Source organism: Anopheles coluzzii, chromosome 3 (genome assembly GCF_943734685.1).
Source record: "Anopheles coluzzii chromosome 3, AcolN3, whole genome shotgun sequence".
NCBI classification, from domain to species: Eukaryota; Metazoa; Arthropoda; class Insecta; order Diptera; family Culicidae; genus Anopheles; species Anopheles coluzzii.
Window position 1 is genome coordinate 22,120,760 of NC_064671.1, and position 72,089 is coordinate 22,192,848.

At 43.3% G+C, this 72,089-nt stretch overlaps 1 protein-coding gene across 1 annotated transcript; it reads right to left on the reverse strand.

The window, feature by feature from the left end:
- Positions 1 to 12,640: 12,640 nt before the first annotated feature.
- Positions 12,641 to 32,468, reverse strand: LOC120959590 (LIM/homeobox protein Lhx9-like). Its single transcript, XM_040383081.2, has 6 exons — positions 31,940 to 32,468; positions 31,715 to 31,849; positions 22,921 to 23,121; positions 22,167 to 22,462; positions 14,296 to 14,534; positions 12,641 to 12,883 (listed from the first exon to the last, which is right to left on the reverse strand). Exons 1-6 carry the CDS (start codon positions 32,014 to 32,016, stop codon positions 12,641 to 12,643), a joined length of 1,191 nt encoding a protein of 396 aa, XP_040239015.2. The 5' UTR covers positions 32,017 to 32,468.
- Positions 32,469 to 72,089: the final 39,621 nt, after the last annotated feature.

Sequence of the window (72,089 nt, forward strand, 5' to 3'; positions counted from 1 at the left end):
GATGGCCTTGGTAATAGGCACTTGAGCATGAGCGTAGCAACCATTGACATGTGATGAGCTGGTAGAGTTTATTTGTGTAGCCAGTTAACCTTTTGCGATCAGTTTGTTTTTTACCAGGACGAGGAAGATAAGTTGTTTGTGGGAAAGAACCAAAAACGTGGCCAGGCGGATGTACTAATCCCCCCTCCCCCCGCTACCGCTCTACGACGACAGTGACGACGAAGAGAAGCGTTCCGTTCTAACGCCCTCCCCACACAGCTTGTTGCAGCGTCATGGTGCTGTTTCATTGTCTTAATTTGTAGAATTACGCCTTCACCCGGTTGGACCCGGTTCTCGTCAGCCTGCCAAGGAAAAGGGCGGACAGGCCCAGTAGCCACGGAAGACGTTTGGACTAGGCTTGGGCAATTTGATTCTTTTCAGTGAACGCGTGCGATGTAGTTCGTTTAGTATGAAGAACTGAACGCGTGCGGTAGGTCAGTCGCTCAATTGGAGTACCATTTTTTTTTAAATATCATATTTAATTCTATCGAGATTTTAATGCAAGAACAGAAAGTTATTGCTTTTAAGGCTGCATTTTTAATTATAAATACAGTCAGTCCGAGATACGCGGGTCATGCATAACTAAGTAACTACATTAAACTAAGTTTTTACATTAAACCATTTATGTATCACAATTCATGCAGAAAATTAGAAAATTTCTGGTTTTTAAGAGGCTCTCAAATTTTTGGTAAAACAGTAATTTATCTTGCATTTGAGAATCCTTTGAGCCAATTATACTAATTGCACACAATAACTTAGAAAACGTAGCTCGAGAACAAACTGTATATACTTAAGTTGATTTGTAACGAAAGCTGATCTAAACGAGTAAAATCTACAAGCTTTCTCTTTTATGTTGCTGTGCGCTTAACGAGTTCTTTTTGTGCGACTGAACTAACTGAACGCGCGTGCGGCAGTGTGCGGCAAGAGTTCTTTTTGTGCGGTAGTGTGCGACTGACCCCACTGAATACGAGGGCGGCAGTGTGCGACTGAACTAACTGAACGCGCGTGCGGCAGTGTGCGACAAGAGTTCTTTTTGTGCGGTAGTGTGCGACTGAACTAACTGAACGCGCGTGCGGCAGTGTGCGACTGAACTAACTGAACACGCGTGTGGCAGTGTGCGACTGAACTAACTGAACGCGCGTGCGGCAGTGTGCGACAAGAGTTCTTTTTGTGCGGTAGTGTGCGACTGACCCAACTGAACACGCGTGCGGTATGTGTGCGACTGACCCAACCGAACATGCGTACGGCTGTGTGCGAATGACCCATCGGCTATGAGTGTTCTTTCTCACTCAGTATGGGGTCAGTGTGCGGCAGGAGTTCTTTTTGTGCGGCTGTGTGCGATTAATCAATCTGACCACGCTAGCAATATGTGCATTCTTTCTCGCGCAAAGTGCGAGAGATCTTCTTGTGTCGTTGTGTGTGACAACAGTTAGTTCAGTTAGTTCTGTATGCGTGCGGAGGACCTACCCGTTCACTTTTTCGCGTGCGACGATCAACCGCACACTATAATGAACTGAGTGTGCGGCATAGGTCTCGCACAATTGTCCCATGCCTAGTTTGGACACCGCCGAAAATTATCGGCTCGGCGTGTATGAGTTTTATTCTGCGCTGCCACGATCAGAGCACGATTTGGGAGTTTTTTTTACGACTAGTAATTCTGATCGAAGCAGGCTACTGGTTGCTACCGAAAAAAAAGAACGCCACCAACCAACCAAAGTCTTGCAAAGTCTATAATTTTCTCATTGTGTAATTTCACTTTCCCTCCACAGTTTCTTCCCTTTTTGTGTGTGTTATCCCCTTGCTCTGTTCAAACATCGCAACACAGGGCGCAGGGTGGGGAGCGAATTAATTGAATAATCGACATAATAACGATGTGAAACAATGATTGGTTCGTGCTGGTGGACGCAACCGACGAACCGACGGACCAATCGATCGTGTTTCGCCCCCCGTGCTCGTCACGGTGAGTCAGCAACGCACACCGAACAGCAAAGGACCAACGCGCACAGATCCGGCAATGACATGGACTTTGGATGAAAAGGAAATGCCTGGTGCGTCTTGTCTGTGCGGTGGCAGTGCGGCATATGACGCGTAACTCTCCTGACAGGGTCAGGTCAGTGTGGACAGCGGGACGGCACCTTGGTAAGACCGGAAGCGCGTCGATAATCGCCTAGCGCCGTGTGCTAGATAAATACTTCCTCAAGAGTGTTAATGATAGGGCAGGTAGGCCGCACGACTTCCTCGCGGTCAGTCAATCGGTCAATCATTGGCAGTTTAGGGTTTGTTGGGTTCTTCCAAGCCCAAAAAAATGGACCAATTCCCACCGACCGGGACATGGTCATGTCGAGGGCCTTTTTCCCAGCCCTAATTAGGATCGCTTTTGCGCGCGGGAATGACGATCACCGGATCGCGGTGGAATATTTGTGACACAGAGCTTTGAAGGCCGAAATTTCATGGAACTGTCCCCGCGGTTAGAGCGTTGGTGGTACGATTTGTTTCGCTGCTTTGCTTTTTGTTTTTGGCAGAAAACATTCAAACCTTTCTTCTCAGGATCGGGGCCTACCCGATGGATCGCGGGATACAAGTCCGTGAGATAGGAATGTCGGCCGGCTGCTGCCGTCGAGCGTTTTTCGGGCGAACTATTTTCGGTAGCATCTTTAGGCGCAAGATAAGCATCTACGGAAATGATGTATGGCTTGGTTCCTGGTTTAGAACGGTCGCTCTTTTTTTTGTCGTTGTTGTTGTCACTGTGTGTCGCTTCGCTAGCGGACCGGGGCAAAGGGAAGCGATATAAATTAAGAAATCGATTTCTACCTGCCCGGGCAAGGTGGCCACCTTCCCACCCGGCAGCGATCCTGGGCGGCGTTACTGTTTCGGCCGATGATGTACGGCCCTCATCCGTGGGGTGAAACAGAAGCGCTCGCCGTGTCACACACAGTCCCACAGACCGATGGCGTGAGAGAAGGATGTTGCCTCTCAACTCGCGGGCGTTCGGGTTAATCGAGGTTGAAAGATAACGTCCTGTTTTAGATGGGTTTTTTTGGTCTTTGGGGGAAAAATTCCGTTCCTTCATTTTCGGAAGCTGGTGCTACTGCTGCTGCTGCTGCAAGCTTAAGGGTGCCGTTTAACCGGTTGTACTATTGAGTTGTTGGTTGGTTTGGCTTTTAGGGCAAACGACCACGACGACCACGATGACAACGTTGCTTGTTCCTGTCCTAGGTCTAGGATTTATGCTTGCCCGGGCGGGTGGTTCTTTTTGGTGTTGATAGATTTATGGGTGCTATTGGAACGCAAACAAACAGGCGTGTTTTTGTCTTTTTTTACTTCTATTCGTAATGTGTAATGTGTGTGTGCTTGTGTTCTGGTTCTGTGGTAAAGGATAAAACGGGCAGCGTTGAGTCACGGATGAAACACAGGAATCGTTTAGGTAATAGGTATTAAATGATGTTATAATTTATTAGGACTTTTTATGAATGGTTGGCCTAATGCATGCAAAATTCTATTCTCTAAGTTGTGACCAGAATGCCAGAAAGACAAATCACACTCGCTTTTTAGCTTGCCTAAAATCACTTAATAATTTAACTTTTTCCCAGTTTTGTTGATATTTAATCTAACATAAATTCTTAAATATAAACATCGCAAGATTTGTATTGTTTATACTTCAATTAGACCGTTGCATCCATTTTTTTATCAAACTGTTATGGTAATATAGCCGATATGATTGACAAACTAAGCTGTAACTTTACTTGGATGATTGGTAACTAGAATATATATGTATGCTGATAATAAGCTTCGAAATTTTAACAAGATCATACAAAAGATGCGTGAAATTTGGATAAATTTCAGCAAACGCTGGTTTTATGTTGATGATAGTAAATGTTAGTTTTTAGATAGTAAAGAGAGTAAATAACAAGCCAAAATAATAAAAACGAAAAAATATAACACTAACAGAACAAAACACAAAAGGAATTTTGATATTGCAACTATAAATAATAAAAATAAATAATAATAACAATAAAATGGTTCAAAGAATGATTCAAAATGCATATTATTTTTGCATTTTCTTAATATAAATGTATCCATATATTATAAAATGCTGTGCCAAAAGAAGAAGAAGAAGAAGAAGAAATTATAAAAAAGTCACAGATACTTCTTCTTCTTCTTTGGCACAACAACCGATGTCGGTCAAGGCCTGCCAGTGAAGTAGGCTTGGCTTTCAGTGACTTATTGTTACCATAGCAGGACAGTCAGTCCTACCCATGGGGGCACGGTCTATTCGGGGCTTGAACCCATGACGAGCATGTTGTTAAGTCGTACAAGTTGACGACTGTACCACCAGACCGGCTCAAATACTAAATATGGAAAAAAAGAGGTAAAAATTAAAAAATCATACGCTCCGCTTTTTAACTACAAAGCCCAGTCTCAAGCTAAAGTTTGTTGGAATTGGACAAGAAAAGCATAGCAGGCAAACGGAAAAAAATGTCCTCATATTTTAGAATATTGTTTGATTGCCATTTTCAGAACTGCTGACCAAAAAAAAAGGGTGGATTTATAAATTATAATAGTTGGCGGATAGCTGAACACGACATACTTTCTTTATTGGAATGATTACAAACAAAGATTAAGGAAAAGCTAGGGACAGTTTCATTATTTAAGGTCAATTTTAGACTAATTCAGTGGCTTTGAAGTCCATACATCAACAATTTGTCCTCCAAGGGACAGTCAAAATGCAACAAAAATAGGCATACGATGATCGGATGTAATTTTAAAGGGATAAATCTGAAATAGTTGCAATTGGGTCGAGATTTCAGAACCTTATTTCTATGTTTTCAATGTATGTAAAACATTCGGATAAAACTATCTAATTGATTATCTATTCGGACTGTACGAAGCTGTTTTGCTACTTTGTTACTGTATCCATTTCTTTTCAAACTGTAACCTAACCTAAACAAACTACTCCAGCTTGAACCTTTTAGAATCGATTCTGCATCCAATTAACGTGCAACGCTCGTGGTTCTTTCCATGATTTTCCCAAAGCCGATCGCCTACTTCCTACCACCACACGTGATTCGTGCAATTCGTGGCCAGCTCGATACCGCATAAGGCTAGAAACGATCACCGCGCATGCCAATGGCGCGCTTCCGGCATCGATCGGGCGGTACCAAAATAAGCCAATGCTATCCCTTTGAAATCGTCGTGATCAAAGAGCTGTCGGAGTCGGAGTGAAAATCGCTGCCCGAAAACTACCCACCAACTACCCCGTGCTCGGTCGGTCTCGGTGATTTATGAAAGTTTGTGGAAGGAAAAGTGCCGGTTATTAATTTTGCTGTGTCGCCATGTCGGGAGAGAAAAATGTCTTCCCCGGCCCACGCCCGAAAAGGAAGTAATCAAATTTGTTAAATTTTAAATACTTTCAAACTTACAACTTAATGCGCCCATTCGGTGCGGGCCCATGGACTCCGGCGGGCACACGTGTGCGCGTGAATGCGTGAGTGCTTGTGCGTGCGCGTTGCCACCGTAAATGGAACGCAACCGGGAACGGTCCCGGAGTTCGCTGCTCGGTATGCCGTATGCCAACGTTAAGACCGGTGTCTGAGATTTTCTGTTTTCCTCCATGTTTCTCTGGATGAAAATCCTTACAGTGGTGGTGCTTATTTGGAGCTGGTTTTTATTATAAGAAGAAACAAAAAAACAAACCATTCAATCCCAATACCAAACACGACGGAACCTTCGGTCGGTTCCCGGAATGCCTTAATTGCGTCAAATCAGGTCGCCATAATTTGTCATAATTTTGAGCTTCCGTTCCGGGCAAACAGCGGCGGGCGGTGTTGTTTGGCTCCGTTGCTGAAGGATGCTTTCCTTCCGATTAGGGACCGAACGTTTCGGGCGTGCGTTAGCGGCCGCTTTCCGACAGCCCAAAACGATCATCCTAGCAGGGAGCGATCATTCCGGAGAGCGATCTGCATTTTTTGGTCAGTCCAAGGAGCGGCGAAGGTTTTTAGAATGCAGTTGACCGAACAGGAAGATTTGTTCTAAAGTTGTAGTGATGTTATTTTTGGTTTCGTTTTTTCACCTTCACCGGTTTTGATCGGCCATTCCTTGTCTTTCCGCTTCCACCGCACTGATCGACGGGGCTAGATTTTGGGGTGAAAAAATTTACGTGAAATTGAATTATTCGGTATTTCGCTAATTGGTCTGGTTTCGCTTTGTTCGGTAGTGATATTTTGGGACCGATTGACCGATGCATTCGTTCGTTCGCGTCGGCCTGTGCTGATAATCCCGCGCCGTGCCGGGTGTAGGGTTGACCGAAAAGTTGTGGACTACTGTTTGTTTGAGCGACCAAAAATTAATGCTTTTGTGCGTTTTACGAACACGGAATGGTTTGTAAAGCTTTTAATATTCGAATTAACAAAGAATAGAACCTCCATTTTGGGCATGGTTTCTTCCATTTTTATTTACTCCCTTGCACAATGCTTGGATTTGTTTCTGTTGCCTTATATAAAAGCTAACCTTCGGGGATGCATTTTTTGAGCAATTATGTAAATAGTGGAATGCTTTTGAACAAAAAGAAAGAACACATCTAAGTAAGGATACAAAAGTAAAATGGGAATGAAGGAATCACAAAAACATACACAAAAAACAAAAAACACACTAAAACAAAGACAAAGAACATGTAACAAATCAACCGCTTAAAACAAAACAAACGCATTTCTGGTGGCAGAGGAAGAAAAGATTAAAAAAAAAGCACAAAAAAGTAACATAAACGATTTAACAAAAGAAGAACAGAGAAAAGCAACAGAAAACAGATAATAGTGAGCAAAAAAAAAACTAAAAAACACAAAGCAGTTTGGTGAAGAATAGCATGAAATAAATAAAGCAAAAAACAGGCCACAGCATCACGAACGAACCAAATCTCCACCCGAAATCCGTGTGTAATCTTCATTTGTTTCGCCTGCACACTCGCCTGTGTGTGTGTGTTTCACTTCTTGCACATTTTCTGCTTCCAGTGGTTCTGCTACAGTGTTCTGCGCAAGTTTTCGCTAGCGATTGTGCAAACGCTTCGTAAGCTTTATCGTTTTCGTTCGTTTCGTTCCTTTTTGCTTTTAGTACGTTTCCCAGTTTGCAATGGTGGCGTAGGTGGCGTGAATATAAACTATACAAAAAAACAACCCTCACAGGACGTGATCGTCGGAAAGGAGTTAACACAAAAAAACGACTACAACACGATTCGTTGACTTAGTTCTCCCGTTTTCAAAGGGGCGACTCTGGGCGACACATTTTCTTCCCAAACCAACGCCAACATTCTGCCAAACCGCCAAAGGGCGTTAGCGAAACGGAAGCGCTCTTCCTGTCGGTTTGGCGGCTGACCTCGATGCGCACCATAATTCTGCTCTATTGTTTTCTCGCCGGGCCCGAGTTGTGTCATCCTCGCCCCCCTTTCCCCATAACTCCCGTTCGGCACGATCGCGGATCGTGGCTCACGTAAATCCGCTCTCGCTCACACATCGATCCGATCGATCCGATCCGTTCCCGGCCGGCCGGCCTACCGGGAATTGGAGCGGTGCAGAGCAAAAAGTATTCCTTAATTGGATGCAAATTCCATATTGAATTTTTATCACGGCGTTCGGCGACCACCGCCAGCAGCTTGCGGCAGGGGTATGCGATGCTGTTTTGGCTTCTTTTTTTTTGGGGGGATGCTGGGAAAAAGGATATTAGGTCGCTGCTACCACACGATGGTGTTCGATTTATGTACCCCGATAACGGTAACAGTGGTTGCGCAGTGTGCCGTGTTGTTGTGCATCGGATGTACGTGTGTGTGTGTGGGTGTGGCGTGGGAAATGGGGTAGGGGAAAGGCTGGAAATATTTGTAAAAACACAACTCTGCACCTTGGCATTATCGTGTTGGGGGTATCGTTTTTACCAGGAAAGTGCATCCTTGTTGTATGTTTGCGCTGTAAAATCCCAGACAGAAATTGCAAAACGTCATCGAAAGAAAAAAGAAATAAATAAAAAATGTGGAGTTCAGCAGCTTCTTTGGAGAGTTTTGTTGATTTGTGGTTTTATTACTCACTACACTGTACAACCTACAACTGGCTCGATGCGTTGGATTAGCAATTTGTTTACCTGTTTCCTTTTTTTTTTGTTGGAAACAAGATACACAAAACTCCTTCCTCATATCAAGCCCTAAGAAACTACTTTTGATTTCAGTTACCCTCTTTTTTGCTCGCTACTTGCCTTTTGCTAAGGGGGGGGAGGTTTGCTCTTACTTTACAAATACAGGTGCTACAATCACATCAATATGCATCATTAAACGACTACGCACAATACCTGATTGACACTACTTAATCTGCTAGCTTGATTCCCTTTTTTGAACGACACTTTCTCTATCTACATCTACGCCAAACGCGCAATTTAATGGTTTGTGGTTTTTTTGGTTTGGTTCGAGCTCGATCATCCCCATTTCCTCGGCGTGCATTACGGTACCGGATCGCTTCTCGCTATCGCCGTAACTCTCGTACCCAAGCTCCTAACATCACGTCCACAGTAATCCCCCCATCATTCATTCCTCAGTTGCACAGACTCCTTATGTAGCGACGAGAAGAGTAATTATGCTCCAACGTGCTGTAATGAGATCCCTCCCAAGGCTCTGGCTCATCCCCACACAGGGATTCCACGCGACGTTTAGCAGCGCGCGCGCGTGTCAGCCGTACGTGCGATTAACGGTGACGCATGACCGCAACCGATCCACGGTGACTTCGGGCGATCGAGTCCGAAGAATCCGGCTACGTCTGGACGCCGGAATTAAACGATCGTACCTCCCCTTCCCCACGTTAGTGCGTTCCGATATGTTTCCAACATAAAGTAAGCCATTTTATCGGGTTTGGCTGGGGCTAGGGATAAAACTATTCCACGGCATACACGGTTTGAAACAAACAGGTCGGGCATACGGTTACATTTTAAAGACTTGTTTGTTTTGTCCAGCAAGTTCTTCCAGCAGCCGGAAAGGTAACACAGCAAGGTTGTGCTTGAGCAGAGTGTTTGCTGCTGGTGGTGGTGAATTTCCATTAACAAGGCATAATTTGCGCATTTTATTCGAAAAATGTTAATGCAATGGATTGCATCCTCGCCTCGTGTGTTGACACCGTGCCAAACTCCGGTGTGCGCGAGGGAGCGAAGAATTTACATGAAATTATAGGTGCTTTAATGTGTCTTTTCTTCTGTTTAAGTTCAGCGTGCGACTTGATACCATGCAAGAGGGTAAATATGCAATCAGCAATAATTTTGATCGTTATGGGATATTATTACATTCATCATGTTGTGTTGGTGATGAATGAATGGTCTGTTTAGGAACGGATAAGCTAGGTCTTAGGAATCTGAAATGTCCAATCAATGTTTGAGTTATTCGCAAAGAACGAATCAATTTGCGTAATTGCGCTCTTTTATCGCTTCTATCACCAAAGGGTCTCTAAAGACTCTATTAAGCTGATCTCAAGGAACGGATTGCAGAAAACCACATTGTGCAATCGTGTTGTCAGACTATTAATTTCCCCTTCCTACACGTTTAGGTGGCTTCTAATCGTGTCCTAAGCTTGTTAAAACGAACATTAATCATACTATCACCGTTCGCCTCGTGAACCGCAGATGAAGAAAGGTACGATCGTGCAAGAAAAAAACGGCTGCACCTGTCAACCGACGATTGGCCTAGCTCCATCTACCAGAAAACGACATTCACCCGTTGCCACTTCACATTGCCACTGTCGTCGTGATTTTGCATCTCAATCTCAAAACCGCTGCGACAGCATTATTCACACTTTGTCTGTTCGTGTGCCGAAGCGGGGGCAAAAGTAGCTCTCCTTCTCTCGCTGCCTCCTCCTTTTGCTCCAAAATCGGTTTACTCTGTTTCCGATAATTGGTCTTTAATTGGATAATAAGATTTGAATCGGCCCAGCCGCACGGGTCAGCCGTGTGCGAAATGATCATGTCAGGACAACGCGAGTGGCGGGCGGTCGTTTTTGTTTTTGAGACCTGGCTGCGATCGGGCCTGACCTGATCGGACCAGGAGCGGTGTGGCGTAATGAATATCATTAATACACTTTTCAAATCCCACCAGGAGCCCAGGGAGAAGGCTCGTCAGCCAAACGTCGGGTTGGCCGGGACGGGTGTAACCCGCGCAAGCCCTTGTAGCAGTTCATTAAAGCTACACGCGGAAAAACCGTCTCCCGCTGGGTGGTGGCGATGCAAAATAATTAACCCCCCCCCCCTTCCTCCTGCGCGAATGCACTTCCCGGCTGCACAGCAAACGACATGGAGTCGGTAGAAGTTGGAGCTGCTGTTGCTGCTGTTTACCCTCAACTGTACGAACTTATTGTAATTGGTGTGGACCTTTGTGGTGCGATGAGCGCCATCGTTGTTACCGTTACCGGTAACCGCTCTTCACCCGTGGTAGCTCGTGGAAGCAAACATCCATAGCGACAAAGCGCTACCTACTTGAATATTGTTGTCTACACGAAATAGGGCAATTGTTTGTGTGTGTGTGTGCGTTGTTTTCGTTTACTTTTGTACATGGGTAAATTAATTTGTACCACTAATTTGTACACCGAGCTCCAACTGCGCGCGCGCGCGCCTAAAGGTGCGATCGTTCCCATTTGTCACCCCATATTGTAAGCAAAAACGGTTCATTAAGCTTGTTTGGTACTTCGAATCGAATTTCGAACATTTTCACTTGATGGAACCGGGGTCAAAACACGTGTTTTGTGATGCGCAATGGAGCGGGGAAACGCAATTGGAAAAAAGGCAGTGCAGACTTGATCATTACGCCGTCTCATTGGTAGGTTCGTCGCTTGCGCTTGCATCGATGTCTACCGTTCGTTCGCGCTAATAGACGCGCGGATGACAGTGTCGGTAATGGGGCAGTAAAAGTAAATTGATAAAACGCCAAAAACACTTGTTTGCTGTTGTTGCATATTTCTGTTTTTCAATTTCATCGCATCGAGCGATAGTTTGACCTTTTGGTACGGTACACCCTGCTCCAATTAACATAACATCCATCGCGCTTCCTGTTTGCTTTACCATCACAGCGCGAACCTTCTTCACTAGGACAGACGCGCTTGTGTATGTGTACTTGCGCGGTAGCAAAATAATGAAACAACATTGTGTACACGTGTTTGTGTACCTACATGCTCCCGAAAAACCTACCATTAAATCAATTACGATGGTACATTCTTGCGCAGTGCGCAGCAAAAGGGTTTACACAGACGGAGCAAACATACACACATACAAAAAAACACTCCATTCTGTTGTGGTGCAAACAACAGAGAGAGAGGGAGGGAGCATGTTTTTGTTTCCATACAGCGAAACGGTTTTTTTTGCCACGTTGTATTGCCACTGGTGCAACACTTTCGCCACTAATCGTTTGTTGGTTTATCGTATTAATTAATTGCCAGCTTGACCAACGTGGGATGCAAAAGGGTTGGGGTAACTATCGGGATGATTATAAGGTCGGCTTAAATGGTGCTGTGGTGGGGCGTAGCAACACATATTTTACACTACAAGCCGCCACCAGTTGGCTGAGTGCTGGCAGGAACGGAAGCGGCCCAGAACGCGTTTAGTTCTAGCCGAAGCGGGAGCGGTAGAATCAACAGAAGCGAGAAAAACCATTTTTCGCTCGCCCTCCGCTTCCCATCAGGTACGGGAAAGTTTGCTTTTCATTATAAAATAGCCGGGTGAAAATCGGATGATGGTGATGGCTGTACGGCACGCTCTCAGCTCCCAGGCAGCCGCTTGGGTGGCAAATTGGCCGATGCATCGTTTGCAATGTGAGCTGCAATTTTTGCAGCATGCCCTCCACCGGCGCTCGTATCACGTTGAATATGCACATTATACTTTGTCTACCCAGCCTGCTGGTGTGAACCGGACGATAATGGTGATGATGGCGCTGATGAGTATGCCGATGCCGTCGCTCCATTCAGGGCGACCAATTAGCCGACAACAGTAAGCCACTTTGTTGACGCGTGCGGGCACAAAATTGCTACTCACGGGGACGGCCCATTTGGGTTAACGAGGTGACAAAACGATATGGCTTCCAAGGGTAAGAGAGAATAGGAGAAAGAGAGAGCGATCCGGGTCTCTGTAAGCTTGTGAAGAGTGGATGGGCTTCGAGATCGCTACGGCACGCTGCTATTCTACATAACACTTCTTCACCTAATTACAACTCGTACCCCATTTCGGTCGGCCCTTACGCTTCGTCCAGCATCGATGCGCAGCTAGCACCGTCCAGGCAGCCACCCACCGACGTCCAGCCCATGTTGGATGCGTCCGCCTCGAGAGCCATCTCGTCTAGCAGCGGCGCACTATCGTCATCGAGCAGTGCCGCCATCGACTGTCCCGGGTGTCCGCCAAGATCAGCTTCGCCAGCACCGTCGGTTCGGTGATCGGCGTACGGCTGCTGCAGCTGAAAGTGTCCCGGCTGCTCGAGCGTACTTTCGTCAGCGACCGGTCCAGTCGTACTGCCGCCACCGTTGCCACCGTTGTCACCCGCCGGCGACTGATTGCGCGACAGCTTTATCACATTCGAGAGGATCATGTTCTTGATCATCAGATTGTGTCAGTACAGCTCGGCGAACGTCATGTTGTGCATCTCCTCGAGGACCTGCGTCGAGGACAGGTCGCCCATGCTGCCCGAATCGTTCGGCCCGTTCGGCCCGTTGGCACTGTGGTGGTGGTGGTGGTGCAGCGTGACCGCACCGATCGTCGGCAGTCCGCCGAGCGTTTGGCCCGGGTTGCCCATGCCCACGTCCTGGCGCATCACGTTCCGGCGCCATTTGGCGCGAGCATTTTGAAACCAGACCTGGGAAGGGGAGAATAGGATACATAAAATATTAGAAAATAAGATAGAGTTATATAATTGTATCTTTTGTTTTTGCGTAATTTTTGGTGCTTTTTATGAGTTTATGTAGAGTTTATTTTCCATTGACATCTACTATTAGACTACCGCACTATCCTTAAGGCTCCTTTTTAGTACACATTCATACTTGATATTAAAGTAGAATATACACTAAAAAGCTACAAACAGATAAATTTATCTCATTATCATTTCATTGAAGAACTTTAATTCATTGTACACCACATCTAAGCAGTGTGATTTATTTAAAACAAAATTGTGTCTTTGATTTAAAGCGTTTAAATTGGGTCTATAAAATCAAGTTTTTCGCTACCACTGAGATAACATTGTTTTATAAACACCTGCTCTCTAAGTTGTTTGTTTATATACTTTTTTTAAACGATTTACACATGGATTGAGCAGTTTAGTATAGAATTGGTCGTTGGAAAGTATAAAATAGTTGTTGACGCAAAATGTTGGCTCTAAGGCATCAGTTTTTTTTTACAGTGTGCATAAATTTTTGACTCTAACGCATCATTTTTGTCTGTAAGTCATCAATTTTTTACTTTTGCAGGAACCATGTTAATTTTACAAGGTTTTTTTTGCAGATTTTTGACAATTGTTATTTTACATCACACCTAAACATTTTAAGAGTTTATAGTTTTTTATAAGAAAAAAAAAAGAATTTTAATAAATGCTAAACTCATTGTTTACACATGAAAAAAACCCAACTTTTTCACTGCAATAAAACTTAATTAAGCGTAATTTTTAAAAAAATAATTTTAGTTCCATTTATTGAAGTGTTATTATATTAACTTAAATTATATAATTTTGGAACACACAGTTTGATATATTAGATTACATTTTGCAATCAAAACGATTGAATTACAGTCAAAATTGATGCCTTAGAGGCAAAAATTGTGACACGCTGTCAGAAATTGGTGCCTTAGAGACCAAAATAGATGAGTTGGTGTCAAAATATAACGGCAAACGACTGTAATCACCAAAAAGGGATTTTATCGTCAATTTCATTACAAAAAAGCTTTTTAGTCTTATAATCGGTCACCGGTAAACCAATTTAAATTCCAAAATAATATTAAAAATACTTAAAAATAAAGGACCAAATGTTTTTACTGTAAAAACTGAAGCAGTATTTAACCTGACAAGTCGTGTAAGTACAAATGAATTGATTTAATAACAAATGAATATTCATTTAAAATAGTTGTCCTATCAAACAGGAGTAATACAAATTATATTTCTAAAAGCCAGCATATTACAGAAAAATACTTATTTTAATCTGATTTTGGATGAATCAGAATATGTTTTTTTTTCTAAATACCTGCTATGCTTAATGCACACTTCTTGCGAAACGAACTTACCTGCAGCACCCGCTTCGACAGGCCCGTCTTCTGCGCTAGCTGCTTCAGGTCCTTCGCGTCCGGGTTCTGATTGATGGCAAAGTACGACTTCATCGTGCGCAGCTGATGGTGCTTGAACGAGGTGCGCATACGCTTGGTGCGACAGTTGGGCGTGAGCGCACCGCCCGACCCAGGCGACTGGCTACCGTCGTACGTGGACAGATCCAAACTGTTCACGCTCAGCTCCTTGTGCAGCAGATCTGTTGAGAAAGGGGCATACAATGGAGAGGGTTAGTTTACTTGTGTTAAAATTATGATCACGTCGGAGTCACGTCGACGTACGGAGCTGGAGTTGGTTTGCGTTCAATCCACCCGTTCGCAGTGCACAACGGCAACGTAAACTTCTGCGACTAATTTTCCACCACCACCACCACCAGTAGGTTTCCACACTTCCTACCGACTGCTTGTCAAACAAACGGCCCCATCAGTTACCCTTTCCCGTGTGCAGTTTTGCATGGCGAGCAATGCAACCAGGCGACGGGAACAAAACGATTTATTTCCCTTCCCTCTCGGCTGCACCAAAGCTTTCCCAGTGTTTGAGCATGTGTTTAACATATTTTTCAACAACCAAACACAAAGTGAAGTGGTGGCGAGCATCAGTGAAGAGGGGTTTTTTAGCGGCTCCCAACCCGGCATACCGCTAAATAATTGCTGATTTGTGCGGAAAATGCAAAAATTTACGGCTGCATTGACAGACCGACGCGGCAGTTTTGTTTATTGGACAGACTTTGTAGCATGCCCAGAGCCCTGTGGGTGGGATTTGTCGAAGCGCAAACAACATCCCCCCCCTTGTCATTACAGCCTTGTTCCACACTCTTACTTTCTCATTCTCTCTTTCTCTAAAACCCGTGGAATGGGGTTTGTGTTATTTGCTATTTTGTTTTAATTGTTGGCCCGCTTTTGCTGCACTTTGCCCGGGTGCAGATACTTCTGACGAGAGCCAACACACCCACCCTCATTGGGCATGGGTCTATTGTTTTATGGGGAAAGGTAAACATAGCCTGCCGACAGCCACACCGGTTGCATTGTTGCAAACCGGAGCACTCGGCAGTTGAAGTTGTGAAACGGTGTTTTTGTGCACCGTGATGCATATGCAAAAGTTACGTTCCTCTTGGCAAGAGGTTTTGTTTATTATTTGTTTTTCTTTTGCCCATTTGTTCAATATTCTCAGAAAAAATAGAGAAAAATCTCGACCAAAAGAAACGTTCAGTTGGCCTGTGTTTGCCGGTGGGCGGCAAAGCTGCACCTCGTAGATTTGCATTGATTGGCTGCAGCGGCATGTTTATGCGCCTTCCTATCCTTCTGCCTGTCTACCAGCCAGCCAGTCCGGTGATTGGGGTTTTATGCTGCCGTGGTCATATTTATCGAAAATTAGCGTTGTTATGCCTACACCAACTCGCACGGCCGGTAGAGGGGGAAAAAACCCTTGCTCCGATCCGATTGCATCTCAGAATTAGAGGGCTCACAGAGGCGCATTCGGGTAGGCCGTTTAGTTAGTGCTAGGGTAGGAAAGCTGTTCTTGGAACTGCAAACGAAGAAGATGATCGGTTTTTCTCGGCAGACTTGTAGTTGGGCCCTGGTTTTTTTTTCTTCTGTTTGCTTCTTTGCACAACAGCTCGTCGCTGTCTCGAGGGGGGGGAAGTTTGGCTTTTTGTTGTTCTGCCCTCAGTGTTTATCGTTTACCTTTAGGTTCGAAGTGATTAGGCACTTTTCATGTAATTCGTTCTTTTTTCTTTTCTATCTCCTTCTCTCCCTCTCTCGCTCTCTCTGTCTGCATTATCAACATAAACCAGTAGCATGCAAATAATGCATCGCAGCAAAAAAAGGAGGGGCACCTTGGAGCTTATTACTGCACCATGGTGGTACGGGTCGAATATTTAAAGGGAAAAAACAGGCTAAGGAGCTAAAATAATGCCTTCGACATGCGAGTGTGCAAATGAAAATAATGACGTGTGTACCACCCTAGTTAGATAGTGTTGGTATCTTAAAAAAAAAACAACACCCTTAAGCCCGTTCCGACTGGCGCTCGTTAATAATGCGAAAAAGGGTGTCGATTTTATGACGATGGGAGCATTTCTTTGGGTGCTCGTCTCGTGTAGGCAGATTGGTTAGCATGCATGGATTTGCTTATATTCATGAGTAGCTTTTAATTGTGGGCATCTTTACATATTGATGGGCATGAGAATGGCTTCACATATGACTTGATTAAGTCGTTTCCGTGTCATAATTTTAACACTAGTTGTGGGTTGAAGCTGTCTGAAAACATTGCTCTTATAGATCGTTTCATAGATCACAGATCAAACATCTGCTAAAATGTAGGAAAATTTTAATAAAAACCCTACAAAAGCTTATGAAATTCTCCTCAAAACAGAATTATTCATTTAAACATTAAAGACTCACTTTAATGATCATAAGGTTTGTAAAATAAATCGAAAAACAAATGCATTTTAAACTAACACGCTTAACTGCGATGCTAAGCGCCTTAAGGTATGCAATAGTATATCAAAATATGATTTTTAACCAACTTAAAAGAAAAAATCCTTGACAATTGGATTCTTCAGATTATTAAGTAAGGATAAATGCAGATCCTTGGTCTGCTGATCTAATGGTCTAATAAGCACTAAGAAGAAGCTAATGCTATGATGGAGTATATTTTGGGAAGTTATTAGAATTGTTACTTCATTATTTTGAAAACTCATCTTAAAACTACAACTAAATTAATAGAGGAACTTAATTCTACAATATCCAGCTAGAATTGAAGCTCCAATAACAGATCAAAGTTCTTTTAAACCACAACATTCATCATATTGTCCAATTCGAATCCGAAACTTACTCTAAATATGCTCTTCACATTCAACGCTCGTCTGCATCGGACCATTGAAACCATTCGAAGCTATCGGGCCAGCGGTCGGGTGAAAGATGCAAGATCGGTACCGGTACCTCATATATTTATTTATTTCCTTTTAATGAAGTTGTACCCCTTAGCGGCTACTGAACCGCCGGGGCGAAGCCATAATTTTAGCACGATCTCCCCATTTACCTTGATGATGATGATTTCACGACCCGAAAGCACCGGGCAAGATCGTGTCTCCGGCTGCCCACCCATCGTAGGATGAGACGACACCCCCGTTCCCCCCACCGACCAAAAACACGCCAGCCACCTTTTCTCCGTCAACGGTTCCATTATGAGAATTGGCCAGTCTTCCCGCCAGTCTTCGCCAGCTATTTTCCAAACTATTCCATCCAACTTCCGCGGCCCCGACACGTTGCTACCTTCCAGGAAAGCTGTCGGGGTCGTTTGCTACCGTTTCGCTTGATTTTTTGCCATTATACTTTGCGCGATATTCCCTGCTCTGCTGCAGTGAGAGTGAGGGTCGCGGTGTTGTTGTTATTTTTTTTCGTTTATGCTACGCTCTCCCAAAGCGATATTCTTATGAGGCCCTTCGGTTCATTTTTGTGCCGCTGCGGAACCCAACCACAAGCCCAGCAAGAGGCGCCTATCGGTGATTTGATATATGGTGTCGAAATTGTGCATTGTGCTACCCAACGTCGTCCATTCGTCGTGCTGCCCCAATGTTTCGGGTTTGTTCGCTTTGCTCTTGCGTAACGAAAGTGCATCCCAAGGAAGCGAGAGAAAGAGAAAGAACCCCGTCGTTTGCCACCGCCGGCACCCCAGTAGCTAATTATGGCAGCGAATGAAGACGCGATACACAAATCATTAGCATAATGGGGCCAGGCCAATGAGTGATTTATTTTAATTTAATGATGAGAGCACACCGCACACCCAGATTGTTTCTGCACACTCTGGTGTACCGTCTTTCGTTTCGGCAAACAAAAAACATGCCGAGTAGGGGATGCTTTCTTCCCCTGGCTAATGTCCCCGGAGCCAGATCTGCTTCCGTCTATACGGTTTCCCTTCGTGCCGTGGCGTGTAGTGGGATCGTGCAAAGTTCTGGACCCCCTGATAGTTGCTCCCAAAAGGTGGTGGGCACGCGAACAAACGCCACTCAGACGGTGCAAGGCAAAGAAAGCTTGCGCTTGCAGCCAAACGCTAACGAAGGCTCCGCGGCCAAAACATCCCGCAGGCTCGAGAATAATTTCGGGAAGCTTTCTGGGGGGGATAGGGGCTGCGCCCTGAGGGGCTCTAGGGTGGTTCATGACCCTGGAGGATACTTATAATTGGACCATTTGCTACTGATACGACCGTGTCGAAGTCGTTTGGGGCGGCATGGGGAAGTGGCGTGATGTGGGCAAGCCGATATTAAATCAATTACTCCGCACGAGTATCGGTACGATCGGTTGTTGTCCATGCGATCATGGAGGTAAGCAAAACTCTCCAACCTAATTAGCCATGCAGATGAAATTCATTGTTTAAGGTGTTTTTATTAGTTTTTAATGGGCTGCATTGCATTACCAGCTGGCCAAGTATGTGGATTGCATGTAGAGAAAGAATTTATTTACTTCTCCTCAATTTGGACAGGTATTAATCAAAAGAGAGTGCCAAAAAAGGTTCTGTTATTAATTGTTGGTTGTGAAATAACTGTTGCAAGCTGTTTACCTTTATGCATGTAATCCAATTATTTTGATTTTCTTTTCCGTCTAGGGAGTTGTAAGCTTCTGATAGACTTGGTTATCTTTGAATCATTGCTTCATCGAACAAGCCATGAACAAGCCAGGTTGGAGGCATATATATCATTTAGTCACAAAACACATACATCTCTCTACGCTGTGAATTTAGCACAGCTTATATTAACTGATTCTAATGCAGTTATCCGTCAGACCAACGCTTGACGAGTCTTGCATAACTTTGAAAGGCTTAACTGTCTTTAGCACAGTGCTAGGAATGAATCAATGCCAATATACATCTAGCCATAAAAAAGTGAATAATATTGTTGAATATTGCATTATTGAATATAAAAAAAATATTAGCAGTGTTAGATTCCATTGTCACGGTATTATAATGGCAGCCCATTATAAAGTTTGTGAATGATGTGTTCCTAGAAATTAAATTCAAGATTTGTGAATGATGTGTTCCTAGACATATATTCATTATGTGCAGCTTCGTATACCACGTAGAATAGTCTATAATTTCACGATTTAACGATTTGTTGCAATTTGCATGAAGTATAGGATATACCCAGGGTATGGTTTCCAATGTAATGCTATTTTTAGAAGGTTTCTGTCATGCTGTTTTTCAATGTAGATGCATATTCCATTTATCTTCATCTTTGCCACAAGTCCTTGCACCTAAAACCACTTGAGCGATGTCCCAGCTTGGAAGTTAAAAAATGGAGGCAAACTGCACAGGCCGCCCAATCGGGTGTAGCGTGTTACCTTACAACTTAACTTTCCGATCATCCCCAAGGATCGCAAATGGCCAACCTGGCCGGCCACAAATGGTCCTGTTGCCCCGAGGGCCTGGACTATTCCACCAGTCTGCCCAGAGCCTGTGATTGCCCGGAAACCAGATCGCCTCGAGCTGTATGTTTGGTGCACGATATTACAACCTAACCACACCACAAACGGTTGTTACTGTCCCTCTGTTGCCCCCGAGCAAGGGAAACACTCCGTCTAGGGTAAGGTGGCTAAGATACAACAAAGCTTAGAGGAAGGAACGCAACTGTGTGCTTTTGTGATGGCGTCCGTACGTTTTTTTTGTATAATTGCTTCATACAACATCCACTTCACTGCATGAACAACATCCGGTGTTTACCTGGGTGGTTTTGGCTTTAGAGACTTCGGATGGAGTCGACACATTCGAACGTGAGCGTCTTCGACAGTCGCAATGCAGCGGACCATCTTTGACGCAGTAGTTCCATCGCGGTGGGCTCCGGATATGAGCTCCGGGGATTGACACGTGATTGAAATGCCAAAGCAAATGGCAAACCTGGCCGGGCAATAAACCGTGCGTTGATTGCCTCCCAGGAGGATTGGCGCCACCTCGGTTTGGAGTTTGCCGTCGGGCCCGGTTCGTGGGTAGTTTCCTTGATTCGCGGGTGGCTATTGCGAATCAATTCCAGCGGGACAGCTTATGGTGCCGCGTCGTTCCCGTTGAAGTGAAGTGGCGGCCACCTTGAAGCTTGGCTTCCAGGTGAATCAGGAGTGCTCGGAAAAAAGGGAGGCTAGGAATCGACCCTTCTTGCTATATAGTAGTGATTCATCGCTGTGTGGAACCAAAAATTACAGTGGGAAAAACCTTTCGAATCGTGTGCGTCATCCGCTTACGATGGCGTTGTGGAGTTTGCTACTGGGATGTTTAAAGGCTGATGTGTAAGAGCCATTCTAAGAAATGTTGAAAGTGTACTTCTTTCACTTTCATGAATCACTAGAAGATCTCCGTTATTCGCTTCTAATGATCAAATGCAGTCTCCTTAGCTCACGCATATCCTTTTCTTTGTTTCAAATTCTAGGTGATATTCAAGAAGAATTAATAGACATCTAAGACTCAGAGTATCTTATAATAGAACAGATAATATCTGCAGAATGTTTCAATATTCTGGTAGGCTTCGTAATTCTTGGCTATCTTTATCATCATCTTGACAGTGTGACTGACTTGTTCATTTATGCGAGACATTATTCTGATTTAAAACTTCTATTGGTTCGTGTGACCCGTGTCCAGACATATTTGTATATTTATTAATAAATCAAAGGACCTCATAAGCTTACTAGATGTATACAGAATTTTGATAAATCTGCTATGGGTTAATTTATCTATTAACAATACCTACAGCGCTAGGCAGCTTAAGAAAAGCTTATAAGTGAAAAATACCTAACAAGATAGTACTGTTGATCTTTGTTTAGTATAGTGGTTTTAAGATATAATTTCTCTTCAAATGTTTAGTACATTATTATTATTATTGTTGTCTCAGCTATGTTAAGCATAACTAGCAATATAAAAATATATGTATAGCTGTTATTTCTTAGATTGTTATATCCTTAATGTCATGAGAAGTTTCCTTATATTATAGTCATTGAAGATCATGTGAACTAGAAGCTACTTTTTGTAGGACCCTTCTTCATCTTTTTGTTTTTTGTCTTTCTGTACGTGTCATTTTTAATTAGAGTTTAACCATTATAATATTGTTTGGACACATAAACTGCCTAATGTGTTCATATGTTCTATGACAAACACTAAATAGTGGTATGTAAGGGGCCAAAAGATACTACAATTCTTATGTCAGATCAACAAAAAGTAACAACTTTAAGGATGCTTGTGCTTCTACCAAAAGAGCTCCTTTTATGCGTTATATTACGCACGTTTGCAGTCGGGCCAGATGTGTGACTCTTACGTGGTGTACACCAACCAGGATCACACCAGTACTGTACCAGTACGCCTGTAAATTCGCAACGAATCAGATGAAATCTCGGTCACTCTTCCCATGCTTTATCACGCACACATTATCTCCCCAAAAGTCACGTAAGTGTTGTGGCCTCTTGATACAGGCACTTTGGCGAGGGAGATTACGCTAAAGGCAACAACCACAAGCACGAGCGTGGAACAACAACAAAAGACGACAAAAAAAAACACAATCCTTCTTCCATAAACAGTGAACCTCTCGAGCGCTTGGGCTCACCATCGCCAGCATTGTACGATGTGCAGGACGCACCGCCCCGCAAACTACTGCCGCTGGTGACGAAATCTGAGCCCCGTGGGATGCTGAAGGAGTTCATTTCGAGGGCTCACAAGAAGGGGCTTTTTGTTGTTGTTGTTGTTATGGTTGATAAGAATAAGCGTGAGCTAAGGTATAACCATAGAAAAGGGCTAACAAAAAACAAAACAAAAAACACGTAAACGTGAGCATACACGTACACCCGACAGTGACGGCACTTACCTAAACGGAGAGGCGTACCAGCATCGAGTGCCTCGAGCGGCTGCGGTGGTGTCGTTTGCTGTGTCTGCAGCTGAGGCGCTTGCGGTTGCGTTGGCGTCGACTGTAGGGACGGGCAGGTGAGGGATGGATGGAGCGGCGGCTGCCCACCACCGGCCGGATCTAGCAGGCCGCCCTGGGATGGTGGTTGCGGGGTGGCGAGTTTTCGCTTCCGTGGCCGTCCTTTCTGCGACGACTGTATCGCCATTCCGCCGGCCGCCGTTACGGGGAAAAACTGCGGTGAAATGGTTTCGGGTTCACTGTGGCGTTTGTGGTGGTCGGTAGAGCAATGTGCGGGGTAGAGCGGTTGGAGTTGGAAGGATGGTAGGGCATTCGGTACATTACATTAGCGTTTTTTTTTTTGTATTTTTCCGGGACGCGTCGCGCGCCAATTCCATTGTTCGATTTTACGTAGGTTCGTTTTATACGGGAGCATTATTGCGCGTGGGTTTATCAGTTCGATCGGAGTTTGGGAGGTTGGTTAGGAGTTCGGTTCGCGTAGCGCGAGATTGGCGATGGAAGGCAAATGAAAAGAAACAGCGGTTAAGCAGAGCGAGTTTTGGGATGGAAGGGTGCCGAAAAAAGGAAGAAAGAAAAGGGAAGAAAATGAAAGTGATTGCGGTACGGTTAATTTTGAATCCATCCCAGCCAGCGCTACGGCACGATCCTGGCGTGATAATAAGTTCTAGCACCAGGAGCACCTAGCACCTTTGCTCACCTTAGTACCTCCGATTCGTAGTGCTCACCGCAAAACACGCGACCGTCGCGTATGCCGGCCGTGTCGCCGCCGCGCAACAGCTGGCCACAGATGAGGCAGGAAAAGCAGTTGACGTGAAAGATGAGGTCCTTCGCGCGCATCACCAGGTCGGAGGCGCTGATGCCGTTGCCGCACCGGGCGCATCGTCGAACGGAAAAATGCCTGTAGGGATAGAAAAGGAGAGAGAGACAGAGAGAGAGTGAGAGAGAGAGAGAGAGAGATTGTGGTGATTTAGTTTTGAAAGATAATATCCTTTATCATGAAATGAGTGTCGATATCGGTTAGTTTAATTAATGCTCTCAGTTCAGCCAAAACTGCAACCGAACTAAGTCTCAATTTAGGTCCACCATTGTCAAATGTGGTTTTCGGCAGATAGATGAAAGAGTGGCACACAACCAAACATCTTTTTACTCAAAATCACAAACTTTTTTGTCGCAAAATTCTTGGTGGCCTAAGTTCTTGGTCGCAAAATTAGTGGTCGCTAAGATCTTGGTCGAAAAATTCTGGCTGTCAAAAATTTTTGTTGCAAAAATTCTTGGTCGCAAAAAACTTGATAGCAAAGGTCTTGGTTGCAAAGATTCTGGTTGCAAAATTCTTGGTCGCAATAGTCTTAGTCGCCTTGGAAAAACCTTTGACTCAAAAATCATGGTTGCAAAGTTAATGTATTTAATGGCTGTAATGCACATTATAGTTCTATTAATTTTGTATGATTTTTTGTGAGGTATGCGACGTTTGGAAGATACCTAAATCAGTCGCTGTGACCTTTCGCCTAAAAGATCCTAATTCCTTAGCTTGAATGATACCTTGAGAACTCGCCATAAAATCGTTTGTATGACCCTTAAACCGGGCCATGTTGTGTATTACTACCACCACAACATATCCAAGCAACAAAATCAAGATGTTTTCGCATTCGATTAACTTAAAATTTGTTGAATTTGTTCCTTGGCAACAATTTTTTCGCTGGTTTTCTTAGCAACACCGAAGAAAGTGATTCAACCATTGTAATTTGAATTAGACTTTCAGCCTTGTGTAAATTTTTAAAATTCTCTTTTGTTGAAACTTTTGCGAGATACGTTCTTTTTAATGTAGTTTGGTTCGAGAATTGCGTTGAAGAGCTTCATCAGATACACTTTACCTGATAAAAACACAAGATAGGTCTTATAATTGTATAGCCGAAATGAAATACTTGCTAGTCTTAGTGTTAAAAATAGTGTTAACATGTTTGTAAATCCTTTACCTTTTGGCCATACAATTTAGGTCACATGGTGGATACGTTCCTCCCCGTCGATGAATAACGGAAGCTCATGAGCTCATCGAGCTAAAAGTGCATTGCGCCCGTGCTGCTTTACCCAAAAAAGGAACCACCGCAGGACCGGTTGACCGAAGTGTTGAAAAATTTATGACCACGACCACCGACAAACTGCTGCACCGCATGCCGCATGCACCCGGTCACATGTTCGGCTGCCTGCCAAACATTCCAGTTCGAAAAACAGTTCCCTACGCAACACCAAACAAGGATTGAGCGTTGGAAAACGGCCCTACAGATCGAATGATTCATGCATCCCGCAGGAGAATCGATTTGAAACGAGTGGAAGATAGATACAAAAAAAATGCAAAAAGAACATGATTCTTTTGGCTGCAAGCTTGCAAAAACGTGACCTCCGCCATGTTGAATCGAAAACTGCTTCCCCGTCGGTACGGAGTCCCAGCAAAAGGGGTTAGGAAGAGTGGGTAGTTTTAGTTTCTTATTCTTTTCAGATGGTTCAATGCTGCGGCACCAGTTTGCCAGTTGCCCAAACTTGCTACAAAAATGCCCGATAAATCATGCATGTCCATTCAGCCGGCTCCAATGGCCGATACATCAATTGAAGGCAACGGGGCCAGGAGAGAGAAAAAAAACGATGTTCAGGATTCAATGCTGTCGCTGGAATATATCTCTGTTGGCACGGTCCCGGTTTTCCAGCTGATACGTCTCGCATGCGCGTACCAACGCACCCGCCATGCGACCGGGAGCCGGGTCGGAAAGGGATTGCGAGGGACAATTTCCGCGAAATTTTCGCCATTGTATTCGTATTCGTAATCGTCTCAAAGCTCCCTGCTCTTCGCTTGCAATGCTGCGTGCTTATCGGTCCTCTCCGGACACGTGTGTGTGTGTGTGTCTGGGTTTTACGGTGCATGTCCAAGCAGCAATCGACATTCTTCGCCGTTCCTGGTGCTCCATTCGGGACGACTTGTTTTGCAAACAATGGTGTCTCTCCGGGCCAATGGCTTCTGGTTTGGATTCGGAAGCTGAAGAAACGAGAAGAGCTTTCCTTTTTTGGACACAAAGACGATCGGTTTCGCGCAACGGTCGCGATGATCTACTTGGTCGAGAAGATGTCACCTGAGCCGTGCTTAAAGCAGAATCGTTGCTGCACTGAACCATCGAAGCTGTGGGTAAGTATTCCAGCTGAAGAAGAAAATGCTGCCCGTGTACCGTAGTCGGTTCATGTCGGTTGCTTCCAACAATCACTTCCGTTCCCGAAAGACGCGGATGCAACGACGGCTGGGCCAGCAAACCTAAAGGGAGGTCACCCCTCTCCTTACGGACGTCTGATGGTTATTCATGTCGCAGGCCATACTGTGGCGAGGGTAGAGATGTGGCAAGACAAAAAGCAATGAAAACGTTTTGTAAGCTCGACTGCAATCCCCGGGACGCCCCGGGAAGGACGAAACGACATGGACTGTGTCCAACCATTTTTTGTCTGTTTTGGTTTCGTTGCAACCATCTTCTAAAAAGCCACTGTACGACCGCGCTTCAGCATTGGGGCTGAATGGCAAATAAGAAGCAAAAATGTCATGACAGTGAATAAAAGTAGCGTCTTCTTCTTCTTGACAATTCTCCCCCACTTTTTCACTGCTTGTGTCCTTGTGTCTACTGCCCGCGAGCAGCAACATTTTACCGATATCGGATTGAATGGAATTGCGCTCGTTTGCAGTCCCGTTGGGACCGGACAGCCCCAGTGCGAGTGATTTTGTTGCCCGAAAGGTTCGCATCCTGCTCACTTCACCCGTACGCATACATACACACACGCACGGACAGTGGATGGTATGCATTTTTTTAACAATTTTATTTTATTGTTTTCCAAATTTATTCGGGTACGAGAATCAATTCTACCGATCTCGGATGCGCAACGGACAGAATGGTTGTTGCGTAAAATCGATCGAGAAACATGGCAGTCGCTGGTAGCCACCATGGTTACCGAATTGGCGATGTTTGTTCGCAGGGAACATGCACAGGGAGAACAGTTAGCAAAATAAAGACGAAAATATTGCGTTACGCTGTACAAAATTGTGTGTGTGTGTGTGTTTTTTTGGTTTGATTTTTTTGTATCTTTCGGTTTCATATTTCATGCTTTTTCAAGTTATGCGTGCATGTTAAATCCAAGATAGTCTCATGTTTAAAATGAAGTAAGTAAATAAAGTTCATTTCAAATGAAATAATGTAAAACAATCTAAAAAATCTATCAAGTAAGCAATTCATAAAAAAGATACAAAAGCGAACAGATATAGTTTACTGTAAGACTATGTAACTGGGCCTGATTTAGCCATAAGATCACAACTTGTCCATTGAATGGATAGTTAAAAAAGACTGTGGCACTACCATTAATCCTTCAATCAGTCGCAATTGGCCTAGTTGTAGATCGTTAGTGTATTATGGTATCTATAATGGTAATTAATTTTCATAAAAGCAAGTAATTTTCGTACATGCAATTGAGGCATGGTGTGGCATACGACTGTGGTCTTCTTCATCTATTTGGCGTAACGTCCTACACGGACATGCCGTCCTATACAGGTTTTCGAGACTTAATTCATTATCACGTAGCCGGATAGATAGTTAACCTACGGCGGGACGGTCCATTCTGGGCTTGAACCCATGACGGGCATGTTATTGAGTCGTTCGAGATGACGACTGTACCACGGAACCGCACGGAACACGACTGTGGTAAATAGTATAAAAAGCTACAGCTCCATAATGAAAACAAACTGTTATTTTCTTCACTTTTGTTCAATTTTTCGGAGATAAAAGACAACTTTTATGTTGATGAGATGAAAAACAACTGGCTAAAATCATGTTTTTACGTTCAATTATTAATAGTTTTTAAAGATGTCATGTAAATTGAAAAAGTTTACCCACGTTAAGGGCTTTGGCAGTACATTAAAACTCTCAGCTATTTATGGGTTTGTGAAAACAAAAATACAAGTCTGTAGATATTACTTCTTTTCATTTTTGCTACTTGGTATTCGTTACCTTTCCTCTAGTTCTGCCTTACTTTTAATCAATCGCGTGTATGCATTGAAACCAATCAACAATACTCAAAATATTTGGAATATTTTGGCTTTCGTTTGTTTCACTAAATAATTAATAGTGTTTCTCACTAAATACCACAAGAATTTGATGTTGAGCTACTTACAGTGAATTCGATATCCTGAGTTGAAGGAAAGAAATTTTCAAAAAGACAACTGATAAAACTATGAGAATGTAGAGGCTACAGTAAATTGTTCTTATGTACAATTGTTCTGATCCAAACCACGTTGCAGGCAAGACAAGACACAACAGCAACCATCTTGACAGTATTGAAAATGTACCAAACAGCACAACAAAAGCATCTAGTCGCTTTCCTTTACCACTAAGAAAACATCTCTCACCCTGAATCGGCCCGTCTTCAGCCTGTGCCTCCTTTCCCTCAAAACCTCAGCGCTACTGCTTGACGTTTGCTTCGCGCGCTCGCTACCTTGCGTGAGTAACGGCAACTATTCCACGAATGATTTAAATGGCCATGGTTGTGCGCACGCAGCCACGCAGCTCGAACGAGGCGCGCGTTCCCGGAGCCCGGGCGCGTACGTGGGTTCGCACTATGGCACCGTTCCGGAATTTCGATCCGCTGTGTGTGCCGCTGTGGGGCCGGCGTGTCGGTCTTGCCCGCTGACGAGCACGGAGCGAACATTCGAGTGCGGCAATTTTATGGTAATCCCAGCCGCTTGCACGCGTGCACGTGCATGGTTGGCATGGTGGGCCCCGGTCGTCTGTTTGGGTGGCTTAAGCATGTCTCGAGCTTTAACCAGTTGTGTGTCAGTGGCAGCAGCAGCAGCAGCAACCGCCATCGCTGCTGCGGCTGCTGACGGATTTTGCGATAATCAGTCGGCAGGTAGCCGCATGGAACATGGTAACAATCGGCCGGCGGTGCGGATTAATATTCAGTCATGCATTCGCCCGGTTTCGTGGATATCGATGGCAGCTCATCGCCATTCTTCTTTCGCTCCGGGGAGCCTGGGAGAGACCTCCGGTGTGAAGCCATCCCTGTGGCTCGGGAGCGGAAAGATGGCAATGGCCACAGCCACTGGCTGAGATGGCAATGCGGGGAGGAAAAAAACGAAAACACAACGTGTGGCCACCAGCACTGCATTCGGTGCATTCGATTGTTGGCGAACCTCCCCTTCCGCTCGAAACGGGGTTTGCGTTTTTCTCTCATTTGTCACGTACCACCCTCGTATCTGGGTCACACATCTTTCTCTCTCTCTCTTTCTCTGTCTTGCCGTCGCTCGTCGTCCTCGCGCTTGTGCGCTCCTTCGTTGCGTCGTTCCATTTCGGACGCTGTGTTTCGCGTTTCGACTGTTGCCTTTGCAACCGCGGATGGTCTTTGAAATGGTACAGTGTTTCGTGTGCTGCAGCGACGATGATGATGATGATGATGATGTAGTTTCGCTTGGTATACGAAGCAGACGAGGGTTTATAGCTCCTTACGGTTGAAGGACTGATGAAAGATTGTGTTGATGGTTCTTTCACCCTCCTCGCATCGTTGCGAGACGACGACGGTCTGTTCGCGGTGTGCTCGTGAGCATGAACCACCCACCGGAAGCTCGCATGTTCGTAGGTGCAAATCGGTACCAGGAATTGAGCCGCCTACGATATCCTCACGCGATGCCGCGAACCGAGGGCGGACATGCAAATTGCACGCCCGCGACCTTCCTGTGTGGCATCGCTGGACCACCAGGCGTCTCCATGGTGTTGGAGGATTTAGCGCACTGATTGATAATTTGAAGGCGTTTAGCTTGTGTATGGAACGAGATTGCTGCTATGAAATGACACTTTTATATACTGTATGTTATGAATTATTTATGTAAAATTATTTTATGATGTGTCTGATGTAGCAAACATAACAATCCCCCCGTTCCTTAACTTAACAATCTTGCCTTCCCGCAAGAAGAACCACATAAACGTTTGATATTGCTTCATGGAGCAGAAAATGAACCAACTTCAAATTGAGGTGTTCTTGTGACCATTGCCATTAGCAGAGGCTTTTCACATCCTACAGCAAGGTACACGTACAGACATACCCTGCTCGTTGAATCGCGCTCACCAACCACAAACATCAAGTCAAGTGTGTGATGGGTGGCATGACAGCATGAAAAAGAAAGGAAACTGTTTGCTTTTTCTCCGAACAGCGCTTCTTCAGGAGTGCTGTTGTATTTTTTAAGCATCTTTTCCCCCTCTTCTTGTTACTTGAGTTACTCGAAAAAAAAAACATAACCCAAAAAAAGAAGTCCTGAAACCACCGCTCAAGCCCAACTCGGGGCCAGAAGTGAACTGTTTTGTGCAGGGAAAATACAGTACGTTTGCTGTGTCGCGACAAGCTGAACAACAAATAAGATATGCACATAATATATTTTCCCATTCTCGCTTCCCATACTCTTCAACCTCAAGCTCTCTTCAAACAACGCGAGAGCTTGCTGGCTAGTAGCGGTTGGGACTGTTGGGCGCAGGCGAGATTGAAAGGAATAAAAATAACGCCAACAAAAAAGCACTGCCACGGTATTCCATTTTCTTTTCGGGATTTATTTGCTCACAAAAGTGCTCATCCCCCCTGCCCCTCACCCCACCCACTGGCTCGGGAACAGCGGGACAGTGGCAGTGTTCCATCCGCACACCACCGCAAACCGCTATTTGCATTCACTTCGAATTTCTACCGTTCGAAGGTACGTGTGGCATTCGCTGGTTTGGTCCCCGGAGCGCGTTCGGAGTGGTTTGCGTTACGGTTGGGTGAAGAAATCTGATTGAATTGAGTTTGTGATGATGGCGATAAAGGGGCGAAAAATACGAAAAAAAACACGCGCGAGCGGAAATCCAGGTATGAAAGCATATTTTGCTTTCATTATTGTAACGGGTTTGCCGTCTCCATCTCAAAACTCCTCATTATTTTCTTCCTTTTTTTCTGCTGTATTACCCCCCAAACGACATCTTCATTTCGTTGACAAATATGAAAATGGATTCTTTTCACCACAGTGTGGGTACATAGCAGGGAAAATTGGGAACAATATTGAGCTTTGAACGGTGGCAGTGGGTGGCAGTGACATCGTGTGTATCGTGGAAACAGGCATTGTTAATTGAACGTTGTGCCAAGATGCCTTCAATACTACGTCATTTGTATGACGTCCTTTGAACTTTTCAAGATGGAGAGTATGGTTCTGTACGGTGACCTTTGCGTTTCCTGCTAGTGTTTCTATGGAGGCTAAGACATTGTATTGGCAATAAAAAAATCTTGTACTGGTATAAAGTTATTGTCCTCTCGTAACAGAGTAGAGCTTGGCAAACCAGCTCATTCTAGAAAGATTGTTTTCTTTATTTTCTTATATCGTTTCTGGTATCATGTCAGAAGGAACACTCTTTAGATGATATTTCTTATAAAAGGAATTTCATTCAATTAGCAAACACTAATGTGGCCTTTTGGTTTCTTATTTTATGTGCCTATTCTATGGTACTTTACTGTTGTATTAACCTACACAATCATAATCACTACTCGTTTTCCTATGAAGAATAACACAACAGTTATTTATCAAACATGTTCCAAGCAAGCGAATGGAAGCATTCAGCCTTAAAATGAAGTAGACTTAACTAATTGTATATATTTAGATCACCCAATCAATAGTGACCAATAATTTCCAAACATTATTGTGCGTCTGCAGAGTGTGTGATTATAAAATAAACAAATACTTGACTCTTAGTTAAACCTTTCACAATTAAGAACTGAGAAAAATGAATTTGAATGGCACTCAGAAATAATAACCACTTAAAAATAAAATAAAACCGTCGTAAAAAGAACTCCATAAAATGTGTCAAATAACTTACGTATGTTATTAAAAGACGCAGGTCAAAACTTTCACACTGATCGATAGGCATTCAAAAGATGATCCACCAACCAACGTTTTAAAAGAAACGCTAATGAGACAGGATAATTTCGTTTCAACCGTTGGCCTTCCCTGTGTACCGTTGTGCTCTTATTATTTTTTGTTGTTTTCAAATTAAGCTTGATGCACTTGCCGCTCGTTAAACGCTATGACGATTCGGCAGGAAACTAAATAAAAAAAAATCAGCCTTCAACAGAAATCCCCATTACCTTAAATGTTTGATAAATATTCGCCTGCGTTCGGCGACCAACCGCGGCCCAACGAAACGCCCGCCAATGAAACGCGAGCGGTAAAGATGCGTAATTACGGTTAATTGTATGGCGCGTGCAAATGGCGCATGCGAAAATGCGTCCGTTAAATAATACGGTCCAACTGAAAACAAAAACAGACTGCGCCTTGCATTGGCCGGTCGTTTTGGTTACGGTTGTTGAAATGTTTCGTATAATGAGTGGATCTTCGCATCCTCATGAGTGAAATAACCCCCCCCCCCCCCTCCGCATCACTTTTCTGCTCCACCAGCGTAACTCACCTGTAGTAATCGTCCTTACAGTAAATGTTTCCTTCCCGCGAGTAGCAGCTCAGTTCCGCTTCGAGCGTGTGTAAACATTTGCAGCACCGCAGACACTGGTTGTGCCAGGCACGGTCCGCCACGAGGAGGTAGTATCTGGGAAAAGGGGTGGATCGCGATCAACGGTTAATGTGCAGATCGATAGAACGCACAAAAGAGTGGTAGAAGGAACTGTTTGCAGCTTACCGGTCGCGAATGGCACTGCCACATCCGGCACATTTTTCCGGTGCCACCGTTTCGGTGGCGATGAGGTCCTTCAACATGGTTCGATTCGGTCGATACCGGTCTATCACAATGCTTGTTGCCGCGCGGTGTTGATTTCGCCGGTGGGATGCACTTGCACCACCGCCTAAGCAGCAGGGGAGTTTTAATTATCACTCAACACTCAACACGTTTCGTCACACGCGACGCATTAATTAAAGTTACGCTCAAGCGGACGACAACACAACGTAATGTAGGTCAGTTGGTTTCTCGTTCAGCGCCAACTGAGGGGGAGAAATATTTTGGTAATGAATTACGATGTGCCTGATACGTGTGTGTGTGTGTGTGTGTGTGTGTGTGTGTGTGTGTGTGTGTGTGTGTGTGTGGTTGAGAGTTAGCTTTTAATTTAAGTTTCTATAAGAGATGGAGCTGTTGTGTCATATAGTGTGCGATCACAATTCAAACTTTGATGTTAAATATCTTTGTCGAACAATTAATTTACAAAGTTTAGAGTATTTACAATGTACCCCCACGTTCAAAAATATGCTCAAAAATACATTATAAAATAAAAAATTAATATTGCATGCATAGACCATTTGAAGAAAATGTTTAGAGCAAAGGAAATTTGAGGCAAAGTTGTAGCATTTCGCATTTTTCAGAAGAGGATCGATGTTCTGTTGTACTGTATCACTGCACCAAGTATGAAGTGAAGTGGAATAAGTCTAGAAAGCGTTAAAGAAAAGCCTCAAATGAATTTGAAACACTCAAGGCACAATACTGTGAAATTGTTGAAATGAAATTGTTGTTGAGACTATTTGATGTCATTTTTCAGATCATTAATGCTATTTTATTCTAAAATAGATACAGGCAGTCCTCGATGGATGGATGGATTCCCTTTTCATCGAATTTTAAAAATGATTCAAAGATGTTCAAAATTGTTATCTTTGGTCAGATTCATATCAAGTAATTAATTGAATGTTAAACTGTCCATGACAAAATGAATGATGTCCATGTTGAATGACAAAATTACAAGAAAAAGTGTTATTTATTTGTTGAAAATCGCGTGAATCGACTTACGAGGAAATTCGAGATGAGCGGTTTCTTCTTGGTCCGCATTAATAACGTATCTCGGGGACAACTTGTGCTATGATTATCAATTGCATGACATTCGTTTATCAAGTTGTTAAATAGGTTTTATTATTATTTTGCAATTATTTCACGATCTTTTTATATGAAGTTTCGTAAGTTGATAAAAAAAAAACTTTTCAATAATTATGTAAATAAATTAATGAACATTTCATCAAAGATTGAAGATAACATTGAATCTTCAAAAATATTTTAGAAACATGGTTCGGCCATTGAATGATGTGAATAAAAAGGGTACAAAAGATAAATGAAATATAGTTGAATAATAAGTTAAACAGAATATTTTTAATAAACAATTAAGCTCTCGAATTGAAATTTTAATGCAGCATTTTTTAGCAATACAGTAGTCCGTAAGAAAGCTTTTCTATACAAACAATTCATCAAATTAATTTATCCTTCTTTATTCAATGTCCACGGCACTCCCAGATTCCAAACTGCAAAAACTAGCATTTTTCAATGTAAAATGCAATAAAAAATCAAACGCTTGCGGCAATTCATTTCCCACCATCTTCCTTCACTAATAAAAACTGCTCACCGAGTGCGTTCCACACAGTGACGCTCGTTGCAATTACATTACAGTTCCGAATGGGTACGCATCAATACGCTTGGCGAAAACCTTACGGCCCCAGCAACTGATATTGATGTTCATCGAGCATGAAATCGATAATCGGGCACCGGGCACTACACAAAACGCACCATTTGCACCCACCCACCACTCCGCTTTGTGTCTATCCAGCCGCTCCGTTTCAATGTTTCATTCAAACGTCACCATTTTGTAGCATAAAATGCGTAACGTTGACAATCATCGAGAGCGGAATGATGTCTCGTGCCCCGTTTGTCCACGGTTGCCGGCCCTCCAGGCCCAGCGATGCGGCCCTTTGCTTAGTGTGGAGCGAATGGAAAATAGATAAATCATTCACCAACTGTCATTGCCGCTTGGCAGGATGGGCGATGGGGAGTGGGGGCAGCGGGCACCCGAAGCTTAAATGCTTCGGAAGGATGCTGTGATGGCGGCATTCGGCAAAAGCATTCAGCACGCAAGCGATGCATTCACGATCCATCCATCCGGTTGACGGTTCGAAACAGGTCCCCACGGTACCGCCGATCGATCGCGATTGATCGATCGCACAATTCGACCGATCCGTCAAGGGACCGTTTGCTAAGGATGGCTGGGGTGGGGGGCTGTTTGGAGGGCGAGCAAAACTATTGGAAGCGTCCGCTTCAAAGCCCAAACGTCCAAAGTGGTTTGACATCGATTGAGATAATAATTGGCATTCCCGGCCGGTTGGCTCAATTGCATCCGAGTGCAGTTTAAAGTATTTCAGTGTGTTTAAGTGGAGAGTGTGTTTAGTACCATTTAAAGCACTCCTTTTATATCCCCATAAGATATGATAAGATGCTGCGCAAGTATCACATGCAAGTGGACAAGCCTGAGTGTGTGTGTGCATTTAAAAATGCGAATTTCCCATCGATTTGCGTGCCGGCGAAAAGTTAGTACGAGTGCATGTTCACGACCATCTCGTAACGCCCAACCACCAATCTCTTGCAGCTCCTTTATCAAGCGACACTTTAAAACCGCGTGTCGCGCAAATGAAAGCCCAGCCCGTTTAATTGCAGCAAGCAAGCAAAACAAAAAACGCCCAACACTCACACGCAAGATGGAGCTCGTTTGTCACGTCACGGGGAAGCTTTTATTAAATTATAACGTTTAGCAACAACAACAACGCCACAACACTCTTCCCCTTATCGTCGTTTTGTCACAACGAGGCCCCTCGCAAGGGCCGCACGAGATACTCCCGAGCAAAAGGTGGTGGATTGGGGGCAAGTAGAGTACGGGTAATTGAATTATCTTCCATCCCTTCGGCAGCATCCTTCGGCAGCACCACTCGCGAGCAGACGCACTCGCCCGGCAAGCGTTTATGCTAATTTCATGCAAATTTCCATCCCACACAAACACACACACACAAATAAGTTGATCGTGGCCGGGCATTAATGAATGAATTAGGTTTCAACGTGGAGCGAAAGAGACGGACGACGGACGCTGGACAAAACGGTAAAATGCGCACAGTTCCCCTTACGAGCTAGCCAAACGGAGAAAAACCGGACCGCCGCAGGCGCCGGCTCGACATTCGGGAAGGGTGAGTAAAGGGTGGGACAAGATGGGGGCGAAAAGGGACGGGGGAAGGGTGTCACTCTCTGTCGTTTGGCGCCAACACGTTCCGCACACGATTGGTGCACGATTGGTAACGGAGGGAGGGAGGGGGGGGGGCTGATATCTGCGCACCGTAAGATTAAATCAATTAAGATTGTGCAGTATCGGTGGCGCTGGTGGCAGGTTGTCGGTAAGGGAACTTATGGGAACGCTGGCCACATTTTCACTCGCTTTTCCTTTGCTCACCGGGTGGCGCCAGAAGGTGCCTCGAGCCTGCGGTGGTTTGACACTTGTAAATCGCGCACCATGCTCCAGGGCTGCTTTTTTGTCCCCCCCCAATGCACGGTGACACTGGCACCGTAAACCCGTTTTTCGGGCTCGATATGTTGGGACGGCCAATTAAATATGTTGGGACGGACCTCCTTCCTACGGTAAGCGGGTGCCAGTGTCACCGGGATACCGCGAGCGGCGATTGCACGGTAGTGTGTGTGTGTGTGTGCGTACGTGTACAATTAAAACTCATAAATTATTTGTCGCTTGGCAGCGTCTGCTCCGTCCCTGTGAGCCCTGGTGTGGCATCCAGCTGGTAGCTGGCTGGTTGGGGGGTGAAAGATCGAAATGGATTTTTGCATCCAGAACTGGAGCCAGGATCGATGGTGGAACTTAGCACTCCAGGGTTCTTAAGCAACAGGAAGGAGTGCAGCTCATTTAATTATGATGCATTACAATAAGAAAACACGTAAATAATGTTGAGAGTGAATACACAGTTTGCTTATAGTGAAGGGTATTTGGTTTTCAAATGATCGTACATGTGGTAGGAATTTATGCATCAAAATCTAATAAGACTTCAACCATTTATGTTATTTTCATGAAGTGAAATGATGGAAATTAATTTTCATTTTTGACTACAACTCTCAGCAGTTTTAACAAATATTTTAAAGAGCTAGGTTCCAATTGGTAGCCATGTCGCCAGTGTTAATTTCAGTATTCATGTCAATTTCAGAATTCTTAATGAAAAAAAGAATTGAAAAAGAAGTTGATCGAGACCAACTTTATTTTACTTTATACCGACAACAAGTTAAAGCTCTCTTTATCTCTCTTTAAAGTTTGTCAAAATATCGTGTTAGTTGCTTTGGAATTTTCTTTGGAAATCATGTAATTTTCAATAAGTATCACCAGGTATATCAAAATAGATACTTTTCAGAAAAAAAAACTGATAGTGAAATTATAGTTCAAAGTGCGTTTAAAACTCTTCATATTATTCACAATCAATTTGAATTTATGGCAACAAATATTATCTATTTTATTAAACTTTCACTGACGAGATCACGATGTCCAGGACCTTAAAGACACATGGAATATTAACATTTGATTAATTCAAATAAAATAAAAAGCTGATTATTTCATTTTTTATTGGGTGAAATAGTTCATTTTGAATTTACTTTATGGCAACAACAACTTCTACGATTTGACTGTTGTTGTTATAACGCTTTTATAACTTCTTGTACGATGAAGTTATAAAAGCGTTTATAACTCAATGTACGGCTTCAGGTTAACTAAATAATAGCATAACACTGGTATACAAACGTGTCAAAGTGATACTTCCGTGACTAGTTTTGCCAGTTAATAGGAAAAGAAAAACCCCCACACACTGTATCACTTCCCACGAATTTGTCTTCCCACATGCTCACGCAGCAAGACGAAGAAAAAGGGAATCTCCCGTCGGCAAAGGTGACTTCCATCCACTAATCGATACTGCAACCATGTTTTTTTGCGAAGAAACAACCAATCTTTTTGGCTTGTGGATTCCATTGCGACCGTAGCGCGCTGGATGTGAAAACTTTTTCCCACCTTTCTCAGCACTCCCTCCCATTGATGGTTTTGACATCGATGAAACATACAACTTCTTTGCGAGAGAAAGCGCAATAGAGAGAGACAGAGGGAGCGTACAGCTGCGCCAACGCAAGCGCAAAAACCCTTTGCAGCGATGGATCCGCTGGAGCAGACCAACATGGCGACGACAGTTCCGCGAACAGGCCAGAACACCACCACGGGATGGAAGGATTGTGTGGCAGTGTCGTTCGGCGATGGCTTGCTTTCTTACGAGCTAGAGCAAAACGGTACGGTGGCCAGCGTAGTTGAGCAAAAGAAAGAAGTCTGTTTCCAAGTGCTAACCCGCACCGGCTACACCAAACTTCAAACACACACACACATGCTCCACCTCCACCCTCCCCCGAAAGACACACTCATCCGTGAGAGCGGCAAGACGGGCCGACGGGTGCCGCATTAAAAATTCTGCCCCACCGACGTACAACGTACAATTATGAAAATTAAACCATCCATTTGCAGACATTAATTAATTGATATCGTATCATTATGGAATTATAAATAAATTAAAACCTGATATGTGGAGGAACGGGTGGCCCGCACTAGACCTCCCGTTTTGGGGTGGCAATCGGAAGGTTAATGTAATTCCGTTTCCGGATGGAGCGGCCCTTTCACACGTTTTGATCCCTCATCGCCCCGTGCTGAACCGTCACGACGAAGACGAACGGTACCGCCGAACAGCGGTGTGAACAACGATCAATGGTCGGGATTAATTGTGAGTTGAAAAAGTGCACGCACGAAAATGGCGGCTTCTGTGTGCTGCGTGGCCATTTTTTGTTTGTTATGGGGACCATGAAAGGACCGAGGAATTATAAGGGCAGCTGAAATGCGGTTTTATGTGTGTTAAAAAATACTAAAAAATGACCCAAAAATACTTTTGGTGTTTTGTTTTTTTACAATTCTAAAGCAATCAGTTATGTTAGACAAGCGTCTTTGGGAAATTCAATCGAATTTAAATACACCAGTTAACCGATGTATTCTATTTTCTGCATTAAAATGTAATTCGTTAACGTTAAACTTTACTGCATAAAGTTCGCATTTACAAAGAATAGTAGAAAAAAAAATGTTTTTAAATATTATTTCAAATAATTTCCTTTTCTCATGAATAAAAAAATAATTATTTACAAATTTTTCATGCATTTTTTCATGAAGTCATGCAAGGCTAGAGTTTCTGAATCAAAAGCTGTTGAATAAATTTGAAGTCCCATTTTCCATGATTTTATGTTAGTCTACATGGATTAAATTTTGCAAATATGTTGTTAAATTTTAAATAAGCAATGCATAAAAAGCACATAATCTGCTTCAACCAAGAATTGATGCTTGCATGGGCTTTCAGTACAAGAAGGGCAATTGCATCAGTTGCAAGTATGTTTTTGTAATGAATTGTCTGTCCTTCAACGATAATTGGTGATTCAATAAGGCAATAATAAGACTATTATTTCAATTTTCACTAAAACTGAGGTCTTTTCCTTCATTCCTTTTCACTTGCATCGTAAAATTGTATCCTTCAGCATCGTCAATGTGTTACATCCGTTCCGTAACATCTTCCGACGGGGTAATTCAACACAACCATCAAACTGTCGGCAAAGATCAAACAGCTTGGGAGAAGCCGTTCTTCCGCCCCTCCATACCAACTGTGATCCTTCCAACACACAAACAAACACACACTTGCAAGCACACACACACACACACACACACACACACACACCATTCAATTACATTCGATCGTAAACAGGGACCACTTTTGCGCCACATTCGGCTACAGAAACGATACATCTGGCTACCGAAAATCATGCACAAACACACGCAATTGCAAACAGCAGCACGATGCACGAGGTGCAGCTGATCAGTATCGATTGGGCGACGATCAACAGCGCAGCAAAGAATACTGATCAACAGCGCTGCAATCGGCGATGGCATTAATTAAATTCACAACATACTCCAATGCGGACGAGTGTGGTGAGCGTGGCATTAATGCTGACGTTCGTCAGTCGAGTATTTGATTGATATGATCAATGGCAGCGCCATCAAAACGTGTTGGAAACGTGTTGGAAAAAATGCACATTAATCACACATACACATATCGATGCACTGATAAAACAAACAAAATCAAACACTTTACATTAAATCACTTGTCACACTCTGTCCGCGTGCAGAGCCCCAACATTTTGCAGCAAAACCGGCAAAGCAGACTTTGTTGTGTAAATATCGACCACACAGGCATCTTCTTCTTGAAATGTGTGTGTGTGTTTAGATATCCCTTCGTCAGGATGCCCGTGTCGCCAGGCTGTATATAATCATCCGCACACTTGGATGGTGTAGTGGTGGTGTCCCGATGCTGTTAATTAGTATCGCCGCGCACGACGACAGTCGCGAGCGTGCGACAGGCTGCCAAGACCAACAGGGGGAGGGGAGGCGACAATCATGGGTTGCTAGGAAAGTGTCAGGATTTTTGTTGTCACAAGCACACACATACACAAACATCGCACGACCCACCGCTTTCGGGCAAAGCTGGGAAATTATTTGGGTCACCGTTAAACCGATTTTGCAACAACAGACTGCGGCCCAACTTTAGCCGAGGGCTTTGCACAGTTCAACCTACACTTCACCTTTTCACTGGCTGCCAGTTTTTTGACGCTGCAAAGGGTGCGCGCTGCACAACACTTCTCTTGCTGGCGTTCGGACACAAACTTATCACATGCAGGCGCGAAACCTTCGGCAAGGTGTTGCTCGGCTCATCTCCATATACGCACCCACACACACACACGCTGGCAGAGAAAACAATGGTCCAACCCAGAGGGAAGAAGTGAGTGTAAGTTTTTCTCCCTGCCCCCTGGTTTGGGGCGCGTGGGGTCGATTTTTCCTGTTAGCCCCGTTTGACAGAACGCACTTGGCGCACTTCCTCACACGATCCCAGCCTGCTACTGTTGTGCGCGTACCTGTTAGCGGTCGTGTGTGTGTGTGTACGCCTGACCGGGAGGCTGTTCGGGAGCAGAGCACAAAGAATGCTCTGGCTCGTACCGTACGAGTGGTGAAAAAAAAACAAGCAAACGGGAAACTCTGGCTCGGAAAAGCCTCGGTCACACGGCGTGCGGACGATCCTTCGCCGGTGCGCGTCACAATAAAACAAAAATGCACACAAACCGAGGGCCAAATCGGAACTACACTATTTCATACGCGTCCACGCGCGAGATGCCAAAGCCGTCGTCCCTTCGGTGAGTCAGTGTGTGTGTGTGTGCGGGGTTGTTTTTTTATTCGCGCTGAACCATTTTTGTTATCGCCACCAGTCATATTCAAAACCATAAAGCCGCGCGCGTGTATGCATCCGTGTATGCTCCGAGTGAGATGATTCGGGCGCGTTAAAGAGAGAGAGAGAGCAAGTGAGAAAAAGAGAGCGAGAGAGAGAGAGAGGGAGAGAGAGCGTAGGAAAAATGCTTGAAAAGGAGGGTTGAATATGATGTGCTTCATCGGTGGGTGGGATGATGGGGTGGGCTGCCGCATTTAACCCCCTTTTTGGTCCGCTGTTGCCGTCCCCTTCGGTATGCAGTCCACGCACAGTCCCACCTTTTTCCCGCCGGTTTTGCATCTCCCGTCCCGCATCTATTTTTTTTTTTGTTGGTGTTGTTGCTACTGCTGTTGTTCGGGCGTGAGTTTTGAATGTATGTGCGCAAGTGTGCGTAAAAGGCAAAAAGGACACGTTTTCCGCAATCCGTGGGGAGGTGAAACGAGAAATCCAAACCAATGAGATGAACAACAATATTTCTTTTCCCCGATGTGATTGTGGGTGGTGGTGAAAAAGGTGAAATGGATGAACGAGAGAGAAGATGTGGTGCCCTTTGTCCGCTATGATAGTATTCCATGCTCTTTAAGCAGCTAAAAAGAACGGCAGGGGAAGCAATCGTTGGTGAGAGAGAGAGAGAGAGAGAGAAAAGCTCACTGTTTTCCCGCTAGTGGTGAGTGAAATTCTCACAGTCGTAAGGCACGGCGTGACATCCTTTTCTTTCCCCTATTTCCGGCCATTTAGCGCCCAGCGTGTGTGCTGACATGCGCAGGACGACCTTTGCCCGAGCACGGGGATGTGTTGGAGTTGAAGGGAAAATGACACTTTCTGTAAAGAGAAGAAAGAGGAATCAAATATTTTAAGGTGAATTATTTTTTATTAAAAACATTTAGAAAGATGTACTTCAAATGTACATTTTGTTATAAAAAAGCTTTTCACAGCCAAAACAAAGAAAAAGAAGCTTTATAGAACAAGCCTAGTCTATTTTTCTTTTCAACTACACTAATACTACCAACGAAATGATAAAAAGAAGTGTTTTCTCCTTCTTTTTATTTGCCTCATTTTTTTTTGGGTTGAACAAACGAAACCTTTTTAATATTGCCACACATACAACTGAAGGGAAAAACTCCAACCGAAGCGATGAAACATTTTCCCTCACGTCGGATAATGTTGCATGCATCGCTTCCTCTCTTGCTTCCTCTCCACACTGCACCACTTTTCCAGCATTAGTTGTTTGATGGAAAATCACCTTCCAACAACTTCTTCACAACGAGCGAGTGTTTGACGTTGTGTTACCCACTGGGCGGCAGATTAAAGAGGAGACAGATAGCTTGAACACCTACTGCCCGCACGGGAAAAGTATAACAGGGTCTGGTAGGTTTGCGTCTTTATGTTTGATTTTCATTTCTAGAATGTTTGAGTTGAAGCAAAAAATGGATTTAACTTAAAAAAGTTTTTTTTCCCTATTTGTAGAATGTAATGTAGAAAGTACAAATAAAATGTAGAAAAGTCATTGAAAATGGCAAACATTTAGTACTGGGCAAGGCCTAGTTTCATGAAAATTCTTGATTCATAAATGAAGTTGTCCTCAGACACATCATAGCTCAGCAAAGAAATCCCATTTGGAGTCAAAATATTCAGCTTGATATTACGTTAATTCCAAAACACTTCCTTGCCACACTCAACTACAAACATTTCTTCAACCCTAACCGCCAAAACTGTATCTGTGGGCAAAGCACAGCATGAAAATAAACCTTCACTTACCTGCCTTAAACGGGGTCCAGGCTACAGCTTCTGTTGGTCCTGACGGGTATCCCCCCTCAGTCTACGCGAAAACCGACGCCCGGTTCGTGTTAGACAGCTGACGAAGCTTGAGCAAAGGCCGCTGGGGGATGAATTTGTTGTCGAGACAATTAATTAAGATTCCTCGCGTTTGCCATGTTGCCATTCGGGAGAGCTTCTCATCTTTGCTGATTGCGCTGCTTTTTGAATTGTGTTCGTGTTAGGAGTTCCGTGGTGTTTTGTACTCCGTTTGTGTGATCGTTTCCTTCGAAATGGTATCATATTTTTTTGCACACTGAGAAGAGTTTTGCAGTGAATTGCTATATTTTGTACCAGCGTGTGATCATGGTACCGTATATTTTTTTATTGTAAAATATTTCTTCCTTCAATCAAGCTGAGAAGAGCTAAAGAAATATGTCATCACACCATATCGGTCGTAGGTAGAAACAATTCCCACTATGCTGCTCGGTGTGGTACAGATTTTGCTTTTTTGCTTGCTATAATTATCATCCGTTCGATTGTGTTTTTTGTTGTTGTCGTCAATCGATTTAACCGCAATCAAGTCGTAATTGTGAGCACGAACAGCAACAATTAGCTTCCCACAGCCATAGATGTTCCCATTCCGGCCGAAGCGTTCGCATCGGGCAGGACTCGCCTGACAGACTGACTGTGACTGAAGATCCTTGTTTGGTACGCGTGTTCAAACGAGCCAACACATTGGGTTGATGAATTAGTTGGTAGCAAAGCAATGTTGGCATTTAAGGGAGTTTATTTATGATTTGAATAATCATTCATCAAATGGTATTTTATAAAAATTTAAAATAAATTAAATATTTTAGCATTATTCTGGTGTAAAACATTCTTGACAATTCTGATGAAAATCATCTCACTGATCAGACGTTTTTAGCCATGCGAATGGTTTTAGTACTTTAGTTTCATTTAGGTATTAGTTCGGACAAAATACCACGAAGGTATACAAGCATTTGTTATTTCAGCCATTAAATGCTATCATTTATTTAGGCATTTTATCAGCAAACTTCAATTTATAAACTTTTCTTGTAAATCTTTTCTCAAATGAAACATTTAACAATGCTTTTTGAAAAGTCGTCACTAGTTTTATGAATATGTAGCTTCTTAATGTAAGCCAACGCTTTGTGCGATGGGTATCAATATGATTAGGTATAACAATACAGTATTTTATGGTTATTTAACTATACTTCAACATCGTTCAATAAGCAAAACCAAAAAAAAACAAAATAACTCACAAATACCAAAAGATCAAACAATATACCCAAGGGTCGGCAAACTTTGCGACCATTAGTGCCAAATTTTATTAAAAAAATCCCATGGAGTTCCACTTAGTGAGCTAAATTGCCAGAAATGCCTGAAAGTTGTATAAACTACATACAAATTAAAGAGCCGAAATGTAAGCAGTAAAGAGCCACATGCGACCGTACTTTGCCAATCATTGAATATACGCAAAACGCTCACAACTTATTCTTCTACCTAATATCCCCAGCTACCCTACAATAACTCCCAACTTCAATGGGGGGGGGGGGGGGGGGGGGGCAGCGATACAAATGTTTGCCCTTTTACAGACTCGCAACAAATTCCGAGTGAAAAGTTTTAAAAACTACAAATTGCACAATATTTCCCTCGGGGTATGATAGCATATTCACCTACAACTCAGCCACTTGCCGGTACCGGCTGACGAGTAAGTAATTTCCTGATTAGTTGATTGCTGATGGTGCTAAATTCCGCACCCTGCGCTGTAAGAATCTGCCATGCGAGTTTGTAGTAACTCTCCCCCCACACCTCCTCCCCTTATTCCCGCTATTAAACTATAAAATGTTTTGCGAAGACTAATTGGCTGCGGGTGCTGTGCTCTGTGCTGCAGTGAGCATATTTTGATGTGCTTGTTTTATTATCACCCGAGCTAGCACGGTAGCATACTGGGCACTGGGGCGTGGTGTGTTGGTGGCTATTAGTGTAATTTGTTTGCAGATTAGAAAACGGAACAGTGGTTGCAATGGGGTAGTAATATCTGCTGATTTCAACGCTGAAACGGGAATAACATTGTTGCGTTTTCCGTGGAAACGATGTACGATTTATGCGGGAAGCAATCAAATCGAAACGAGCAAATAAACCATATTCGATAAGGTTAGCGCTGAGCGTTTGTTCCGGTCTGGTGACCTCGTTTTTTGGGGGGGAATTGATTTGTAAAACATATTTATCTTATACTTCTTTTGTAGAACCAATCGTTGTTTGTTCTCTCAGCCCGTACAAATAAAACAAGAAAACGGAAGCGCTACGTTTCATTTATTCATCAGGACAGGAAAATAGCATGAAAAAAGAACTTAGCATAACTACCCATCAGGCTAATTGAAACAGCCGAATAAATGTAACCGAAACTTCACCATTAATTGTTTGCAGCCCATTCGCGAGCGCTGGTAGCGTGAAAACCCAAGAAACCTCCAAGCTCCCATTATTCAAACGCTCCACTATTGACAGCTAGAGACACTCATTAACAAATGAATTAAGAATCTAGCTCCGGACGGGAAACTATTTCCCGCAGCTCGCCCATCCACTGCAGCTTAACTTGCTAATGATAATCAAACAAAATGGTGCCCCAGTCGGGGAATGTTGAACGATCCAAGCGGAAGCACAAGCGTTCTCTAGGGAAAGCTCCTCGTGCGCCACCTCGCAGCCGTGAGGCAAGAACAAACAAACGTCCGCGGACGGACGGATGAAGTCGACTTAATTCAATTACCAATTATCACCCCCACCATCAGCCCACCACCACCACCACCACTAAAGCCGGCAAAGTGACCCATCAACACAACAGCCACAACACACGGAGTGGGATTGCATTATTTATCAACCCGCGCGCGCGCGATTGCGTTCTAATCCCCCTTGTTCGGGTCGATCGTGTCCACTTTTCTAGCAGACGCGGACGCGCTTATCAAGGTCCGGCCGGTACAAAAAAGACCTCGTGTCCATCGTGTGTGCGAACAAAGTGATCTGAGCACGCCGAAAAAACCAACCAGTCCCAGCCGTGGATGAATATGTATGGGTGGACAATTCGATGAAATAACATGAGCAGTTCTTTCCGTCGTTCCGGCGATTGGACCATCGGCCATGACATTCGAAGCGGCGGGAAGCGGGGGTTTACTGATTTTCTTCCTACTGCGACATAGACCGGTTGGTGGTGCTGTTCGGGCGCTAACGCGTGAATTTCCTACTAAAAACAAGGGAAGCACCCATTACAAACATCTCCGGGTAAGTAGGTAGGTAGCAGTACCACCCGTTCAACGATGATTAACCGTTCGTGCTGTAGCTTTGAAGGTTCAACAGCTTTGCAGCGCTTCCCCCCCTCTGATCGATGCTCACTTTGGCGTTCGTTTGTGATCGTCAGTCAGAGTCAATGGACCAATGCTGTTTTGTGTGCGTTCTTGCAGAGAAGAGTTGAAATTAATGAATGAAATCTGAGCCTTCGCGTATGGGACGAGCTTCTTAGCTTGTTTGGCACCATCCTGGGAGAACCTGAGCGAAACGGACATTAGCTTTCGGGCTGTTCGCTGCTGACAAAGTGTCTGCTTCCTTTCCCAGTGTCCAGTGTTGGTGGCGGCAGCTTGGCTTGTGTATTTAGAGTTTGGAGATGCTAAATTGGGCGATTAACTTGATGAAAACGCCATTTTGCGGGGCTTAATGAATGATCGTCAATCCCGTGGCGGCTGTGGCAACGACGACGATCGGTCGATGTGTCGGTGGGCTAAAGCCAGAGGTGAATGGTAGATCGTTTTTGGACGATATTGGGCTGAGATTGCCACCGATAGAATCTGTTTGTGGGGACCCCATTCCATTCCAGTGGTGGAAGATCGTACCGATCTTGCCGTTAGTGGATGACACCTTTTGATTTGTTTCACTCTCTGCAGACGATGTATCAATGTAAGAGAGTTTGTGGTTTGCGGTGGGACAAGACCTAACGATTAAAAAAACTCTTGTGGTGGTAAAACAACAGCGACAGCCTTCTTCACCAAAGTGTGTTGTGTTTGGTGGGATAATTGATTTTATTCCAACTCAAAAGCCAAGTTCTTCCCACTTTCAATCGGTTGGTGTTACGATGTTTACGATGCACGATGCAGACATCCCGCCAGATCTCAACCCATCAAACAGCATGAGCAGATCTTAAGCGTTCGTCAACACGCCGCCCGGTACGCCATAAATTGGCAGTAAATTCGAAATTAACGGACGAACCTGTACATGCACACTGAACGAAACGTGGCCTCCCTTCTTAACGGTGCCGCGTAAGCGCGGAAGCATCCAAACGGTAGCATTCGCACCATTACCTTGGCTGCCCTTACAAAGGCATGCGATCGCTTTTCGGGGAGTACATTTGTACGTGTTTGAAATTAGAGTTTCGGTTCATTTACTCCCCTTCTCTCCGTTATCATCTTTGCGCACACTGGGGAAAGGAACGCAGGAACGGGATCATCAAATATAAAGTGAACATTTTAATGCTGCCGCCGTACATGAGTGACTTTTATGCGTCGATTTCGAGGGAAGCATGGGAACACGGGAGCACACATCTCAAAACGTTCTAAGCTGCGGGAGGGCTTTCGATACCCCTTACCTTTTTTTCATGCCCGATCTTGTCGCGATGGGCAAATCGCGTGTTACACAGATATTACTAGCGCTTCATATGGACCGATCGTCGACACGGTTTGGCACAATTGTGTGGTGCTTGTAGTGCTAATTAATGGATCACAAATCGGTGGTAGATAAGATATGACACGGGAAGGTGAGCAAATGTACAAAACGGAGGTAACTGTTTTGATCGTTTGATGACAGCGATGGACGTGGTGCGCAGTATCGTGCCCTGGAGATGATATGTGCTGTGCAAATGATATGTTTTAGCTTGTCTGAGCTAGTCTAGTTCTAATTTTAATAGGTATACGAATAGGCTTTAGATGTGGATAATATTTAAAGATTGTATTACTATTTTTTCGTACTTTTGCTAATTTACTCATTCGTTTGTCTCTCATTAAGACACAACACTTTGTAGAAGGGCTTGTTTTTTTAGTCAGGAAAGGATATTATACGATGATTTACTGTTTTTTTCACTATTGGTATTGGTAATATTTGGTATACTTGTTAGAGCGAATAGTAATGCTGTTAAATCCCATCTTTTATTACAAAAAGTGTAATGCGACAGGTTTTTTTTTTTAATTATTGGCGATATAGAGAAAACGTCCTCTGAAAGGCATTGTTTATTAACGCAAGTTTATGGTAAGCATACTCTATTTAAAGCAACTGTAGCAGCTACTTTAGTTAAAAGGGGGTTTGTGGGGGTTTAAAATTGGTAGTTTTAATGAAGAAGATGTATAAGGTTCCAAGGCGAATCCGAGGAAATCAGAAGTTAGAGGATGTACAAATAGTAGGGACGCTTGATATAAATAATACATCAAGAACTTATTTGGAGTATCATCATTAGGCTTTTAATGACATTTGGCAGAGAGACGACGAACCTCGATTATTCACCTGTGCGCAACTGATCCTAGTTTAACGCATTTATTAAGCTCTACTCCACATGATGTCTTCTTCTTCTATTTGGCGTAACTGCGTGGACATGCCGGCCTATACAGATATTCGAGATCTAATAAATTACCACGCAGCCGGATAGTCAATCCTTAGTCATTGATTCGTTCGAGTTGTACTGTACCATGGGACCGCCCCAATGATGTTTAACCTATCTATATTTCTCCTTAGAATTACTGTTTTTTATGGTGGATATAGACCATGATATTGTAGACCAGCACGTCTTCCATAACAATTTAGTAAAGCAATTGATCGACGCATGGATAGCAGCCCAACGGCCGTGGATTTTCGTGACGAGATCTGAAGAATTTTGTAGCAAAGATGGTACAATGTAGTGCACAACGATGAAAGTTATTTTAAATCATGACTATTTATTTAATTCTCTTCAAAAAAGTGCTAAAGTCCGAATAAAAAAGCTATGTAGTTAATGAAAAGTATAGAAAGAAATGAAAGTAGAAAGGGAAATTACTTATAGGGCATATTATTTGTCAAGGAATGAAAATAGGTTCCGCCCCTGATGAAGTATTAATATAACATTACTATAGGGACAAATCGCGTCATCAATTTCGTTGTAACATAAATAAATAAATTAGATTAAATTACTTTTAGATTATCATTTTATTTATACATTTCAAAGCGCACGGTAGCATCAAGAAAGCTGCTCAGCATCGACTGTACAAATCACCCTTTTACATCAATTTCACTTAATTCAAGCAAAAAACAACCCCGCCGTTTAGAAGCTACCCATTTGTAGGTGCTTTAAGCGGCGTTTTTTCATGTAGACCGCAAGTATACACAGTGAGTAAGCTGGAATAAACTCACGTATTGAGAATAACGTGCCCAACGATCAACCATCGCGGAAGGTGCACCATGTCATCAAGTTCCTCTAAAAAAAAAAAAAAACACACACACACACACACACACACATAATAAGAAAAGAAAGACCCTGGAGCCAAGTAGTAATAGTGCCGTTGCAAACCAGGCCCTGCAGCACCCGCGGGGTACCGTGAAATTGAACAATTAGTTCGTAATGCCGTCCAGGCACAAAGCAGGCGACACTGAAGCAGGCTCACCGATTGGCCCTCCTCTTTCGAGCCAAAGCCATCGAGGGTGTCACAAGTGCGGGGGTAATTTGTTTTTAATTGTAACCAGTGTCGCTCGTTGTTTGGTCATTTTTACCTTTCCCACCAACCGGGGGAGGGGGGGGGGGCTCACAGGGGGGGGGGAGCGACCAAATGCGGGGCGATGCAAAAGGGCAGCCGATCGACATATTTGTGATTGTGATTCGACTGGTCGGCAACAAACCGCAACTACGTACGCTCGAAACGGCGATTTGGTTTCAGCAGTGTGAGTGTGTGATTGTGTGTGCGTTTTTTTGTTTGTTCGTATCTACGTTCCCGTTTGCGCGGGCAGCCTAAGTGCAGCGCAAGTGTGTTCGCTTTTCCTCTTCGCTCGCCTGACTGACGTTTGATGATGCTGCCGGCCCCGTTTTCGCGGCTCGAAACGGAATCTGTTCGATTCCTGTTGTGACAGTTTTGCGCGCGACCGCGGCTGCGGCTTTTGTGATTCGATTACGGACGCGCCTGCGGGGCCAAACGCGCAGCCGCTCTGTCCCATCCCTCCCCCCGTGTACCGATCGATCGATTTGATTCGATTCGATTGAAGATTTGCGCGCTACCGAAGGAACTGATTGGTAAGGGAAGGAAAAGCAAGGGAAGGAAAGCTATTATTTTGCACGCGGTACAAATGGCACTCTTCCACCAGCAGCGCTGTCCCTGTTCGCCCTGGCCCCGCACTCAGCCTGCTGCTGACCATTTCAGGAGCGGAAATATTTGAAAAATGTTTCATTTTTAATTCGCCCCATCCCCAAGCCGAGGTTTGTGCCGAGGGGGGGGGCCTGGCAGCTGGCGGGTTGGCAGCGGTAGAACCGTAGAGGCGTATGCATAAAAACAGCACCGCTAAGGGAACACATTTTCCCGCGAGATGTTTCTTATATGTCGCGATCAAGTGTGTGCATGTGTGTGTGTGTATGTGTGGTTGCGTTGAATGCATTTGTTGTTTTCTGGTTTGGTGGCGAATCAAACCGAAGGGCGCAAGAAGCGCTTTATGCACCCAAATGTAGTGACGAATGGGAATGGGTAAAAGGGCGGGAATGGGAACGGGCGGGAAAAAACGGTCGTTTTGTGTGCTTCCTTTCCCGAGCGGAACACGCTGGACAAGGGCATCGTAGTGCCGGACCGTCTGCAAGTGTGGTGGCTGCCTTTTTGCTTACCTTACAGCTTACAGTATAGAGAGGAGCTGTATGATGGGTGCAATCCGGAATTGAAAGGTGGAAGACAATGGAAAAGGCCTAAACTTGTCTTAAGTAACATGAACAGCTGATTATTTACCTAAACTTGAATGTATACCGTTGAAATCTGTTGAAAAATTTAGATCAAAAGAGGTTCTATTTATCAAAGCAAAAAAAAAACAGTAAGATTCATAATTTACTAAAACTGTAATTACTACTAATTATAATAATACTAATTAATAGTAATTACTAATTATAATTACTAAAACTATAATTTCGTAAAACTTAAGTGTATTTTAAACCTTTTTGATTATTATTTTTCTGTTAAAAAAATGGCCCTTATTGAATTCAATCGACGTCTTAACTATTAAACTTCCTACTTTTTATAATATTTTCATTGGCAATTTGAGTCACCTTGTCATTTTTGTATTTTTTTTTTGTGTGATAAAGAAATCAATTTTTTGCATTTTTCTCTACCCCTGTTGATATGTTTCCGAGAATTTATGTTGCACCGGCAATGTTGCGCTACAACCCCTTCCGACGCCATTGCAACATAGCGACGATTTCATTTTGCGCTCCGCGTCACTGTGTGCGTGAGTCTGTAAATGTACACGCCCCTTTTTTATTTTGCCCCGTACAGTGCAACGTTACACACAGGGCAGTTTGGATTTCAATTGCGATAAAACGTGGACTTGGGGAACTGATGTTTTTTACATGGTTTGTTGTACTTTTATAGAAAGAAAATTGAATAAACTTGTTTTAGATTCAAAGTTACAAAAAAATAAAATAAAAGAAAGTCGAAAGAGAAACATTTTTCCTTTTTTTTATTTTCCCCTTAAACGATGGCAAAAGCAAAAGCGACCAGAACACATAAGCATAAATCGCGCACGACAACTTCCGTACCGCGGCTGTGGTTTGGGGAATCCAGTTTGAATGTATACCGTACATGTTTCTGCTCCTGCTCGTACACCAATTCTGCCCGGCAAACGGCAACCACTAGCGTGGGCGAGGATGCTGCCGTACACGGACGGGCAACCGCTCGTAAAGTAAGTTGACAGCGAGACAATCACACTGCGCTTCGTGCGGATTTGTCCTCTCCATCCTCCCAAAGCTGCTCAGGATGACGGTAGAAGCGAAACACACACACACAATGAACGCAGTGGCGAACGACAGTTTTTGAGAAGCCGGCCCGCTCTAGCATCGCCATCGTCTTGGTAACGAATCATCGCCACCTACGACACACCGGTACACGCTGCTGGCTAGAGAAGGAGAGGTGCGTGCAAGACCAGGGGGGACCCTGGTTAGTAGCAGCAGCTAAAAATGTTGTCCGTTCAGCGTTTAAAGACTTTATGCTGCTGGTGCTGCTGGAGCATTGTTTATGTTTCACTTTTCCTGTGTGTGTATGTCTGTGCGTGAGCGTGCGCGCGCACGCTCGCGCCTCCGTTTTGTACGCTTTCTATGCCATCGAGTCTCCTTGCTGCCGCCTCACCTGGGCAGGAGGATGATGACGATGATGTTTGTTTTTTGTTTGCTATCTTCTTCTTCTTTTTTTACCTCAATTTCATAAGCTTCTCGTTTGAATGTGTTTTATTTGTTTTCATTTTCTTTTTTTTTCTTCCTGTCTCGGTACGCGTTCGGCTTAATTCCATCTGCCTTTTCTTTTGTATCTTTCTAACACAATCATACAGAAACGTACCAACAAAAAAACTCCGGTTGCCCATATATTTTATGCTGCCTACTCCCTCCGGTGGTAGGTAAGTGGAGCGATGCTTTAAATAATGCTGACAGGTTGCGAATGATGGGTAACTTTTATTAAAGCCACACTAAACGTGCCGGAGCGCGTGTGGAGAGCGAAAAGGTTTCCCGCTTTTTTATGGGAGGGTGAAGAGTACATTTCCTCCTGTTGCTGCACTCCCACTCTCTTTGTCTCTCTCTCTTTCTCTCTCTTCAACAACTTTGACCCGTTGTCGGACAAAGTGATGTTTAATGATGTCGATGTTGCTAGTACTGCTGCTGTTGCCACTGCTACTAGATCTACTACACAGACGGATACATACATGCACAGGGTGACAGTTTCGGGGCGATAGCACGAGTCACGGGGCTTTTGGCGATGCTGACACACGAGCGCAGGTTTATACTCATTGCTTTTACGGGATGTTTTGTTGTCGTTGTTGCCGGACCGAGCACACACACACACACTTTGCCCCTCCTCGATGGTGACACCCACGAGCCGCACCAACCTTTGTGGCCTCTCGGAAGCGGATGCGTACTATTCAGCGTTATAATTTATTTGTTGCGTACGCCTGGCCTGCTGTTATTTGGTTACCAATTAAAGCTAGGCGACACCAGGGGCACTACACGAACGTAAATGTGTAACGACGATGGCTTTAAAGCTGTACTGTTTGGGACGTTTTATTTTTTATCTGATTTGGGTAAGAGGTTGTCTGTGTAAGGGGAGTTTTTTTGTTTGGTGGGGTGTTGTGTAAACCAAAGTTTATCGTTTAGTGTAGTGTTTTTTGTTACTCTCGCCTGCTCATCACAGGAAGTGCTTAAAGTCAGATTTATGTTGGAATGAATTTACTAGTCATGTAACAGTGCTGACGATGTTTGGGGCTGCTGTACGCACGCTTAATGATGATATCTGTGATCTCTCACATTTTACCATTTTTACCGTAGTTTTAGTGGCGTTTTGCCGGAGATGACTATTTAATGACGATTTATTGTAAGAAAATTGAACGTTTTTATATTATTTTTGGAATAATTATAACTTTTTGTTTTACATTCAAAGAAATTTTTAGAATAATAAAATGCCAATTCTTGTCGGAATAGTTCAATGAGATATTGAACAAACAAATAAAATAAATCCCTTAGCTAATGCAACCATTATTTAGGTAAGTAGTTAAAAAATAATGAACACCTGTCAGAACTTTTTTCCGCCATAAAGCCAAACCGGCTCATTAACATTCGAAAACCCCCAAGATGTCGGCAGCAATGGTTTGCCTTTTGCAAAGAAAACCCTCCCGGTAAAAGTTTTACGACCTACCTAAAAACTACGGGTCGGAAGAAAATTTAACGAACAAAAGTTTGACATGCTATAAAAGTGCAACCGAAATGCAGTAAAAAAATAAAATTACAAATTGCTCATTGCTGTACCCGTGCGATAAGCTCGCTGCCTCGCGAAATAACTGCCACGTCACAGTCATAACGGCTCACAAGAAGTCCCACCAGCGGCTGATAGGAGGAAGCGCTTCTACTTGCCGCCCGAAACGGAAGTAGCCGGAAATAACTAACCAAGGAGCAGCCGAATGGTGTTGTGTTTATCGTCGGCTTTTTTGTTGCTGTTGAGTTTTTTTTTGCCATTGGCTTGCGACGGAAGGGTAGTACGCTTCGACAAATGGCCTCATTAAAGTGCTGTTTAGTAATAAGGGAAGAAAAACGGCCCCAACGGCCCCAAAATGCACGTTTAATGCAGCCGCCTGTGAAGTCGGCGCACATTATTTTGGACAAATTTCCCCAAATGCACCATCATTTGCAGTTTATTGGAGGTTTTTTTTTGGTCGTTGTTGTGTTTTATTTTGTTTTAACGGCAGATGCAATCGTGTTCATTTGTAAGCTTTATTGGAGTAATTTAAGAGAAAAGGATTAGAGATGGGGTATTTGCGACCAATTTTTAGGGTAGTTAGGAGCATAAGAATTGATTTTTTAAAAAGTATTTTGTTAATTTAAGCGGAAAATACTAGAACTTTGTTTAATATTTATTATTCTAAAAAGTAAATGCTCCATCTCAATTAATTCAAAGGCACATTTGTAGCTCATTAAAACCCTTTCCCTCCTCACTCACAAAACCAGCTGATGCATCTGATTCCCTACCATGCCAACACACAAAAGACAACAACATAGACTCAGACATGAAATTAAAAATTTATTAAGTGACCACAACAGCCAACCAGCTCAGCCGTCTGTCGGTGGTGCTTATCGGTGCTTCGGAATAAATTCATATTTATCGAACATGACTGTTCACTGTACCGCGCAACCGCGTTTTTGTATTGTTTTGATTCGTTTCGTTCACATATATCTCATGGCTCTTGGTGTCTTGGTGGCGCTATCAACTTCGTACACCTCGAGCAAAAGATTGCCGAGTGATTGTTTTTGATTTGAAGATTGTACAACACAGATTTTCCCTACAAAAATGAGACAAAAGGGAGCAAAAAAGACAAACAGACAATCTGCGGAAATTCATCTATTGAGTGCACTCTGCACACTACACAAATGCATTGGCCGGGACTGGCTCTAATTAAAACGCATGCAGTGAGTGAAGTTTATAGTATTGATCCTATCGGACGGCGACGGTCGACGGTTTTATTGGTTGGCAAATAAGCCCAGTTCAGCGAGCGCCAGCGGTTTTGCATTGTGTGCAACATCTTTGCGCCGTAGAAATGCGATTAATGAAACCACATGTGGAGCAATAATTTTCATAATGATATTCCCTACCAAAGACACTGTTACTTCCGTTAACGATATAATTCAAATTTGTTGTACACTGTTTGCACCGAACTGGCTGAAATGCAGCTTCGGTTCGCTTAACTTTACAATCACAACCGCGATCGTAATCGGTCAACGAAGATTTCGTCCCAAAGGTGGCGGTGCTGGTGCTGCTTTAGTTGGTGCCAAAACCATTAAGTCAAAGCCCTTCTTCTTGCAACATTCTTGCCGCGCTGTTTGTTCATTCAAATCATTATATTTTTATAGCACTGAAACTGGGCTGCTGCTGCTGCTTTTGTTCATATTGACTGTAAGATAAGCTTTGAGCAAAATCTGATAACAAACGCATCCACATCGCTTGTGGTTGCATCTCTCGCAAACGGGGTGCATTCGGCATTAGAGGGGCGGAATGCATAATGATACAGTTTGATTAGCGAATGGCCACAACGAACGGAGGCAGAAATGTTAGCAAATTGACTTAAATTGGGTGCTGACAGTGCAACACGGAGCAACAGGGGAGCTGAATTTGTAAGTAAACAGCACACACACACTCGTGCACAGTTAGTGTCCAATCAGTGGGAAGGGCTCACTATTGTTGGCCACAAGGCGGCTAAGGTGAGCAATTTTTGGTCCGAGCCCAAGATTATTCGTTGAGATACATTTTAATTGTTGCAGTGCTAGTGTTCACGCTGAGAGTGCAAGTGTGCAGTAAGCAAACGGCACATTGGCAAACGGGTGGATGAGCAGTGTGGTTGTGGAAGAGACGAATTGTTTCATTAAGACTCTTGATTTTTACATTAACAAGTCATTTTATACAACTTTCTTGAAACAAATTTGGATGAAAATTGAGTGTTAATTACATTATTCTTAATTGTTGTGTTGGAGTAGACGATTCCCGCCATAGGGTTGAACCATACTGTACGCACATGTACTATCATACAAATTAATGTGATTCCATGTTCTTGTGAGTTTCACTTGTTCTTGTGTTTGTCAACTGGCAAAATTTGTATTATAAGCTATCACGTTTTAATACGCTACAATTATTACCTTTAAGGGACTGTTTCTGCCTCGTAGTTATAAATGTTGGCTGTAAAGAAGGTAATGTTTTATTATATACCGTGACTTTGTTGATAATCTTTGCTAAAATTGTGAAAATAGGATACATTTTATTGAAATTACCCAATTTTTTCAATAGTCGTGTAATATATCAGTTAATTAATTACAATTCTATTCAAATAGCTATACAAGTTTATGAAGATGCTTCGGAAGGTAGTGCCCTGGAGCCTGCCATTGGTGTCAGAGACCCTGGGGACCGCGGTTGGCAGTAGTGGAACTGGCCATATGCATGTCGCAGTTGTGTCCTGATAAGTGGTGCGCCAGATCCATTTATTGGTTCTTGGCGGGCTACGTAAAGGAAGCTAGGGAATACCATTGTATTCGATGGAGTATGACCCGTTTTTTCTTGATGAAACTATGTTGGTCATCTTGGGCGTGTGTATGACTCGGACAGTTCCTCTGAGAGTTTTCCGATGCCACCACTTGCTCGTACAAAATATTTTAATTTACCTATTAGAGTAATATTATCGTAAAGATACTTCCGTCCTTCTCAAACCTATGTTGGGGAAAGAGGTGGGGCTTATCATCATCAAGATATCGACTAGAGGGAAGCTTTGCAGACTTAAAGTAAAATAGATGCTTAACATGTCAAAAATTATCGTGCTGAATTGATTGATTCCTGAGAGGCAGAATATAGCAGCAAAGACAATAATTATTCCAATTTTATACAACTTTTAGATCTAACGCTTTTTCCTTACTATAACATATCGTAGATTTATGGCGAAAGTTATGAAGAGTGCTATTTATGTTCCTTGCCTTCCAAATGCATTTACTATTTTAATTAAATTCTGAGATATGTAAAAGATATTAAGATAAAAATGGCACTCAACCACTACAATCTTTCATTTATTTTAATTGAATCGAACTTTACCTATTTGCTCCTCAGTAAGAATCTCTTTTTAAAGATTGTTTTTGCAATATTTTATGATATTCCAGCTATCACACCATTAACACAGGCAAGCCTACCAACCGCACATTAACATTAGTGCTACAAGTTAACCCCCACTGACAGGCTTAAAACATGCACATGACGCGATCATCTGCATTGGCCCTGGCTCCCGGTGTTCCCCGTGCTCATGTCGAACCTGTAGCACGGACGGCGTGGAAAAAAAATACGAGTGCTATCGCTTCCGAACATAGCTTCTCAATTAATTTCCATTTGCCTCGCGATTACGCACACCGAAACACACACACACACACACACCGACACACTTTACCAACACGAACAGGGTATCGCGGAAAAGCGAAAAAGCCGCCAAAGTCGGGCCAGTTTGTAGCAAGAGCATCAAGGCCGTGGTGCTAGTGCTGGACGGAGGGTCGAAACCAAACCGGACGATGACACGATTTCGATTCAACGCCGATTGAACATCAATGTTGTGTGTCGTCGATGTGTGCAAATGCAATTGCAAAAAGTGCTTAGCGGTGGAACCGGGTCGATGATAAAGCATCGCCGTTTTGCCCTGTGCTGTGGGGCGAACCACACTCGAGCAAATGCATAAAATGCATCCAAACGCACGCCCGACAGCAAACTAACCACAACCTTTCGATAAGAAGGAAAGGGAAGAAACAAAAAGGATGCAGTTTTTTTGGGTTCTGTGGCTCTGCGGTTCAAGCTACTGGTCTCAAGTCATTCCAGGCAGCGGATGATGAAGATGAATTGGTTGTGGTTGTGGTTGTACGTTGATTTTGTAAGCTGATTTATGTGAGTGAGACGGTGAGTCGATTCTTACAGATGCGCTTAAAGCAAAGAGAAGGAGCTCTTTTATTGGTATTTCTTTCAAATGTGTACAATCAATAGTGGAAACTATGGTTGATTTTAATTTTCCATCAAAATCTGCTACTGGTTTTTAAGGCTTTGTGGCTGATTTGATGTACCAAAAGCCACATGAGCGGTTCAATGATAATTCATTGTCTCTTAATTTAAATGCTTTTCTTAAACATTTTTTAAAAATAAAATCCATAATTTTAAGCATTTTGGATGCTCAAAACATGTACCAAATTATTGCTACATATTTCAACACAAAAAATAACCCACTCGTTACGTACCTCGTTCGCTTTCATTTCTTCCTTTTTGATAACAATAACACGCCACGGTAGACAGACAACGATCCAACGGCGCACAATAAAACATAAAAATGTCACCCCAAAATAATAACACACCCCGCGGGCACTGCAATCTTTCTGAACCGGTTTTTGAAGCCATTTTGCTCTTTTCCGACGCAGTTGCAGCATCCGAAGTGCACTGACCATCATGGTACGGTAGCGGCGAGGCCCTACTGAGGTGTGCTCGATTGCATGGATGCACTGTGTCCCAGCAGTCATTGTCCCTTTCGAACTCTTCGAAATTGAATGCTGTTTTGTTGGATGATGCATCCCAAAATCACCATTTCGACAGCCATCGACAACAAACCTTACCTTATGAGATCGCCAACATCGGTCATTCACTTTTACACGGTCACTTTCCGGGGGTAGGTCGCCAACGTGCCATTCACAAGTAGCTTTTTACCGTAAAATTTTCCTCAACTGCAATGATGCTGTATTCCCCCTTCCCTCTGGGGAGGAATTCATCTTGCTCATCACCCTTTCTTTCCCGGGTGCCCTCCTAATGGGCCCACTAGAACGAATCGTGGCGGTTTACGAAGCGGTTGTCGCCGTCCTTTTCCCTGCGCGCTGGTTTTGTCACCTTAAGGCAGTAGGTCCCGATGGCGCCTCGGTTGCAAGCGGCTGGCTCGGTATGTAATTATGAGTGCTAATGATTATTTATGACATCATATGAGTGACGGTACCACTCGAATGAGGTTGCTTCGAGTAAGGAAGCTGAGGGAAATTGGTGCAGAAAACCCATTAAAGCCAGGAAGGTAGAGCCATGAGCAGAAGAGCCAGGTAAATATGATCGAAACGGTTTTATGAGTTAAAAGTTTGAAAGAGCTACGATCGAGCATGATCCTCATTTTTGAATACAATTAGAAAGTAATTAAAAAGAATTGCTGTAAACTAAAACAACTCATAAACAGCGTTAGATGCTTCGTTACACTAACGATCGCGCCACGATCACGATAATGACACGGTTGTGTCAACAGATCCTTCAACACCTCTGCAAACGATCACGAAATGTAACATCAATCACTTCACCAAACCATAATAAGCCACCCATAATACTTCCGTTTGCACAAACGAAAAAGACATTAAAAGATACTTATTAACAGGAGCGTAACAATCATCGATAAGCCTACACGTACCAGGATAGAGGCGCAAAAGATTTATAATGCTTCGTGCCGTTTTTTTTTTCACTCCATTGCGACCTTTTTACCTTTTTACGGCGCAAACCCTTCTTCACCTTCCCGAAACGGGCCGAAGAGCGTTGACAGTTTAATGCAAATGAGCCCGGGTTGCACCGGGTCCGAGTCGCTTAGCAAACCCTTAGGGGGTTTGCGGTATGGGGGCTCATTCTTATTCTAATGAGGTAATTTATTAAAGTTTTTTATTAGCCGCACCATCTTAATTGCGGTCGGTGGGCTTGTCATCGGTTTCGGACCAACTATTGGTATTGTTCAGCAATAATTAGTTGCTACCAGTGGTGTTGATTTGGACGCAGTGGCACCAACCAACCAGTGACAAAACTTGTTTCCCGTGCAGTTCATTGTTGGGCCCATAGAAAAAAAATCCGGCACACATTAGGTGCATTTAATGTAACTGAATTTGCTCCCATTCCCATTCCCGCTCATAAATTGTAGAAGCATCCAAAAAAATGTGGTTTTTATGGGTTTTTTTTTTGTACCGAAAAGGAAATTTATAGCTCCCTCTAGAGTGGTTGCTAGTACAAAAAAATGTAAAATTATGTTTAAAATGAAATATTACAGTAGAGAATTATTTATCGCTTTTTTAAATATAAAATCATGCAAATTTTTCACATAAAAAAGTACACACAAAATACAAAGTACACAAATACAACACAAGTAATTATTAATTGCCGTAACAACTGCTCTTGAATTACTTCGACTACCAAAACTCACATTCAAACAACACGCTTTACACATGGGGCATTAGACTAGAAACGAAGAAGAAAAGAACCATACGGAACCAATCCAGACAGTTCCTAAAAGTTGATGTCTTTCTTCTGTCGCCGCGCGCGCAAACGCACCCGGGCAATCCGATCCCTTGAAGTCTCCCTGGACAACATTATTAGGCATTAGCCGGCCGAGTGAGCGTGTCAAATTTGAGCCTTGGCTTTTTGTCCGATGGTTTGTACGCACTGTATGTCTCCCTCCCCTGGGAGATATACTATATATGTCTCTGCGACCTCCCGGTGCACTACGCGAATTAAACGATCCGGGATGATGATTCCGGTTCGTCACGGATACGGAGCTTGCAATTTGATTTCTGCTTGCTGCTGCCTGCTGAATTGTCTACCGTAGCTGGATCAACCCGAGAGTATGTGTGGAGGATGAATGAAGCAATGGTACAATGACACACACACACACACACACACACACACACACACACACACACACACACACACACACACACACACACACACACACACACACACACACACAGGGAGCGGATGGGATTGCTGCTTTCCTGTGTGGACGCGGAAGCGCCATGTAAGGATTAAATTTTACGCCCGACAGGAATCGAACGTACTCGACCGGAACCGATACGGGTGCGCTGGCGTTTTGTGTTCGGAGTTCGGGGCTCGTTATGAATGGAAAGTGCGTGGGGTATTATGGGATGAAAATCGGGAAAGTGAGCCCATGAACACCTGCAAATGTGCTTGTAAGTAGAGCATTTACAAGGTATGTTTTATCAGGTGTCACCTGTAGCGTCACCGTGAAAATACGACAGGAGGTCTTAGAGGGCATTGAGTGGATGGTATTAATGTTTATTAAATAGTAAAATATGTGTTTAATGGTTAGAGAAGCTAAATATCGTTTGAGTTTAAATGATGTTTTCCATATCTCTTAGCTAATTGACGTTTGCTTTAGCGATTGAGTGAAGCATTAGATCTCGTTTTAGTAAAAACAACTAGGGTAAGTGTACCAATTATGGCTACAATATGTCATCAAGGTACCGATTTTACGCCTGTAAAAATAAGTATTGGATAAAATTTCAAACTTCTTTATGTTTTTATGTAGCCTACAATGTGTAGAACACGAGAGTATTTTTTTATTTTGATTAAATGTTTAGCGAAACAATAGAAAATTTCGATTTAAAATTGCATCTCAAGTTACCAATTATGGCTATAGTGTTCCTGGCAATTCGCCATAGCTGTACCAATTGTGGTTGTAAGCCAACACTCGTGGATATTCACACCAAAAATTACATTGTGGCATTGTTTTAACTGAAATCAAGTAATAATAAGTTCACTGCACCAATATAAGTTTGTAACCACCATTAAATACGTAAAATTAACATTTTTAAATATCCGTTTTCTATCCTTAACACTGGTTGTATTGATATCCAGGCTCAATTAACCGCACATTTGATGAGGCTAATCCTAAAAAAAATACTTTCGTACATCTTTCTCATGACACCGTACGGACACACACCTGACAATCCTTCATATCACCTGGAAGCTATACCGAAGCCATCTTCCGTTTCAGTGCGATACGAAGATGAGCACGAGTTTAAATTAAGAATCGTAGCCATAGTTCAACTATCTTCTGACCAAGATACTTCTGGCCAAGATTGGCCCTAACTATCGACCAGGGAAGAACAAGAGCGCATTTGGCTATAAAACGACACGAGCGGCTTGAGATTTCGCTTTCTTCGTATGATAGTCATTCAAGGCTGTATTATTTTGGTGGAACTGATTCGATTTCATTCTACTGACTATTCCGCTGATTGCTGATTCGAACTCTTTACAAGAAAATTAGACTTAAAACACAAAATAACACTTTATATTGCGAAAATAACAACGAGAAACCCCGATTTGATCACTTGTAAACTACGCACTACGACCAAAACGACAGTTGTCAACAAAGCCCCAAAATGATGATTTTGAGATAAAATTATGGTTAGGTGCTTGAAAATCGCTAATATCCTACAGTGCTGCTCTTAGCAAAATGATAAGCGATACCAAAAATCTTGGCAACACAAAAGGGTGATATTTATCAAACGGAAGTGACCAGCATGGAACTAATGAAGCACAAATGTATTAAAATGTTCATAATTGAAATAAAAAATCCTTCCGTGGATTTAGAATGCAAATAGACTGTTTTAGAGCAAAAATAGTGTTCGTTATAGCCATAATTGGTGCTATAGCCACAATTGGTACACTTACCCTATGTATCTACAATTTGTACAGATTTCTTTGTTAAAATGTTCATGATTTTTACTTAATTTTTGTCTTTAAAAAGTGAAAATTTAAATTTTGATTAGACTATTCAATCCTAATAATAAGCTAATTAATTTAGCCTTAACAAAGTCATCACGAGTCGTATTACAGACTCACGAGGAATTTTAGAGACACCTACTCTCAATCAATATTATACTAAATTAAGATGGATTTTTTTTGTAAAATTATGTTAAACCATTGTGGCTATAATCTTATACTAAATTTAAGCAATGCAATCTTTACCCTTTTGAAAAACAAACCTGTACAAAATGATCTTAATGCTCAAGTGAATGCAAACATAAATGAAAAAGTAAAAACTGAAGAAAACCATTTTTCCCGGATGTTTGTTTGTGAAGATAGCTCGTTTGCTATGCCAGACCGCATTCAAATTGCCAATTTTCCAACCCCAAACACTTGGTTTCTCTCTTTTTGCACACTTTTTTATGTTGCAAAATATTCAAGAAAATTGTTTTTTTTTTAGTTTCTTCGTACACTTGCCTCGATTTGTGATACCGTTTCGTTGGCACGCTCATCAATCATGCTAAGATTATAATTTTTCATACCGGCTTATGCTTGCTTCAACGCACAAAACCAACACACACATACACCGTGCAGCCACGTTGCAGCCGGGAAATGGAATGGAAAAGAATGTAGTTTTTTGTAATAAAATTAGCTTTTTTGTTTTGTTTCTGTTGCTACAAATTCTTCACCATCCATGCCGGCGATGGTGTTGAATGCAATCCATCACCTGGCAGGCATGAAATGTGAGTCGAGCTGGGTTTGGAAAAACGGAAGTCTTTCCTGTGTCTTATCGTGGAGCTGTTTTTTTTGTTCGCTCTTATAGGCGAACACTTTAGATGGATGCAGGTGCTGAATTTTGCGGAAAAATAATCGCCACTGTTTGCCAGCTGGTGAAAATCGGAGCAAAAAAAAACGATGTTTTTTGTATGCCATTTGGCAATCCATTAAAATTGCTACGTTTTAAAAAATGGACGTTTCAGCTAAATAAATAGCAGCTGCTTTTGCAAGTTTTTCAGCCTTAAGGTAACATTTTCCGCACAAAAAAAAAGAATTGTTACAATATTTCTGTCAAACAAACTCGTTCCAAACCCCATAAGCCATCGAGCCAACGAACGATCGATTTGTTGCAACACTCGCTGCGTATGCGCAAAACGAATCAGTCAGCTGTCTGCGCGTGTTTGCCAGTTTTGGGTGGGCCGGCAAAAAGGGGATACATCGAAATGCGCAGCATGTGACCGAGTGCACGATTTCCAAACCAAACCGCTCACTATCATCACACCAAAACTGATAAACCGATGCGGTGCGGTTGCCATAGTTGCCAGCCACTAGCTGGCGCTGCGTGCGCCACGAGACGATGTTACGAATTATACCCGCCAACCACTCGTGCATGGGGATGGGGATGGCTGGTGAATCGCCGGGGCCGTTGCTGACTGCCCTGTACGGGATAAAAATAAAAACGCTCATCGCCATCTACGATCGAGAATCGATTGAGCAAACTGTCACTTCGTAATTCGTCTCATTTCGGTTGCATCTTGCCGATGGGTAACAGTGAGGGCAGCGGATCCCGTCAAAACGATCCTCACACACTAGGCTAGCCGGATGGATGGATACCCATCGGTGATCGGAGGCCATACAGTTTTGGGCAGCAACCAGTTTCCATTTCAGATGTTTGCCTCACTGCCTTGCCAGTGTGCCTTTTTGCAGGCAAAGACGGCGAAAGATGGCGTTCGTCGTGCTGGCTGGTTTTCTGATCGGAAGGCAAGCGAGAGGGCCGAGGCAGAGTGCAATGAAAATGTTCACCCCAAAGATGGTCCGAACTTACGATGCGCGTACCGTCAAACCGTCTGAGAAGGTTGTGCGGCCCATCGTTGCACAACGGATCGAGTTGGAGAAAATTCAATGTGGATTTCCTCGGGCTTTGCCCGCCGAACGGACGCTTGGACAGAGCTGACTGACAGGCTAATGACTGATACGATCGGGCGAGCGACCCGATCGCGCCCCTATAATCCAATCAGCGGTGCCTGTGTGTGTGTGTGCGAGAAAAGATGCCGCAAGGATTTTAGCTTTATCCGTACTTGGCTTCATTCTTTCCCCGATCCACACGTGGATCATCGTTAGCGTTAGCCACCAAATTGTTGACATATGGCCAGTGAGAGTTCCCGTCCTAGATGAAGAGGACGGCAGAGAACGGGGGAGAAACGGAGCAAGTAGCCCACCTGGAAAGGTTTTTTTTATTCTTATCAAACTATTCCCATCAACCCCGTGGTCGTCTCGTGATTGACCGCGCGGTGCTCAATGGTTACGGATCAATACTGCAACCCACGTTTCGCCTTTCCATCATTGCACTAAAAAGGGGTAAAGGAAAATGCCTCCCGCCTCATGGGCGTAAAAATAATCACTTAGGTGATGGAAAATTGTAACCAAACACATATTTGAGATGTTTATCGAACCCTTCATATAAATCACAATTACCGGTGTGTCCGCGGGTTGTTAGCTGGGGAGGTTTTCCTTTTGGCACTGATTGGTGTGCAGCAAGTGACATTGGCAACATATGCGACAGTTGTTGGTTTGATTGTGAGTGGGAAATGATTTGTTTGATTAGCTGGTTAGTTGATGTTTTGTTTTCGAGGCCGGACTGTGAAGTGCGTTTTGTGTTTGCTTTCACGGAGGGAAAATAATGATGTGTTGAGATGGCTTTTCTTGTGTGTGTTTTTCGTGTCCTAAGATGTTCTGTATGATTAACAGTATTGCCATGACCGTGAATCAATTTGGCGTTTGTTCCGAACATGATGAAAAAGGAGTATTCAATTATAAATGTAATACTTATTAAAATGTGGTCATCGTAATGGAAATAAAAGCTATTTAAAACACCGCAAGAATGATTCAAATTTGGATGTATTCAAGAGTTTATGCATATCATACAAGCTAAAATGGCTGTAAAGAACAAATTAGTAAAGAAGTGTACAGTCCGCTCCCGAGATATGCCATTCTCGACGTATGCCGTTTTGGAAATACAGTCAGAATTCAATAGTTGAACGCTTTTTAGTTGGCATGCTTTTTAGTTTAACGCCTGATAGTTGGCTGACAGTTCAATTAAAAAGCATGCGTTTGTATGGGAAAACCGATTTTTGAAAATTTCACAAAAATCTCATGGCTCACCGAGAAAAACTTCAGATTTTTTTTGTATGGAAAAACGTGCCAACTAAAAAGCGCATATTCAATAGTTGGCAAGGAAACGAAGTTCAACAAGTGAGTTCAGACTGTATACGATTTTCTATATATGTAAATAGCTGAAGCTAATTATAAGGAGTTATCACGTTGTTGAATGAAAAATGAATTTGTGAAATTTAAAATCTTTTTACAAGCAAAACAAAAACAAAATATGAGGAAATAACGTTCGGAAAAGAAAATAACAAAATTATTTACAGCAAAAAACCGTTTGACAACTTTCATTTAATCAATCAATAACTTTCGATATGTCAAATGATTTTTGGCTGAAAATATCGATATTCCCATTTTAAATATTAACCCATAGTAAAGTTGAAGAGTCAAAATCGATAATATATCATTTGTAAAACAAACGTTGTTTACACTGCTTAAATATTCAAGTACGTGTAGTTAGGAAACCTTCATAAATGTGTATGTTGCGGTTATTAGAGAAAAAAATTCAAAAAAAACGATCAGTTTCAGCAAAATGACAGTTGTGAACTGTCAAAATCAGAATCGCCGCAAATTGAGAATCACCACTGCACTGCTGTCTTTAAAGAGCATTTAGAGCGTAACTCGAGAGCCAACTGTAATGCTGTAAGTAACTAGTATTGCGTGAAAGCAGCAAAACGACCAGAGCAAGTTTTCCTTACCGTTTGTTTATGCTAAATTGATGTTTTTAAAGTGAATTTAAAGGGAATTCCAATTATGAAATGAGAAAATATCAACATCATATGAGAAATTAATTTGGTTAATATATTTTGTACAATTGTTTGATTGCACCTCTTGCGTTTTTATGCTTTTTATGTACTAATCAATATTATTGTAAAATAAAAATTACTTAAAAATTGCATTTCAAATATCCAAACATGTTTAAAATGATTAACTTTATGCCATTTTTCATCATTTTCCCATACCTTCTAACTTAAACTGAGCATGTTTTCTCACTCTTCCCAGTAAACCGTCCACTCAGCCAGAACGAGAAAGCTTATTTATCGTTTCGTAAGTAACTCATAACATCCAATCAAACTGGCAAACATGAAACACCTTGTGCACAGATTGCCTGCTTATTTAGAAATGTGACGAAAACTGACGCCAAACTGACACACGCGCATGAATGTGAGAAAAGAAACGGAAAGAAACTACCATGCAGGAAGTAGATCGCTTAAGATCACAAAATATATAGTTCCACAGTCGTATCATTTCCCTGTTTTTGTGCAACGTAAACGCCCTTCGGTCCTTCAACCGACTTTCACGCCTTTTTTCCACAACCGCAACGATCTTCGCTGTGAACCAAGGGGCAACGGGAGGAGGAAAAAAAAATCTAGAATCCACCAACATCCATCGCTTTCTTCCCGAGCGCGATCAGTCGATGATGATGGGTATGAAATTCGAGCCGCTCCGTGATGGTGACGGTGCGCAATACCGGGTTCGGGTGTCGTTTTCGTTGTGCGCTTTCTGTCACAAGGACGGCTGTGGCGCTTGGCCGCCAAGTGCCGGTCCGACCGACAAACAACAGCAAACACAGCTTAAACACCCGGTCGTCGTCGGTGTTGGGTCGTTTGAGCATCATGTTTCACGCAAATGGTAATATTTCATAGTTTTATGAGAGACTGGTGCTGTGTAGCGTCGCTCCAGGCGCTGTTTGCGGTATGTTTGGGCACGCAGGAGAGTGTGCCGGCGTTTGGGTGTAAAGGATCGTGTGTGCTGTGTGTGTGCTGTATCGTTTCACTGGTCGTGGGATGTGTTAGGAACTGAATTTGCCAGATTTACTTTGTGGGAATCAGAATAAAAGATGAACGTTTGATGGGATGTATTTGCTACGCTGTCACAGAGCAAAAGAAGAACATAGAACGCAGTTTTTGAAAGTTAAAATCATGGAAAATCATTCTAAAATAATGAATAGTTTGAGCTATGTTCAAAGGTCTACTACAGGTTTGAAATGAAATCAACGAGTAAACTCCTAATTCATGACACCGTTGCCCCGATAATTGAGATTATTATCTCGTCTGTAAGATTCTCTCTTATCACGGCTTCAATTTCAATGTATAACAGATAACAGAACTTCATTTCCATATGCCTTTTCTGATGGTAAATTGTGTTCTTTTCCCATTAGAATCCTATCACCATCGTGTTCCTATAGCAGTTTCCTAGGTAACCGCTAATAAGGTCGGCTCACCGACAAGAAAAAAACCCGTTTCACAAACCTTTCCCGCCTGCATCTCCCGTAAGCCTGACCTACTCTTAACTCCTCGGGCGCGGGCCGACCGATTTTGCCACAAAGCGCACCGGTGCGTACCGTCACGTGAATGCGCTTGACAGATTTTCCACACGTCTGCACTTTGATCTCGCACTCATTTCGCTTAACGAGCATCGGGTGCGAGTAACGAATGGGTGGCTGGGATTGGGTGGTGACTTTGCCGCCGTCAAACGTCAACTGCCGGGAGCTTCCGGGAGCATGCTTGGCGGAGGAAGCGGAGCGCGGTTCCGGATCGTTTGTCACAGTTCAACGCCTGTAGCAATATACCCTTACAATTGCCTCTTCCCGTGAGCTCCACACACTGGCAGGCAGGTTGGTGCGTTTTTTTTTTATCTCATCGCTACTCCGGACAGCTATTTCCTACGCTTTCCGCTGCATCACATCACATGTCGGAAAATCTGATCCCCGTGATGAGCGTGAGCGTATGTGTATGCGGTAAGAAAGGTGACCCCGCCGAGCCAGCGACGTCTGTCGACGATCAAGTGTCGCGTTTTGCTGTCCCGGAGGCTGTGTTCAATGCATCGCTCGAAGAGGCGGAAGATAAATAATAAATAACTTTCTAATCGAACTGCTGCCGACGAGGGGTGCCCTCCGTTGGGTGAGGAAAATTTGTTTCCTTTTATTAGGGCAGACTATTGTCGAGGGAGTTTTGACACTTTTCCTTTACAAGCGCGGTTCGGTTCTGTTCCGTAGTGCGCTGGTGCTCATCATCGATCAAAATTTTCTGAACCACCAGGCTGAGATGAGGCATGTTAGACAAGCTCACGCGGTCCCAAGAAAACCGGTCCGTCCGATCGATCGATCGAGCAATTTCAGTTTCAGGATCATGGTGAAAATGATAAATTATTCACCGTGCGTGACGATCCCATTCCCTGCAGAAAGATAGGAGCATGGAGCGGGAGGAGAAAAATGCCACGGAGATTATTAAAGTTCCTTCACAACTTGAGATAACTCCCGGACTTGACTCGACCCGGTAGAGTGGATAGAGCGATCGTACAAGGAACCTGTTACGCTCTCCGCTGCTGGTGGTGGCTCTGGTGGTGGAGCAAGGCAACGGAAAAAAGTCGTTCAATCTGGCGCCCACAGGCACTCTTTCGTTGGTGCTATCGCTTCCGGTGCGGGCTCGGGTGCCTGGGGTGGAATTTGAACGCTGGTTGACTGCGGGTGCATGCACATGTGAACATATCAAAGATAATAAACTACCCATTTGGATCGAATGGACATGAGAAAATGTTTGAATCGGATCGGAGAAGGTTGATCTTCAATGTTTGATGCAATTAGGTTAGATTATTGGCTAGTCAAATGCAATTTATAGCACAAGCTTAATCGTATAATGAATGTTGACACTGTTTTGCAATAAATAAAGGTTGTGTCTCGAAAGTAAATTTAATAAATTGACGGATTCAAAATGTTTAAAATTTTTTTTTTAAATATTTCTTATGATATTATATTAATATAATTTATTTAATCTCAAAAAGCATTACAAAAGTTTGAGAACTTATAAAATTAAATAAGTCAAATAAATAAAATAAGCAAATAGGGGAAGCAAACGGAACTCTTGATCATTAATAAAATAAGAAAAAAAGAAAAAGAAAAAAGGGAAAAAAGGAAAATAATAATGAAAAGAGATATATAAACACACAAATGTAATATAAATTGAAATTAAGATAAATAATTAAAAAAGAGTAATTGATAAACAAATGTTTGAAACATCAAAATAATAAAATAAAAACAAGAAAACTGTAAATTTTACTAAATGATTTAAAGAGTTCCTTTACTGTAAGGACCGCTTGGTTGTCTAACAAACATATGTTTAAATTAATCTCCCAATATTTTGCACAAAAAATCCTCCTTTTTCTTATTCTCACGGCGCTACAAAACGCATTCCTTCACGCGTGCTAATCCATTCTCACCGAATGTGAACCGAGAAAAACACTTGCACACCTCACGAACGCCTTTTATTTGGACCAAACATTAAACAATAAATAATAATCGTCGATGATCAATCTATGTCCCGTCTGCAATTCTACCACGGACCTCGGACGCCTCGGAGACGGCTGTAACCGATACCGCTGCCGTCCGTCCGTCGTCAGGCCTCATTGCATCGCAAAGATAGTGGTCAGTCCACTGTCCACGCCAACTCCACGCCACAGTCCACCAGTCACAAATCTTGCCCTCCCTCTCCTTCTCTCTGCTTTTGTCTCTCTTTCCCACTCGTCCCAGCTTCAGGATGTCCGAACGAGGAACGAAGCAACGAGAAAGAAACAGCAAAAAAGCGGCACTGCGACCACATGCCCAGCGTTTGCCGGGAAGCAGATCTTGGAAAACAAACAACGGACGACAAACGTCAACAGCGATGCTGATCGATACGATGAACGATCGGTCCCGATCGGATAGGCAGAGAGCGGTCTCATCCTCCAGCCCACGGCGGAGAGCAGCGGGAGAAAACGGCGGGTGTGAGAATGAACTTGTTCTTCGATAACGGCAAAAGAGCCCCACCGGGTACTTCCTGAGATTCTGCTCCTGGAAATATCTTCCCTGCTCGGCGATCGGTGTTGTTGTTGCTTTCCCCCGCTGTCTTCCGCTGTCTGTCCTACCGCTCACGCACGCCTCACGTACCGGTTATGAAATCCGATACGGTGTTATTTATGATTTTTAGATTGATTCGAATTGATTGGTGATGATTGTGGAGCGTCAGGTACGATTAGGAACGGAGCGAACCCGTGCCTGTTGTTTTCGACAGGGGTTTCCATGGGTACGCAAAGGGATTCGAAAACTGAATGAGTAGGCTGGCCCCCGGTGACTGTGAATGATCGGGTCAAGCGGGCGAGCAGAGCGTGTTTCGTGGAGCGTGTTTAGTGAGCTGTCAACTGATTGTCAGCTCAGTTAGGCTAACATGTTAATATTTTGATAGATTCGGTCCCGAAAACGGTGTTCTGTTTTTTGTGTGCTTTTTTTATGAGTGAGTTTTATCTTGTTTCCTGTAGAATGTAACAACAATGTAGGCGATAAAAATAGCCAGACTGCTGCAGCAGGTTCTTTCTTCATTCGAGCATGTTTTCTACCATTTTTTGTAGGAATCTAAATTCATTTGCATTATGATGCGTAATCCTGCGTATCATTAATGGTTGTAATCGTTTTATATCAATTTTCCTTCACTCAAATTTTCCACTTCCTCTATCCCTTATCCACGAAGCCTTCGCGAACCCTTCAGCAAACAATTCCATCATTCCCTGCGCGCGTAAAATATCTGTCAAAATTACCGCAAGTACCTTCCACGCTCATCCAAATGCTCTAAAACCCGACGACACACGCTTCCCATTCATCGCCCTCAGGCCACAAAGCGTATGCTCACCCCCTTCGGTGTTCGTCCTTTTCTCCCCCGAGTGCCGCAACTATTCACCGAGTGCTATTGAAATGGCTGGGGTTTTGCGAGGCTAAAGGGGAATCAACCGCTCTTTGCCGAAACGTGTCGCTACTTGAGTTGCTTTCAATAATAAGCATTTCTACCTTAGCCCTCTCTATCTCTCTCTTTCTCTGTCGTTGTTGGTTGTCTGCACCCTTCAGAAGGGCATAGAAATTTGCGTACTAGTGCTGGTTTTATGATGCTTGATATGAATCATATGTTTTTTAAGCATCTTATACACGTTTTTTTTACTATTTTCAATCGACCCGGGTGGGTGTTTTGCATCGCATTAAATCGGCTTACACACAGACCGAGCCGAAACGCGTTCTATGGGAGACCCTTAAATAAGGAGGGTTGAATGTTTTGCAACCAAAATGCACCCTCGCATCTTTCTGCGAGACAAATACGAGGGAAAGCATCAAGCCAAGCGACGAACGGTTGCTAAGGGTTACACCCTACTCACCTTGTTCCCCTCCTTGTTCGTTTGGGATTTATTTGCTAAACTTTTTGATCCTCTCTTCAAACATGACTGCTGTCAGATTAGATGCAAGATCCTCTTGCCGGGCTATGATTGCTATCTTTTTTTTGTGACTGGAAGCTGGTTGTGGCGCTTATGTTTGGCCCATGTTTGTTGCAATATGTTGAAACGTTTATTCCAGCGTCACAGATTGGAGTTAAGAAGGTACATACTGTCAATTGGGCCGGCGTTTGTTTGTTGCTAGCTACCGAGCAACATACCGAGCTAATTGGCAGTGTGTGTGCTCTTTACATACTGAACCCTTTCCACAGCTAAATTGTTTCCCCCAAAAAGAGGGCAATTTTGAAGATATGTTCATGATCATCACACTGTGCCGTAGAAATTTATTAATAAAAAAATACTTTCGCTGTGGCCATCGAGCTCCATGTGTGTCGCCCCTTCTGGACGATCACGCAATGGCGCCACACCACATGGGCGGTGGATCACGTACCGTAACGAAAGCGTGCGATGCCCAACCATTATCAATTGCAATTATGCTAATAGTTTTAATGGCATTTCGGAGGGGGGGAGGGTGCGAAAGTAAGCTGCCCTCACGTTCCCGCCGGTGTTGGTTGATATTATTAAAAGGAATTGGCCGAGAAAAAGAATGAAAAAAAAAAAAAACCCGTAATTCCCGCATTCAAAAAAGGAAAG

Excerpts from the sequence above, each read along its gene's own strand:
- LOC120959590 (XM_040383081.2), bottom strand. The coding sequence starts at position 32,016 with ATGTTGAAGGACCTCATCGCCACCGAAACGGTGGCACCGGAAAAATGT. Across the intron at positions 22,463-22,920 it reads TACGAATCGGAGGTACTAAG|TGAACCCGAAACCATTTCAC; the intron begins GTGAGCAAAGGT and ends CAAACGCCACAG. Across the intron at positions 12,884-14,295 it reads TGTCGAAGCGGGTGCTGCAG|GTCTGGTTTCAAAATGCTCG; the intron begins GTAAGTTCGTTT and ends TCCCCTTCCCAG.